This window comes from Melitaea cinxia, chromosome 14 (genome assembly GCF_905220565.1).
Source record: "Melitaea cinxia chromosome 14, ilMelCinx1.1, whole genome shotgun sequence".
In the NCBI taxonomy this organism is placed as follows: Eukaryota; Metazoa; Arthropoda; class Insecta; order Lepidoptera; family Nymphalidae; genus Melitaea; species Melitaea cinxia.
The window spans coordinates 15,818,133-15,890,221 of record NC_059407.1 but is presented as its reverse complement, the minus strand read 5'-3'; the positions used below and the strand labels follow the sequence as shown (position 1 = coordinate 15,890,221).

The 72,089-nt window shown below is 34.5% G+C and overlaps 2 protein-coding genes across 2 annotated transcripts; both read left to right on the top strand.

The window, feature by feature from the left end:
• Nucleotides 1-42,460: 42,460 nt before the first annotated feature.
• LOC123659450 (piggyBac transposable element-derived protein 4-like) lies at nucleotides 42,461-44,236 on the top strand. Its single transcript, XM_045594665.1, has one exon. The coding sequence runs from the start codon at nucleotides 42,461-42,463 to the stop codon at nucleotides 44,234-44,236; it is 1,776 nt and encodes a 591-aa protein (XP_045450621.1).
• Nucleotides 44,237-51,064: 6,828 nt separating this feature from the next.
• Nucleotides 51,065-52,108, top strand: LOC123659449 (netrin-B-like). Its single transcript, XM_045594664.1, has one exon. It carries the CDS (start codon nucleotides 51,065-51,067, stop codon nucleotides 52,106-52,108), a length of 1,044 nt encoding a protein of 347 aa, XP_045450620.1.
• The last annotated feature ends 19,981 nt before the right edge of the window (nucleotides 52,109-72,089 follow it).

Sequence of the window (72,089 nt, the reverse complement as noted above, 5' to 3'; positions counted from 1 at the left end):
TTAAGTAATTTTGGAAGCAAAGATGTAGCCGTAACATAACAATTTATTTAGTCATCTTTTTATTACAAAGAAATATTACTTCGATCAATTTAAAAAGTGGATCCGTTCTGCTCACGCCGATAAATCTTTATGGAAATAAAGTCCCATATCAAAACTCGATGCGTGCGGTGTAATAAAACAGTAATTCCCTTTTCCCTGTATCTCATTCACCGGTCTGTCGATTCGTTGTTACGTTACGCGCCCTTAGGACGGTCAGGGCTGCCTCATTTTTTATTAATATTTATTTATTTTATTTATTTATTTAACATTAACACCAACAAGACATACACTAACAAGAACAGAAAAAGAATAAATTTTTACAATATTAAGTATAAGTGTTGTCTTAATTATAGGTGTTACACACAATTCGCAAAAAGAAAACAGACGAACAATATACAAATAAAGTTATATATAAGAAATTCATATTAAATTAAATCACAGAAAAAAAAATCGACTATAAAAATCATAAAAAATATAACACAATTAAATTTAACATTAAAATTTATCACAAAATATTGAAAAATTTATAAGGAATTCCAAGGACGTTAATTAATAATCACAATATTACTTTACAAATCAACATTCATTCACACACATAATAGATAATAACAATAAAAATCATCATCATACTTAATCATATAGCATAAAGGAACCACAATACAAACATCATAATCAAGAATCATTAAAATTATAAAAATTTAACAAATTGTACTTAAATTTAAAAAGATTGTCTGAAAAAATATCGATATCCGCTTTTGTGTTTTTTTGTTGATCATTAGGAGTTGATGCACGAAAACCATTCCGCTGAATTGATTTATAAACGGAGTTGTAACTCAACATTAACCTATTAATCGGAGAATATCGGCCCTGACGTGAGCGTGTACGTTTTTCCACGAAAGATGTAAAAGCTGATGGTCTTATAGTTCTAGTTTGGGCACGAATATTTAATTGAGCCAGTAAGTTGCTACGTGTTAAAAAATTGTTCGTTGGGTTAGAGAGACACCCACAACTCCTAACACGAGACACAAGAGAGAGAGTAAAAAAAAATCCTACAGAATCTTAATCTTCTTTTTCAAAACACACAAAATCAACTTACACTAAAGCAAAGCTTATACCATAAGAAACTACAATGACTCACCCACAATAAATTGCACTCAGCTCTTAAGACGGCGAGAGAATCCAACCCAAAAAAAGAAAAGAGCAAAAAAGGCCCGCAACACACGTCCTGAGCCTTATATACAGCAAACCCAGTGTGTCGCGACACAACTACCCCCTAAGGTGCACCGCAACGTAATACGATACGAGGGTATTCCAAAAAATTAAATCAGTCGCCTAGAAAAAGTAAATAGCAACGCTAGTGCATAACTGTGCTATTATACATCAGCAGGAACGAAACTACGTGCTAATAAAAATATATGCTACAATACCCCACCCGACAGAGAAGAATTTTGCATCTCTGGCAAAATTCTAAAAAAAAACTAATGTAAGGAGAGAATCTGGTAAGCTCAGGAAGGGATTATAAAATTCAACTCCAAATTAAGAGAAAAAAAAAATTTTTTTTTGATAGATTAATCATAAGAGATAATCGAATTACAAAAACACCACATATAATTTTGAATTCACTGCAACACTGTCTTACGACCCAATCATACGTCACTAACATACAACATCCTGAAATTCAACTATCAATGTGCGTTAACCGACCTAGACAATTAACGCCCTGACACACAGAGTGACGGTCTATAAATGAGCACCACTCAGCAGCTACTTAAAATTTTTAATTTACCAATTTTTTTCTTTTTAATCCATATTTAATACCGTATTCCCGATGTAGGCTTTAGAATGTGCATAACACAATTAGAATCGAATATATATTCAATAGAATAAAATAATATGTGGAATCGCCACCCGTTCCAGAATTAAGTTGTAACACAACAACAACAACTTATGGCGTAGGCTTTAAACAAAATAATATGAGCGGGCAGATACGTTAGAGATGCACCCAACACACACAAATTAAGTTATTGCTCAGTGGAATAACTCAACAAAAATAAACACCAAAAGTACATTAGAGACGTACCCAACACACAACTATCATAAGTCATGTACTTGTATAAGCACAAAATAAAAAAAAATGAGATCATCACCCGTCTCAAAAATGGAATACGTAATATAGATTTAAAACAAAAAGAAAACACAATATCAATTACCCTTACTACCAGAACTTCCTGTTAACTTCAAATCTTTAATATGCCAAACCCCGAGATCTTCACCATTCATATCCTGTAATACGTATACAAGAGGAGACCTTTTACCAACAATTCGACATTTGATAAATTTAGGCGCTAAATTCTTAGAAAAGTATTTATCTTTATCACTCAAGAAGTAAGTTTTCTTATAAACAGCATCACCAACATTAAATTCCGCAGTCCTACGACGCAAATTATAACTTGAAGTATTTTTTAAACGAGCGGCATACAACCGAAATTGAACTTTATCGAAAATACTCGCCAACCGACCTAAGTTCTCCGCATAACAGTCACGAGGAGTAAAAATCATGTTTTCTATACTATCAGAGTCCAAATAATGCGAACCACACGACACTAACTCCCTACCGAAAACTAAAATTTATTATAACTAAAATATATTAATAATTGATTTCACTTTTATCAAAGTGTCACTAATACCTGCCAAATCGGTTATAATATCCAACGGACTGACCAAAATCTCCTCTGACGGTAACAATTCCGACAATTGTAATATTTGTTTACGTAAAGCTAAAACTGTGGCAGCTGGCTCCTCATTCCGAACAACCACCTCATATTCTAACTCAGCCTTAGGCAGGGATACGAATTTTATTAAATGAGTCATCGTAGCACAATAATAAAATTAAAACGAAACAAAAAGTACAAAAAAGTTCGATTTAAATTAATGTTAAAATGTAACAAAGAAGTACAAAGTAAGCAAAAATATTCGTTAATAGAGGGTAGTCAAAAAAATTTAGTTACGGCAAAAATTATTGAGCAAGAAATAATTAATACAAAAAGTAGGTAACTGAAAATTTTTAGCAAGGAACGATTAACAATGCGAGATCCGTGACTACGTTCGTACAAATCTTTTAAATTCAAATAAAAACTTTTAAATATTAACTTTAAATTTTAAACATACCAATATAAATACACAACCTAAACGAAACAGTAATCGAATTTAATTAATAAAAATGAAAAGTAATAATTTAACACAATTCACAAAACACAAAACACACAAAAGCCAAGGACAAGACCATTTACATACCCAGAGAAAACCACTTGCAATAAAAAAAAATGAGTGCCAATGCGATACCCTTCAAAATAAAATAACCAAAATAATTCACCGACAAACAAATAATTCCAAATATTAGAGAATTTACGTTGGGCGCCAGTGCTACGTGTTAAAAAATTGTTCGTTGGGTTAGAGAGACACCCACAACTCCTAACACGAGACACAAGAGAGAGAGTAAAAAAAAATCCTACAGAATCTTAATCTTCTTTTTCAAAACACACAAAATCAACTTACACTAAAGCAAAGCTTATACCATAAGAAACTACAATGACTCACCCACAATAAATTGCACTCAGCTCTTAAGACGGCGAGAGAATCCAACCCAAAAAAAGAAAAGAGCAAAAAAGGCCCGCAACACACGTCCTGAGCCTTATATACAGCAAACCCAGTGTGTCGCGACACAACTACCCCCTAAGGTGCACCGCAACGTAATACGATACGAGGGTATTCCAAAAAATTAAATCAGTCGCCTAGAAAAAGTAAATAGCAACGCTAGTGCATAACTGTGCTATTATACATCAGCAGGAACGAAACTACGTGCTAATAAAAATATATGCTACAAAGTTGGGACAGTCAATGGCGCCATTCATTAATTTGTGCAAGAATGTAAGTTCGAGAAGTCGTCTCCGACTTGAAAGTGACTGGAGTTGAAAGTAGTCAAGCTTATCCTCATAATGTCTAAGATCTTTTAGTACCCTATTTTCGTACGAGAGGTGCCAAATAAATCTTTTTTGGATTCTTTCTATTCTCTGCGAATAAACATTAAAGTGGGCATTCCAAACAACGCTGCAGTATTCCAAAATACTTCGTACCAAGGCCGAATAAATAATTATTTTAGTGTGAGAATCCCTGAATTGCTTACAATTACGCAAGAGGAAACCAAGTGCCTTAAAACTACTGCTGACAATGTTATCAACATGAATATTGAAACGGAGTTTACTATCAAGTGTAACTCCTAGATCACGTATGTAAGAGACTTCCGACAGTGCACTACTACCAATAAAATACGTTCTCGAGATTGATGTTTTTTTCCTAGAATATCTTATAACGCGACATTTATCGATGTTCAAAACCATCCCGTTATCACGACACCATAAAATCAAGCTATTCAAATCCGCTTGGAGTAATTCAGCATCAAAATCTGAGGTAGCTTGTCGAAATATTTTAAGGTCATCAGCAAACAGATAATATTTTGAATATTTAATGCAACTACTGACATCGTTGATGAATATGTTAAACAGCAAGGGCCCAAGATGTGAGCCCTGGGGTACTCCTGAAACAGCATAAAACGGGTCAGATGCATAACCATCAACGATGACCGTAGAAGATCGCATAGTAAGATATGACTTTAGCCAATCCAACAATGGACCCGCCACACCTATCACCTCAAGCTTTTTGATTAAGATACCGTGATTAAACCTGTCAAAGGCCTTACTGAAGTCTGTATAAATTGTGTCAACGGAATTACCACTATCAAGAATTTCAGTAATGTCTTCAACAAAGGAAACGAGATTAGTGACCGTCGATCGAGCTTTCACAAACCCATGCTGTTCTGGAGCCACGAATTGCTTAAAGTGCCATGAAACAACGGGATAAATAAGCAACTCAAATACTTTTGCAAAAACCGAAACAATGGAAATGGGTCGATAGTTTTTGGCTTCTTCTCTATCACCTGCTTTAAATAAGGGTAGCACAAGAGCCTCTTTCCACAATGTTAGATATGTACCAGTAGTAAGAGATATCACTAATATCACTAATTCATGGGCGTACCCACAGTGGGGCAAGGTTTACCAAACCCTAGCTCATAGTTAATAATCGAATATATAGGTTTATACAATAATACTAGATGTATATAAGAAACCAAAAAATAGATATAAAAATAAAAATAATAAAAATTTAGTACCTAATTATATAGTGCGAAAACGTCTGTGGCCGAGTTGGATATCTTTTGATCGAAGACAGAATTTATCCACCTACCCCTGAAGTTATTATTGAAATAGTGTATAAATATATATAGGTAGTAAAAGTTGAAAAAATGTTGCGGTAAATAAATTAATTTAATTTGCTTCTAACCCTTTACAGAATTCTGGTTACGACAATGCAGATTTTTTTTTAAATTAAATCGCTGTCTCGATAGGCGTTTGTTTTTTCCTTGCACTGTCAAACGCTTCATGCGTTATTCATGCAGATATACTAGTAACTTTTTTTCGAAATTTTCTCAAATAATATAACACATAAAAGACATTTCGTAATGTATTTTGATTTATATAAGTAGTAGCTGTGACCCGCGGTTTGTTTTGCAACGGTGACACTTGTTCGTTTAAAAAAAAGCCTACACCGTCCTTCAGTAAATGGCTATCCAACACAAATAAAAAATAATTCGAAGCAGTAGATCCCGAGATAAACGCGTTTAAACGAACAAACAAACTTTTCAGTTTTATAATCTAATTATAGATATATTATTATATGGCTTATTTTACACAATTAAAATATAAAATATACACACGAGAGGGTTAAATACAAATTTAGGGGTAATATGTAATGTCATTAATTGTTTTTTGATTATAACCTTTTTGAGACCTTTTTGAGCGCAATATAAAACTCTCCATAAGCCATTATAAAACTCTCTTAGTTAATAAATATAATTTTTATACAGTGCGTATTGAACTCGTAAAGCTATTAATTATTGAATTATTGTCCATGTCTCGCCATTAGGATGGTAAAACAAGGGTACGGTCCGCCTGATGGTAAGTGGATACCTTATGGATGTACGAATGATAGCAAAATAGCGTGAGAACTGATTTGACCAAATAAGCTGTTTTTTATTACGTCTGGCAACTATTAATTAAGAAGCCTATTGAATTTGAAAAGCTGAAAAGTTATACGATTTTTTACAATAAATATTTTTACGTTTCCATCTTACATAATACAGAATCAGAGCCATCTGTGATTATTTGTACGAACGAAATCAACTAATCGAATACATTATCGTTGTATTTTCGATCATTAGTTCCTAAACAAGCTACGAGACATCACTTCTAAGTATAAGCTGCAAACAATAGTTTTAAAAGAGTGCATTGAGGCGTGTAGTTTTGGATTTTCCAATTTTTTTTTGACATTAATTCATGTAGCAACCCTAGACACATCATGCAAAAGGGGATAATTCAAGGATTTCATAAATTTATGGAGGCCATATCGAGAGCGGACACGTTGGGCTTATTTTTTTCAATTCAAGTCTCTAAATATGTAGCCTATCTGAAATTATGTACCCGTTGAAAATAAAAGGAGGCAATAAAATTTTTACTATGAATAATATTACGAAATGGCATCTTTAGATAACTATAAGGTTTTACAAGCAAGATGAAAAATATAAAAATATTAATGACAAAATTAATGTTGATTGAAAATTCTGTACGGAGATGTCGCATAATACAATAACACTATTACTATTGGATTATTGATTGATTGATTCAGATTTATTCAGCCTGTAGCGTCCAAAAGCTTGGAAAAGGCTTTTTTCTCCATATGAGAGAAGGGAACTAACGGAAGCCGTTTCTAAAAATGATTCATTCATTAGAAAGAACACAATACCAGGACGGTTGTTATTAGGCAAAAACTTTGGTTTAAGGAATATATTCTCAAATTTCTGTTGAACATCAATTTCGAAATTTTACAATATCGCACAAATTTAAAATTCACAACTTAAAAACTAAATTACTAATTACTTAATTTACAGATAGTTACGGTACAAATCATGCCCACGTGGAATGGTGCCAAGAATGCTGGCAGCACTTCCCCATTGAATCGCTATGCCGATTCTCTGAGAAAAAAAATGTACCAGCTCTCTTGTCACCAGTATAGGAAGTAAGACGAAGAGCTATCCCTTTAAACATTACTCCAAGGTCCAAGTTCTTTGACGCCAAACGACACAAAGATGGAATTAGTGACGAATATTTGTGCCGTTTAGTCGTTTTAGTTATTACCACAGCGGCTACCGCTCTTACAGCTAATTATTATATTTTATACTCTCAAATATTTACAAATAGTCGCCACATAGGTAAGGCACTTCAATATTTCAAACGTTATAAAAAAGTTCTTTATTTTCATATCTTTTTGGTTTTCTTCAATATAAATTTTTAATTATAGTCGATTTTCGACCTCTGGGCGACCACTAGTATTAATAAATGAAATGAAATATGACGAATAAAATGAATGAATAAAATATGTTTAATAGTATATTTTTAAATTGTTATTATAAAACAAAAGGTAATGGCATCAAAAAGATAGTTAGTGCCTTTTGCATGGTAGGATAGGCATTACTTACAAGTCTAGACTTGTCGATGCTCACAAATGTGGTCTTGTATTTCAAACACGTTTCCAAAGTTGTCCCTGAGGATACGGAACACTTTGTTTACTTTTTACTGAAATATTGAGAACTTGTCTTGGGTAATGTATATTTGTATGTATCTACTTGTTTTAAATATCTAAGTAAAAAGTCACTTTTGAGTCGTCATTTTACCATTGTATTATTACTAATGTAATCTTAAATACATGATAGATTGTTACTCACACTAGGGAATATATCCACCAACCCGCAGTCTAGCAGCGTGGTGGGTTAAGTTTCAATCATTCTCCTACGTGGAGAAAGAGGCCTGTCCATCAGTGGGATGTTACAAACTGAGCGCGATTTGAATCTTATGTATGTAATTATATCTTTATCGACAAATAGCTACATTTCAAGGTTAAAATAAATAAATAAAGCTCCAACGATTTCGAATGTAAATTTTCCAGAAAATAATCGACCTGAAACACTACATCTACTACACATTTCACACTTCAGCCTATCACAGTCCACTGCTGTGCACAAGTTGCAAATATGGCGTGAACTCATGTGCTTTGCTCATAGTCACCAAGCTGAGCAGGCGGATTGGTAACCGCAGGGCTGGCTTTGTCGCACCGAAGACGCTGCTGCCCGTCTTCGGCCTGTGTATTTCAAAGCCAGCAGTTGGATGGTTATCCCGCCATCGGTTGGCTGTTTAAGTTCAAAGAGCAACTACATCTACTAGTTACTTTTAAAAAAAAATTATCATTGATACTCGAATAGAAAATTCGTTCTCATAATTATTTTTCATTGGTAACTCTAGTAAATATATAATTGTGTTTGCTCGCAAACGAAAAAAACCGACTTTAATTACATCGACCAAGTAATATAACATAAGTAGACGAAGAAATAGTCAAATAAATACGCTAAAGCGTAGTAAAAGATTATTCAAAAGGAAGTCATCAGATCCCGATCAAATTTAAATGGGACTAAAAGACAAGCAGCAGCTTCCGACTAAAATAGGAATCATCAAAATCGGTATAGTTAAAATTTATGCGGTATAATACAACGTAGGTCGACGAAAAAATAATCAAGTAAATAAACATTTTTACATGTAACTCGAAAAGTACTTGTTAGATTGCCATGACACTAAAACATATAAAACTATTTAAAAAAAATTGTGTGTATATCTGTCTGTCTTTTTGTTTGTCCGGGCTAATCTCTGGAACGGCTGAACAGATTGCAATTAATTTTAAAAGGGACCACATGACACGCACCATGATTCAAAAAGTACAATCGAATTGAGAACCTCCTCCTTTTTTGAAAGTCGTTTAAAAAGTTGTGCGTCTCATCAGACCGAATATACTTCCAAAGATTTAGCCAAAAACATTCGGCGGCTGGTGGATTAAAAGCATCATATTATCATCATAATATGACAACACTCTTAGAGATGAGAAACTTCGGAACAAAAGCCACATCGCAAAATAAGTACATATAATTATGGATAAGAAATAAGGTCGAATCGTTAGTGTTTTAACATATAGAACATACAAAACGTGAGCCATTTTAAAATATCAATGAATAATACATCGCACGATACCGCGGCTCTATCATAATCATTTCCGAGCTCCGACCATCGTGACTGCGTCGCTTTATACTGCTCCGAGATGTATATTTATTATTATTGCTTGTCGTTCGCTATTATTACATATTTGAATGGGAGAGGGTTTGAAACTTTTCAGAGGAAAAATGAGATAATTTATTCCTATTTTGGTAATAATAATGAATATTTAAACAAAAATAAAAGTCGTAACATCGAAAAAGAGCATAGCAAAGAATTATTAGGTATAAAGGATGGCCTTATCACTGAAAAGCAATCTCTATTAGGCAATTTTGCGGCAGAGGAAATGGTTTTGCGTTGTAAGTTATATACTTTTATATACTAGTAGTAAATATATATAAATAAGAAGATATAGTCATATATGTCACACAAAAACATCCATTGTTATCATATTAACACAGTCAAAAGTAAAGGTTTTATCGCAGTCATAAATGCCTTTCTCATTATTATCATTACATAGTATAAACAAAGTTGCTTCCCGCTGTCAGTGTGCTTAGATCTATAAAAACTACGCAACGGATGTTGATGCGGCCTTCTTTAGTAAATAGAATGATTTCAGAGAAAGGTTACATGTATAATATAGTAGAGGAACACTAATAGTTTTTGCAACCATGCGAAGCAAGGGCCAGTCGCTAGTAGTAAAATAAATACAACCAAAAATTATTATTTATAGATATGTTTTAATTTGACGTAGCAAATTAAAAAAATATCAAGGAAAATACTTGTTTTAAATTGTCAGAATTGCTGAACATATAGTCCATGATGAAACAGGAATGTAATAAAAGAGAAATTTGGACATGTCTCAACAAATAATTTTAAAATTAAGTATAAAATTTTATTTGTATATTTTGATATATGTCAGTATTGAGGCAGAGCGGCTGATTAACAGAATTAAGCTGTTTTTGGAAAAGTTGCTAGCAAGGGAGGTCAGCCTTAGCATGACATTCATTCATACAGGATCACCTGTAACCAGAAATATAGTTTGAAAATTGGTTATTAATTAAAATTACTATCTTTGCAGTAGAGTATAAAAAACACTGTATACAAAAATGAAAATATGAATACAAATTAATTCTCTAACTTTATAGATAAACCAATCTTTGAATGTTTCGCTGAACACAGGATCATAAGTCTTTGTTATTTAATTAATTTTTTTAATCTAGAATAGAGTACTCCATGCTGACTTGGAATTAAATTTATACATCGTGTGAGTACCGGTAGTGCACCCGTTCGCAATTTCCGGCTGTCGCTCACAGCGCCCTCTGCAACTATTAATATCAAGTTATTATCTGGCAAATTGTTCTGTACAAAGTTCTACGCTTCGCTCGCTTGTAATTAAATTAGAGTGTGGCGGTTTCGGGAGTTGAACCGGGCGAAAGACTTGCTGAGTCCGCGCTGGAACATTGGGTTAAACATAAGTTTACAAATATGTTGTAAATTTTGTGTTCTCAGCAGGACTTTCGATAATGAATATTCATATTAGCTTTGAGATTTAAAATGGTAACAGTAGTAGTAATCTATCTGTATATGTTTTTTTTAATTATTAAATAACATTGAAAGAAAACAGATTTAATATAATACTATATGGCCGCATAAGCATCGAAAAGTTTTACTCGTAAAATTATGGCCTTCTTCTCAACTTAAGAAAGGTTATAATCTATACTAATATTATATAACGGAAAAGTTTGTTTGTTTGTTTAAACACGCTAATCTCAGGAAGTACTGATTCAATTTGAAAAATTCTTTCCGTATTAGATAGCCAATTTGTCGAGTGTATACCTTCGTATAGGCTATATATCATATCGCTAAGACCAATAGGAGCGGAGTCCACGCGGACGAAGTCTCGTGCAGAAGCTAGTCATAGGATAAAATTGTAGAATATCCTCACAATAAATTTGATATTTTAGTTTTGACTACACACATAGTCGAATATCTATGTGCATTGATATGATAACACCAAAAAATTTATTGGACGCAAAAATTATAGGCGATCGGTTCAATATCATAAATTATAATCGGTATTCGATTACAGTAGCATATGAAAGCTTGAAACACCGGTAGTATCACAAGCGCGTTGCCTCCTGTCGACTGCAGTCAACAAGTGCCGTCGGGCTGCTCCAGATTTTAATCAAGATATTTCCTCTTGTGCCCTGCCCTACCTTATGTAACAACAGGTTATGTTATGTATTATGTGTTACAGTTTCTGCTCTTCTGCCTTGTATATTTTGTGTACGGTATTGAATCTGTGGTGGTGTTCATGTTCGGTGTCACCAGTTTGTGGTGGTGTGAGGAACAACGTGTTGGGTTCCTCGTCTGCCATCGAAAAGGGAGGATCCTCCGAGCAGACGGGTGTTGTGTCTGGTGGGCTACTACCCCAACGGTTGTTGTCGGTTTCTTGTATATAATTATACTAAATCACTCTGATAATTTTGATAGCGTGATGTAGAATACGTCAGTTTTCTCTAATTCTGCAGTTCGTATGCTGCTCGATAGATGTCGCTACAAATCACACACACACACACACACACACCAGGTGTCTGTCATGATAACCTGGGACAGACAGCCACGTACCACTACATCAGAGCGAATATATACGAGTATATAATATGATGTCGATAAATTGAAGTAAAGTTCAGCGCTGTATCCGAGGCGATAACTATACCACACTAGTATTACGTTATTATAATATCTACTGGCTCACCACACAGTTTCTTGTCCGTTTTCGATTCTTTGGGAATGTCATGTCAGTATAAAAAGTAACCTTTGCATTATTCTAAATTTCCAGCTATTTACATACCAAGTTTTAATAAAAACGCTCCTATAGTTTTTGCGTAGTAATATAATAATAATAGATTATTTATGGGATCAAATACTTTACAATTTTTTAACCCTGGCGGGTTGATTGTCTTGTGAACTGGGCGACGATTTGTCGACGGAACAAATGCTTGTAAACATATGTTATACTATAGTAGGTAATTTTTTTTTCAATGAAGAAGAAAAGAAAAGAAAAGCGTATAAGAGTAGCAAACAAACTATACACATCCTCAGAAACTTTCGTATTTAGAATATTAATGTTCTTTTATAATTTAATTTAGGATTTTCCACAATTACGAGCCATTGTGGAAACTAAACCGCACTAATTGTCGTTTTATACGAATGCTTGAATTTTGACACAAATATTTGGTAATGATCATTTCGGTCAATTCGAATAATTGAGTTACCCTCGATAAAATCTGCCCACAATCCTTTTTACTCATTAAGCGACTTTATTCAAGTAGTGATTTAAACATTTTTGTTAACCCTTTTTCGAGAATTTTTTGCTAGTGATTGACTTGTGGTCGAAATTCGACTATAATTAATTAATCTATAATCTAAAATCTATTCCCAATCAGACCACAGACTTTAAAAATAAACAAAAGAGTATCTATGCGTGAAAATATTAGCATTCTGCACTCCTTCTCTATATAAATCATAAGTGTGCGTAATTTCATACTCCTCCATCCGCGCAATTTCCGTTAAAAAGGGTACAAAGTTTTTGCTTCACGTGTTAATATTATAGATGATAAAAATAGTGTATTACTCCAGTTCAAATGTATGATTAATATGTTAATAATTTTAGTATTTAATCTAAAATATTGTATAAATGTAGTCGCTCAATTTTTTCTGCGCAGTCCCGCTTTCCTGTTAACTGGCGATAACCAATCAAAATCGGCTGCGGCGGAGAGTATTGTTTGTTATTTTACATTAAAAGATCCAGAGACGGTGGACGAGGGTTATCACACCGACTTCGTCCAAAGCTCAGGTGCGATCTCGCTAGAAGACACTCTTAGGACGAACGGACATTTCGAGCCCTCCTAAAGGGTTCCCCTTTTTTTCACGGCTGGGTCAGTACCCGGCCACTCCATCCTATGGTACGGATATTGCCTACAGCACTAGACACTTCGAAAAAAAAGGACGGGGGTCGTTCGATTATCAGAAAGATAGAAATCAAGAAGCCAACGCTAGTCTTTTCATTATTTTTTTTATTGTAATAAAGAAGATGGATGTCAGTCCAAATAAAGAAGTTTTATTTCGTCTAAATTGTTTTATCTATATTACAAGTATGTAGTTCCAAGAAGTATTTCTTTAGTCTTTGGATTAAAGTCTCATATTATAAAAAAAAAACATGATTTTAGGGATTTATTAAACTTTATTTTGAAGTAGTTTATACACGTTAAATTGTCCGCGTTACCCGGTTATAATATGGTTGTCTGTGCTAATCTGCAACACCAAAATCATCAGAAGCCTGTTTACGACTTTGTTCCCAATCCCTTTCCAGGAGTTCTTGTCACCTTAATCACCACAGGAACATAAAAGTGCTTGAAAGCAGAATTCTTTAGCTGTAATCTTCTGTAAGGTCAAGGTACTTCTCCAGTCGGACTGCTCCAGTTTTTGAGTGCCCTACCTCAGTTAAAAAAACTAAAAACTATATTTTAACAAAAATATCGTTCCTTTTTCATAGAGACCAAGTGTCTAAAAATACAACTTAGAAGATTGATAGGATTGAAATCTATCATATCATTTACATTATATATCTAGATGAGTCCCACGATTTCAAAAATGTACTAAAATTTTATATAGCCCATAGTCTTCCTCAGTATAAGAACTATCCAATAAAAAAAACATTTTTTTGAAATTCGAGCCAGTAGTTCCGGTGACTAGCATTAATAGAATATCAATTTGGTGTTTGATTTGACATTCTCTTTTACCGTGGGTAGTTTTATTTTTAACGATCGATTCGAAGGTGCCTTTGAAGAATACTTTAATAAACTTATTTCGATTTTTATTCTCTCAATTTTGGTCCCTTATTTTCAATATTGTGTTATGTATAACAGTTGTCTGCCATAGGAATTAAATATTATATAATTAATCTTCTTCTATTCCTGCTCTACTTTGCCCCACGATCTCCTTTACAGTGTATTATTTACTGCAATCCTTCCAACTGATATTATGATATTCGAACTTTGCGTGGTCGAATGTATGTATGTTTCTTACTCTAGCACGCAAAAATCTTGGGACTGATTTTGAATGAAACTGGAAATTCAGCTGCAGCCGAGCTAGGAGAAGCTGGATATTTAGAATAATACGTAGGCTAATTTTCGTCCCGACATTCCCACCGGATCAGAAATTACACGGGCGAAACCGCGTGGCGCATCTAGTATAAATATATATAAGCCCCGTCGTTTACCCTATCCCTGTATCAACAGCGAAAGAAATCACCCCCGTTAAAGAAACACGTATTCAAAATATTTAATTAACACCCAAGGGTTGAACCCTTTGTTATTTCACTCGTTCAAATTGGACATTCCGCGCCGTCTTCAGGAATTTGGCGACTAATTACTCCTCGCCTAGGTCTGGGTCGATTATATTTTAGGAACGAATTCAATTGCAAAGTTTTAATCGTTATTCGGACCGAATTGTATCTTATTACAGTTGTTTAATTTACTGTTTCTGATTAAAATTGTAACTTCGTTATTGTAGTCAATGTTGATGATTAAAAGGAGATTTGTAACTATTGTTTTGAGTATTGAATAAGTAGTTAAGGCTAAAGCAGGTTTAAAATGATTATAGTAATCAATGATAAAATTTATTATCGTTTTTTTTTTTTATCCAACTAGGTCGGCAAACAAGCGTACGACTCATCTAGTAGATAGTAAGCGGTTACCGTAGCCTATAGACGTCTGCAACACCAGAAGCATTGCAAGCGCGTTGCTAATCCTATCCCTGATTCCCCAGGAGCTCTGGTCACCTTACTCACCAGCAGGAACACAACACAGCCTGAAAGCAGTATTATTTAGCTGTGATCTTCTTGTACGATCGAGGTACTTCCCCTACTCCATATTTAAGCAGGAAATTTCCTGCTATGCCCTACCACAGTTAATAAAATAAAAAAAATGGTTAAAATGATGCTATAATTTGAAAACGCGTTAGTAATCATAGCTCTGACTGTTGTACAGGCGGTCTCGCATTCGTTTCTTGTTTATGACAAACATTTGTATGAATCGTATTCTAGGCATGTGTGCTTGTTTTTGTGTGTGTATGTGTATGCATCCAAACAACACAGAAATCCTATCCTATTGGTTACCGTTGAATGATAATATAAAGTTAATGACTCCGTTGTAAGTAAAGTTATGCATGTTTGTTCAGAAATTCTTCATGTAAATTCTGCTTTCCTTACAATGTATTCTTTACCATCGAGCTTGAGTGATCTTTAAGAATACATTTAACACACGAGCAGATTTCCTTTAAATGTTTTCATTACAAGTCGAGTATGAGATGAACAATTAAATACAAATGTATTTTTGAAATAAAATTTTGTAAGGACTTATTGAGAAAAATACGCTAATTTATTTGAATGCTCTAGATCTCCTATTTCTTTCAAGTATAATAAAAATTTTATAGTTTTAAAAACTTATTAATAATTATGTAAGTTCCAATTAAAATGTTTGTTACAGAATCACTTTTTTTTATGTTTAAATAAAGTGCCAAAGGGTCTTGACAGATAGGCGGACAACAAATTGATCCTATAATGGTTCCGTTTTTCCTTATGAGGTACGGAACCCTAAACTGGAAACACTAAACGTACAATTCAAATAAACCAATACTCAGATTAAAACTGTAACAAGATCAATTCTGTACATTGAAAATATTTTGAAAAAGTCATGAGCAATTCTATCGAGATTAAGCCAAAGCTGTAATATGTTTTATTTAATCTGTGTCTCTGTTTGTAAAGTATTGGCAGTCGCGAATGACATTTTGGGCAGAGCTAATTTTCTTAACATAATCGAACCAAAAAGGTTTTAATAGTAACGTTAATGTAAACAGACTTTTTTATCTGTGTTATCTCATAACTTTTTAATAGATGGACCGATTTCAATGTTTTTTTTTTTTTTTTTAATAAAAATGCTTGCCTTGTGGTCGGTCCCATTTACGATAATCGAGATCTGACAAGTACTTTTTGAATTATCTCTAATAATGCGTATTTACTTCACTATTTTTTCGTCTACTTACATTGTAGGTATTACTGGTCGATGTAACGGAAGTCGGTTTTTTTTCGATTGCAAACACAATTATGGAATTTCGAAAAGCGAATTGAAAAAGTTTTCGGTTTGGAAATGTTTCGTCCTGTAAACATAGATACGAGTGTCGCCGCGCGAATACTTTAACGAACTATTAAAAACCAAACAGCTACATATTCGAAGTGTACTCCAGCATGAAGACCGTGCGTCGCCATCCGAAGGAGGCTAATATAAATAGCCGGTATAAAATACGACGTGCGAACTGAATGACAAAACGACGGCGACGCGCGCGTGCCGAGCTTAATCCTCGCTTTCCTGTCCATTTAACGTATCACTGCACGAATTTTACTAACGTTTTGACTGTCTGCGAAAAAAAAAAGTCGACGCAGTACATTGAAGATTAAGTTGGTCTTATTTCGAATATTGTTCGATTTTTTTGGTCAATGTATTTTAATATTAGCTTTTGAGTTTTAAAATTAAAAATACCGAATTAATGATATTATATAACGACGGCGTTAATAATATGTTACAGTTTTTTTCGTGTTACTCATTTTTACTTATATCTCTTGAAACTATTTTTCCTTCTTTTAAAATAAATGTCGCGAGAGATGAACAGAAATTTGTGTTTGGCAAATTAGGTCTAATTTATGAATTGCTTATTTCAGTAAAATAGTCAGAGCTACGGTGGAAGAAGACACTGACAGACTATCATGGATTTTGATTCATATAATTATATACTTTTGGTGTGATTTAATTATTTGCAGAAAAATTGTAAAATAACTTACTATTACGACTTTAACTTTTATTATAATACAATTTACTTTTTGTGCATTATTTGTAAAAATATATATATTATATACATTATGTGTATTTTTGTACTTACAAAAACTAAAAATACGCGCACAGCAGTACTATGAAAACAGAGAACAAAAATTAAAAGAAACAAGAAACATTTCATTTGCACTAATGACATAAGAACTGAATATACTCGTAGCCTGTTGCAATGGGGTTCTTTACTCTTATGTAAAAAAAACACCTTTAAAATCATTATTAAAAAAAACTAAAGCAGGCAACCCTATGACGCACACACTCTCAAACAACTCGTGTATACAACAGTTCCTATACCATAGTGTGTGTCTGTTACAACGCTCAGACTTTATGTCTGACCCTTAAACTATAGAATACAGACATGTAGATACATATATATAAATTAAGTTACATATTCTCATACGTGGAGTAAACTTGTATCAAAATAAATCAACGCTAGGTCATCGAGATGCATTCAAGAAATCAAGCGCTCTTTGATTTGACAGCCCCTTGCTTTGTACCATAAACTTAAATACGTTTCATATAAATATACAAATAAAATCCAACCCTACTCCGTTCGAGATAAGATTAATTTTGAGTTGTATTTGTACGGGATAGGTTTGACGGTATGCCTATATTCTGATACAGTCGTTCTGCACTTAAGGTGCCTTTGACGAGTTAAGTTGTACCGTATCTTGTTACCTCTCGTATGACATGTATTAATTTAATCACTCTGATAAGTACTTTTAGCTCGGTATCTATAGCGTATTCGAGTTGAGAAAATAGTGACGTCATCGTTGTCATGAAGCTTAGACACGACCCTTGAATATTTATCGTGTAGTAAATTGTAACGCTATCTGAGAAAACTTTTAACATTTTAAGTGAAAATTCTTTAGTCGTAATTCGAGGTGAAACCAAAATGCGTTACGATAAAGAAAAAAAAAAGCACATCAATCTCACTCTCGTAGGAAACTTTTAAGAAGTTTCACTTCTGCCGTGTGTGAATTCCACGCTCACAGTTTTTTTTTTTTATTATCTTGGCAGACATCTTATATATAAAATTCTCGTGTCACAATGTTAGTTGAAATACTCCTTCGAAACGGGTGGATAGATTTTTATGAAAGTTTGTGTGCATATCGGGTAGGTCTAAGAATCGGCCAACATCTATTTTTCATGCCCCTATGTTTAAGGGGGGAGGAATTAAGGGGGTTAATAACATATATGGCAAAACAACGTTTGTGGGGTCAGCTAGTATTATTATATTAATAATATTAATTGAATTACTTTCATAACATATGGCTACTTCCTTGTTTTTTACGGTGTTGGTACAGTGTTTAAGCAATTATTTTTTTTTGTATGTGCCCTTACAGATCATACCAAATGTTTCCTGTGATCTGGGAGTTTATGTTTAAGTTACCGGCCACACAAAACATTATCGCCAGTCCTATTTTAAAAACTTATTTCAACTGGTTAATAAGAACAAGACTTTCTAATTTACTTTGATTTCATTAAATTATTTGATAAGCGGTTCTCATACAACGGCTTCAATAGAAGAAGAAAAATCTTTTGCCTGGGGTCGGGAAATAAAAAAAAAAGAAAACCAAGATACACATTTATACGCTATATTATGTAAACGGTACAGTATATGGATGTTAGGTACACATATTTATCCTGATCAAGGATTGAATCCGCAACAGCTAGGAGCTACAACTGTAACTTCTGCGTTTATCTGTACTATAAATGTTTATTCCACCAACAGATCTCCTGAAAATATCCTTCAACATCATTTTATATATATTTTAAAATAACTCAAAAACGGGTCAGTTTGAGCACGCTAGATTCGTTCAAATTCAACAGAACTTTGACACGAACTAAAGTCTCTCGTTACGAACTGAAATTAATGAGCCAGCAGGAATAGCGTACATACTTTCCAATGAATTTTAATTTAGTAACATTTTTAACGCTTAATCTAATCTGTGTATGTCTATGCTTCTATATTATGAATTACGTAAATGTAAGTATGCATAGCTTCTGAACAACTCGCAATCAGTCTGTAACATCCCACTGCTGGGCATAGGCCTCGTTATCCATGTAGGAGAAGGATCGAAACTTAATCCACCAAGCCGATCTACTGCGGGTTGGCGGATATGCTCCCTACTATAAGTAACGATAGATATTTATGATACCGGGACCAACGGCTTAACGTGTTCTCTCTGAGGCATGGTGGGTAGACCCACTAGGACAAACATCCGAACCGGAAAGAAATATTTGTACAAATACAAATATCCATCCCGGGAATCGAGGGGACCGCAAACCGTCGGTATTTTAGACGACTGAATAGTCAGTGCTGTGTGGCTACGGCACTAAAGAATTTAGCCACCCCCTCTCTTCCCGTGGGTGTCGTAAGAGGCGACTAAGGGATAACAAGGTTCCACAACCACCTTGGAACTTAAGAAGCCGACCGATGGCGGGATAACCATCCAACTGCTGGCTTTGAAATACACAGGCCGAAGACGGGCAGCAGCGTCTTCGGCCTTTTCGGCTTGCGACAAAGCCAGTACTGCGGTCACCAACCCGCCTGCCCAGCGTGGTGACTATGGGCAAAACACACGAGTTCACGTTATTTTTGGCGTAAACTTGTGGAGGCCTATGTCCAGCAGTGGACTGTATAGGCTGTAATGATAATGATGATGAATAGTCAGAGCACCACTACACCAGAGCGGTTGTTGAGCGATCTGAACAAAACAAATTTTTCTTATAATTAAATTATCAGATAGCCCTAAATTAAACGCCGAACAATCAATGAGTAAATCTTAATAGGGACTCCATTAGGATTTACTCTTGTCAGGCATCCGGAAACAGAACACACAAGCGCGAACTCCCAAACAAACATCTCCATGATCAAACAGATATTTGTCACGTGACTAGAACGAATCTGTGACTGCACCAACACATTGTAAATATTTAACTAACAAATTATACTATTTTAGTGATAAAGTGGTATTAACCTTAATACCCGGTTGAGATCAACGGCAGGAAATAGCGTTTTGAATGTAATTTAATCTTTTTATTTCACTTTGGTATGGCAGGGAGCCCATCTATGGGATATAAATCCAGGTCGCCCGGGTAAGCAGTCCTAGACCGTATGTCGGCTTCAGAACTTGGGGGTACAATACCGACCAAACTCCTGCGGGAGCCTACAGCCGCTTTAATTGGAGGGTCCCGCTTCTGCAGGCAATAGGATCCCCCCAGTGATGTAATTTAAAATATAACGTATGACTATAAATGCACATAATTTATTTTTAATCAATAATTAATGAATAAAATCATCATAGCTCATTACGGCCAAGGCCGCATTCCGACTTTGTCGTAGTATCATATTTAATTTGATATGATTTTAAGTGACGGTTAAAAGTGTGGGAAAAAACCTTGTTACAACAATTATAATTTACGATATAAATGCCAAAGTTTGGATGGATCTTTGTTACTCTATCACAAAAATCAATGAAGGGATCTGAAAGAAATTTGACACAAGAAAAATATAACATGATACACAACAAGACGAAATATTTTACAATGGACAGAAAATAAATTTAAAGCTGTTTTAAAAACAATTTAATGGTTAAAGCATATAATTCGGGTTATTTCGGTAAATTAATATAACTATATAATGACTGTACTATACAGACAAGAGACGGACTAAACGAGTCACTACATGGAAGGGACCCAGCGGAAAAAGGAACAGAGTAAGACCTAAAGATCGATGGGTCGATGAAATTAAAAACATAGCCGGTGAAGATTGGATGACGAAGGCGGCCAATTGAAAAATATGGAAACAGTTGGAGGAGGCCTATATCCAGAGAGGAGCCATGCCCTAAACACACCTTTTTGTCTTTTTTTTTATTTTTTACTTAAACCCAATGTAATGTGCATGGAAATAAAAAAGGCTTTATTATTATTATTATTATAATATAATGACTAGCTGTCACGATCACCAACCTGTTTGCCGAGCGTGGTGACTATGGCCAAGACACATGAGTTCACGCCATTTTTGGCGCGAACTTGTGGAGGCCTTTGTCCAGCAGTGGACTGCGATAGGCTAAAGTGTGCATGTGTGAGTAACTAGCTGTGCCCGCGACTTTGTCCTCGTAGAATTTAAAGAATATTATTGTTCAGTTCGCAGAAATAAAAGTAGCTTAAGTTACTCCTTATTGAATTAGCTATCTGAAAGTAAAAGTCCCGTCAAAATCAGTCCAGCTGTTTCAGAGATTAGCCGGAACAAACAGACAGATAGACAGACAGACAAAAATTGTAAAAAAAATATTTTGGTATATGTACCGTGTATACATCCATATGGATTTAGTAAAAAGCGGTTATTTTAATATTACAAACAGACACTCCAATTTTATTTATTTGTATAGATAAATATGACTGCGGGGAACCGTTAAGTATGGTGCGAACTTGGGGAGGCATATGTCCCGCAATGGACTGCGATAGGCTGAAGCGAGTTCAGCAATCTTACTTATAGGTAAATTACTAATGAAGTAATAAACTTGTTAAGTATTTTAATGGTATTTCTTATTAAAATAACTTTATACGTCATATATATTTTAATTACTGTTGCCGTAAATGGATTTCGTTGACGCTTTAAATAATTTAGAATATTTAAAAAAGATTGGATACTATTTGGCACGTGACTTTGTCTGCGTTTCTTTTATTAATAACCTATATTTGACGAAAAAATACCAAAGAAGATGGATAGAAAATGTACTTTGCTTACAAGATTAATTTGTAAACATACACCTCATCCTTACCAATTGTTAAGTAATTGTTAATAAATTGTTGCTTTTTAAAACTTTAATATGTATGTATAGTATTACTTCAAAAAGAGTGTTCTGATTCAATGTGCATGTATTATTAAATCATTTATATTACCTACTATTGCCTTAATATTTGTATCGAGAGTGTAAACACAAATTACAGCTTACAGATTTGTTAATTAGCTTAGTTTCAGTTAGATAATACAAATATACAGAAAGCGAGCTATAGGAATGTGTTTTACTATAGTGATTGGATAGGAAACTTTTATATGAAAAAAAAGGCTTAAAACTTGACGTAATTGTATTACAATTTTTTGTTATTCCATTTTAGAAATGTAATCTTTAATTACACCCGCCATAATACAAAAGAGGTCGTGAACCAAAAGTTTTTAATTTTATTTACCACGTTTAAGTATTGTTTCAACTGCCGTTTTATTTTATAAAAGGTTCTTTTAGTGTATATTTCGGTCTCACCTGATTCCGAATTGGCGCGCTGCCAGTGTCGACACGTAAAACACCCAGTGCTAATAAGCGATTATTAGTAAGATGCCAAATGTCACTGTTGATAATTCTCGTGGTTTGAGATGTGTTTTATTGTGTATGTTTATATATGAGTATGTCTTGCGCTGCTAGACTGTTTTTTTTAAATTTTTTATGACAGTTATGTTGACCGTGCCTATATAATTTAGCAGTTGTTTGTATTTATTTGTAAATATCGCATAAATTATTAATGATATTGTCTAAAATAATATTAAATTTAACCATTACAATATGTAGATTGCTTTTATTCTATGATTAACTTTATTGACGACCGCTCTGGTGTAATGGTGCGTGTGGCGCCTAAATACCGACGGTCACGGGTTCTATTCCCGCTCGGAATGAATATTTCAGTTTATAGAAATATTTGGGAATATATTGGGTCTCCCCACCGTGCCTCGAAGAGCACGTTAAAGTGTCGGTTCCAGTTATTATCATGTACACCTGATAGTGATCGTTACTCATACTAGGAAATATATCCACCAGCCCGCAGTGGAGCAGCGTGGTGCATTAAGCTCTGATCCTTCTCCTACATGGGTAAAGAGGCCTATGCCCAGCAGTGGGATATTACAGGCTGAACGTATATTTATTTAAAACTATGTCTTTTGTGAATCTGTATAAATATTTGTCATCTTTTAACGCACATTAGATGTCATTTACGGTTAATAAAATCGCTGCTATGAGTTCTAACGAGAAGTTTGATAGTCTGTTTGATGGTTTATACAACCGCCACACAAAAATAAACGCCCAAACCACGACATAATCTTTACGCCATACAAAACTTTAGTCATAAGTGAAATCTAAGATATAATTTCCTTTAGGTAGGGCACAGCAAGGTATTTCCTGCTCAAAATCTGGAGCAGCCTGTGCTTTAACCTTAGATTAAAAATTACAGCAAAATAGTACTCATCATCATCATTTCAGTCTATCACAGTCCACTGCTGGACATAGGCCTCCACAATTTCACGCCATTTTTGGCGTGAACTCATGTGTTTTGCCCATAGTCACCACGCTGGGCAGGCGGGTTGGTGACCGCAGGGCTGGCTTTGTCGCACCGAAGACGCTGCTGCCCGTCTTCGGCCCGTATATTTCAAAGCCGTAGTTGGATGGTTATCCCGCCATTGGTCGTCTTTTATATCCAAGGTGGTAGCGGAACTGTGTTATCCCTTAGTCGCCTCTTACGATACCCACGGGAGGAGAGGGGGTGGCTATATTCTTTACTGCCGTGGCCACACGGCTATAATTAATACTGCTTTCAAGTAATTTTGTATATCTGTGGTGAGTAAGGGGTCAGAGTCTGGTGTTGCAGGCGTCTGCAGGCTGCGGTAGTCGTTTACTATAAAAAGAGCCGTACGCTTGTTTTCCGACTTAGCTGTATAAATACAGGTCATCAAAACCAAAACACACTTATTCTGGCGATACTAATGTTCATCCATTCAACGATATTAGCATTTATCATTAGTAATTATCAGTAAGTTGTCAGTGTTGGTACAATGACAACGCTGTTCGCTATCCTAGTCGGACATTTCGCCCGGAGCTTCGTTACGTAAGGGTTTGCCTTTTGTAGTGTAGCCTGACTGACGGTAGAACGTAAACTGTACTGTAATATTGTATTAACGGCGCGTTTTAGTAACTTATCTTTGATTTTTATTTACTTATTTAAACTTTACGACTGCTCTGCTCTAGTGGTGCGTTGCGGAGAAAAATGTTAGAGTAGAGTGAGCTTTAAACATTAAATGAAATAGGTAAAAAATGTCGCACAGTCGACTCTCGTTAATTCAAACCTGCGATAATTCGAACCTCTCTATAATTCAAAGTCATCACGAGCTCCCTACAAAATCTCTTTATATTTCGAATTAAATCTATACATTTTTATACATTTGGTAATTCAAACGAAAATACCACTGCTACGTAACAAAACGATACGTTAATTTGAACTCATCGGCGTCAAACACTCGACAATTCAAGGTTGCAGAGAGAAAGAAACAGAAACCTTGTAAGTACATTTCGAAACAAGTTCAAACTTCTACATACATGTATCATCGTACACGAGTCTTTGTTTTTAATATGATTAGTTTGACACACACTTCCGCACGAATTGGTTTGTTATGTTTCAGTTACTGTTACTCTTTCGTTGTATAAAGATTATAAGTTTGTGTTAGTTATGAGTCCTAAGAAGTATAAATGTTTGACGATTGCTGAAAAGAAGAAGGTAATCGAAAAAGTAGAGGGAGGTGAGAAGAAAGGTGACTTTTGTCATTGTTAAAGAATAGCAGTTAATAAATTTGTATGTAATAACACGTAACAATTCGAAGTTTTATCTATTTTCTCTAAAAAATTTCGAATCATTTGATATTTCATACATTCGATAATTCGTAATATTTTTCGAGCCCCCGAGTTTCGAATTAACGAGAGTCGACTGTATATCTTTTTAAATAATATTTAATGTGGTGAACATTATACAACCTGAACAAAAATAAAAATAAAATTAACATTTAAATACGCTTCAAAAGCACCGCCGAAACGCCATTTTACAAAAATAATAAATTATTTATTATGGTTAAAAGTGAACTTACCACCGAAACTCCACAACTTTAAAAAAATATATGAATAATGTAAAAATAATATCAAATTAATACAATTACATCTACATTAACAGTTACATACTACGTCTTACAAATGGTATTTTCTCTCGTTAGAAGGCTTTGTTCACGAGGGCAACGTTATAATCACGGCCTGTACACGTGAGCCGGATTAGTCTACCATCACACGCATTAAACACCATAAACACCTACTATTTCGGAAATAGTACACCGATGACTACGGATTGGATTCAGACTTGGGATATTTGTGTTTGTATAAAAAATTGTTTTTGGTCCGGTAGCACGTTAAGCTGTCGCTCTCGGTTGTTACCATAAACACCCGATAGCTATTGTTACTCGCAGTAGGGAAAATATTCTTGAACCCGCAGTGAAGCAGTGTGTGGAGACAGAGGCTAATGCCTAGGCGTGAGATGTTACAGACTGAATCAATTTATCAATCATTTTTGAACTAAACTCAATCAGCTCGTAAAATTACCCACTGCTGGGAAGATACCATTTTATTTTTGAACTGTAATATGCTCTTAATCTTTATACATGTTTTACTACGTCATTAATTAGGGGGACCAAGAATGATACAAAATATTTTCTATATTGACAAAAATATGAAATACATATAGCTTATAAATAATAATAATTTATTAATTAACTATCAATTTTATAAACTAAAAAGTATTTAACTGTACATAGTCGCAGCCAACTGCTACTAACAAAATAAAAATAACGATTATTCTTTAAAGCGATAGGTAATAAATTCATGTTTATTGATTTATGAAATTAGAGATAACAGTTTCACCGTCCGTTATGAGTTCTACAGATAATACATAATTAATGATCGACGATTTGTTTTTAATCTGTTGAATGTTTTGTGATTACACGGAGAGATTATAAATTATTTATAGTTATTTGTATATTGTTTGTATTATTATATTATAACTAGCTGACACCGCAAACGTTGTTTTGTCATATATATTTTATTAACCCCCTTAATCTCTCCCTCGCCGTATAAGTTAGGGCTATGAAAAATAGATGTTGGCCAATTCTCAGACCCGCCCGATATGCACACAAAATTTCATAAAAATCGGTCCAGCCGTTTCGGAGGAGTATTTTAAGTAACATTGTACCACGAGAATTTTATATATAAGATTATCAATGTACCTAAATAAAAATAATGTATTTTAGTTTTTTCAAGAACTGTCAAATGCGTGAATTTGAAATTAATGTTACGTTTTCTGGAAAATTTTAAGTGAAACTTTTTTACAATTGCTTTGAAACTCCACTGAACGAAAATGTGTCACGATTAAAAAAAAAAAAAAAACAATACAAAATACATTTCTGCTCAAAACGCGTTAGCGACTCGTTTTGCCTGGCGCTTACGATCTTTTTTATTTTAATTACTTTCATAGGATAACGTCTTGTTTTGCTATGTGGCAATGCGACTGATATTAATGTCATTTTCATTCTGCAGTAAAGGATTATCCGCTTTATATAATATAATGGAATGTAAAAATCTCTGAGAGAAAAGTTTAAAGAGGTCAATATCCTGACCTTTGCATCAAATCAATCACTATCAATCAAAATAAATCAATCATTGTATAAATATCAATCACTTCTTCTACTAGAAATACCTTTGGTACGTCAAATCCTGACCATAACCGATTGACAGAAAAAATACAACAACAAACAGACAAATATATTAAATAAATTCCCTATAATTAATTACTATGCAAAACACATTTATATAAATTCACTGAAATTAATTACTATGCTAAACGCGTTTACAGGCGTTTTTGTGATCGAAGTTATTGCGCCAAATGTGGGTATGATCTGTGACGTCACAGCTGCATTCCATCCACCGTGGCCATGTGGGTATCTGGCCGCAAAAACTCGCGTATCTCCAAGACCAGATAGCAAAGACTAGGGTACGGTCTGATTGCGCGTCTCGAGATAATTGTACCTGTTGGTTTTATAATTTTAAATGTTTAATATATTTTTTAATGTTTTTCTTTTGGTGACTTTCAAGAAGTACATACTCTTGTCGAAGTTGGAACCAGAAAGGAGGTTTTTACGGAATGAGGTTATTACATCTTAATATATATAAATCACGTGTCACAATGTTTGTCCTCAATGGACTCCTAAACTACTTAAGCGATTTTAGTCAAATTTGCACACCGTGTGCAGTTTGATCCAACTTAAAAGATAGGCTATATTTTATTTTGATATATTATGTTATTATTATATTTCAGAAAAAAATAAGGTGATACGAAGTTCGCCAGGTCAGCTAGTAGATACATAAAAAAGATTGTCTTTTTAAGATTTTTTTCTTGTTATGGAGTAATAATGCCAATAGCTTAATGTGTGTTTCGATAGACATTGTAAATGTCTTCGAATTTTAAGTTTTTTTTACTAGTATTATTTTAAAAGTTCTTGAATTTTCATGATTGTTAAATTACGATTGTTTTTTAATAATCACTTTTCGAATTTTAATCAAATTACTAGGTAATATTCCACTTACTATTTAACATAATTTAATTTTTAAATTTAACGTTGTGAATTTGTATATTAAAATAAATAAGAATTACAACTTTCATAATCATAAAATCAGAATAAAACGATAAACATACACAATAAAAATGCACAAACCTTATAAAGTATAATTTGCAATTACAGAAAAACGTAATATGGTAAACCGAACCGAGCTCTCGAGAGACATTGACACATCACTATTTATGTATTTAAATTACGATTTATACACTCCCAGAGAAAATGTATAATGAGTTTAATTTATATATGTAACTGCTTTGCCCACGCGTATGTCAGTTTATTTAGAAAGAAAATATTAAATTAAAATGAAAGTTTTAATGATATTTCAAAAAAGTCAAAATTTATTTATTCAAGTTGACTTTGAAGATACGTTTAGATTGTTGTATTAGTTAGATTTTGAAAATAGATTCGGATGAGAAGAACAGACGAGAAACTCAATAGATATTTTAAAAGAAAAATGCCTACAAATACATATATGAGAATTATAAATTAAAAGTTATATGTAGGCGTTATAATAATAATATTAAGTTTATTTCAGACAAAGTCCATTAAAATCAAAAAACAGTATACAAAAGAAGTAGTTAAGACACACAGAAAAATAAAAATAAACACAGTAAAACAATAAAACGCAAGAAATGGAAATCAAACACATGTTATACAACTATAGTCAATAAAATAAAATAAATATAAATTTGTATAAAAGTTAAAAGTTATTAAACTCCTAATTTTTTTTATTTAAAAATAGTTTTTAGAAGCAAATTAAAATTACTTCTTTTTAAGATTTCATGATTAATTTTTTAATTTAATAATATTCTTTTAACCATATTCTGGTAATTTAAAGCTTAACCTTGATGTAGAAGGTTAGCGTATGTTTCAGTGGCGAGTTCTGTCAATATGTCATCATATTAACACAGATAGATACGATATATTACTATCTTGATGTATTAAATATTTCCGCCCGTGTAGCTTCTCCATTTTACCCGTAAATTAACGTACTACGGACATTGAGGGTCAAAGCTGTGGTATTTCGGGGTAAGAGTGAGGAAGTCGAGATAATTGCAAACATTAGATTTATATCCCCTGTCTGGTTTCAGGCAACGTACCCGTACGTTCAATTCAGGTACGCCAATTAGACGCTATAATTTAGATTGGTTTAGAATTCTAATTATTGTTATATGGTGATGTTTCTGCTTGTTTATCTGCGCTAATACCAGGTTTTTCTCGTCCGCTTTTTTTTCCATTTTGATTTTTGTGAGAGTTATTACACTGCAATGTATCTATCATTGTTCAGTTATATGTAAATAGCAGTCTTTCTATAAAAATGTAGTATGGAAATGTATGTACTATGTATAGGTACTATGGAAAAAATCTAACATGGATAAATGCAGACCAAATTCTTGTAGATTTTATACCCTTTTATAACTCGGTATGAGAATTTGGCCTAAATTTGTGTATATTTTTATGAGTTTTAAAAGATTTTTTTCATTGTGAAGATAGAAACGTATGATTGGTCTGTCTTGTAACACTTTTTTTAAACGTTTTCTTAGATTCAAGTCTACGTTGTTTTGATAAATAATTGTGTTCGCTAGCAAACGAAAAAAAAAAAGACTTCAATTACATCGACAAGTAATACACCGTACGGAGACGAATTTTTTTTGTCAACACTATGATTTTCGAAGGTTCTCCTCGATTTCTCTGGGATGCCATCACCAGATTCTGGTTTCCTTTTATGATGCCATCCTTGGGATTTCTTCTTTTCAATTAAAAAAAGAATCATCAAAATCGGTTCATAAACGACGAAGTTTTTCGCGAACACATAATATATATACGGTCGAATTGAGAATCCTCCTCTTTTTTTAAAGTCGGCTAAAAAATAAGTTTATGTATTTGAAAGATTATAATTTTACTGTATTTCTGTTGAAGATATTTTCTCATGTGTTATAATGAATGGACCTAACGTATCATGTGTAATGGGAAAGCATGGCGTCTATGATGGGACAAGAACAACATTGCTAGCGTATGTTTGGTATAAAACACGGACCCACTGGCTAGAGTAGCTGTGATTAGTAAAATCGTTTAACATGACTTCATTTATGTTAAATCACTACATAGTATAAAACAAAGTCGCTTCCCGTTGTCTGTATGCTTAGATCTTTAAAACTACGCAACGGATTTTGATGCGGTTTTCTCTAGTAAATAGAGTGATTCGAGAGGAAGGTAATTAAATAATACGTGCATAATATAGAAGAGGAAAACTGATAGTTTTTGCACATGTGTGAAGCCGGGGCGGGTCGCTAGTTAGCTATATAATGATTATTTACTTTTATTCTTACTAGCTGGCAATTTTTCTAACTTCATATTTTTTTCGTTGTTTGATGTTAATATTTTAAATTTTATTAAATTCTTCCTTGTTCTGACGGTAGAGAGCGCAAAATAAAAGTGCAGTCATTCGAACGTTAAACGCATACATATACTCTCGTATTTCACCGATTTATTCTTTTTAAAATATAAATCTCGACCAGGATGTTAGTTTCACGTGAACATAAAACCTACTCGAACATAGGAAATTTTAATTTAATTTTATTCAGTTCATACAGTTAACCTTATACTATAAAAATACGATTAAATACGCGTAGATGTCTAATTATTTGATTTCATACAGTTTATTTGTTATAAAAAGTAATTGAACTAGACGTAACCTAGTTTCTAGTATAGTGATACAGTGCTAAAAGATAAAGAGTCCGAGATTTCCCACATTCTCGTCTCGATTATACATTCCATCTTTTTACTAATAAAGTTTCGATTTAAAAATGACTTGTTCTTAAAGATCCTTAATGAAATATAAACTTTTTTTAATTTTATAATAATTGTACGAAATTTGTTTTATGTTAAAAGTTTTAAACAAGCGTGCGGCTCACCTGACCCACCCTGACCCTCCTCAGGAACTCTGGTCGCCTTACTCACCACAGGAATACAACACTAAACAAATGTTAGCAGTATCATTTAGCTGTGATCTTCTGTAGGTACTTCCCCAGTGAGGCTGCTCCGAATTTTGAGCAGGATATATCTTGTCGTGCATTATTATTACCCTACTAATATTATATAATATAAATGATACCATATAATTCGGCTGTCCAATTTCAAAATGCAAATGGAGTCGTGGTACAATAAAACAAATAATATACTAGCTGACACGGCAAACGTTGTCTTGTCGCTAAACGCTATTTAAAAATAGGGGTTGATGGTAGAAAGGTGAAAATTTAGGGTTGTATTTATTTTTCAACGCCAAATCATAATAAAATAAAGAATAAATAGTTTATCTAAAAATTAAAAAAAAAATTAACACTTAAGGGGATGAAAAATAGATGTTGTTCGATTCTCAGACCTACCCAATATGCACAGAAAATTTCATTAGAATCGGTCTAGCCGTTTCGGAGGAGTTTAACTACAAACACCGCGACACGAGAATTTTATATATTAGATATTTAAAAAAAATATTCCCTTACTGTGTAATTGTTACTTACCTTCTGAAAATGGGCAACCGAATTATTTGTTTAACGTACACACAAAGTCGTCTGTTCCTAAGGTAATTTAATGCCTTTGTTTTAGAAAGGAGCCAAATGGTATTATAATATGTTTTTTTTAATATAAATGTATATAATACGAGTATATATTACACCCAGATAGAGGTGGGAATCGCGCTCTCAAGCCTGACTTGAAAAGCAAGGTCTGCCCACTGTCAAAAATAGTTGGTTCATGTAGTGCCAATGTTAAAGCGAAGGTCCATTTAGTACCTATAATCCTTTCAAAGCCTTGTTAAATATTCAGGCTACATTATCTAGGCTTTTACAAGTACTAATGAATAGATTATTGTTTTAGTATCGGCTTATATTGAGTATAGCGAGCCCTCCATTAGGCTATATTAGTGAAATTAAGCTAACTGCTTCTGTTAAAATAGAATTAGATATGTCTAATTAGTGTTTAGTTTTGATAGAGTGCAATATTTTGTTATTCAGTCAAGATTTATTATCACTTGATTTTCGATATTTTATCTGTCAATTCATTTACAATGATTACATTGTAGTTTTGTGAGCCACTAGAACAGTAAATATTATTATTATTATAAATTACACCAGTCATTGCTGACGTTTCCATAATATTAAATATTAAAGTATTTTAAAAGATTAAATATATAATAGTAATCTTATGCAATTTCAGACTATGTCCAATTTTGTTCAGATTATTTTACAGTTTCTGGCGTGATTTAGTAACAAACAAACTTACATACAATTTATTATTAATAATAGTAGCTTACTATTTGTACGTAAGGAACCCTACATTAATAAAGAGCGTATCATTCAACTGGTTCCCAGTTCTCGCAGCTCGGCGCGGGTCTCGTAGATGGAGGAGGCGTCGCGTCGCTAAGTAATTGTCGAGTAAACGCAACTCGATTGCTAACTTTTTGTCGACTTATCGCCTTATAAGATTTTTGAGGCATAGAGTACTGAGTGCGAGGAAATGTGATAGGCAGATGTAGTGTTATGTAAATACCTTTAAGTAAAAAAATGAGAAAATATTATTCACCCGTCTCTCTATTTGTACCAAGTGTAAATACACTAAATAATGTAATTCATTATTTTGAAGTCGGGTTTCAAAACCTTCGCAGACTTCTTTCTCCGAGCTTGGGTTTTATATTTAATAACAGTCCCACCAACAAAAGTGCTATCTACCTTTGACCAGAACCATCTAATGTTCGGTTCCGTTCGGTTCCTACACCCTTAAATTTGAGTAAACTCTTAAAAATTTTCAAAAATGCCTAAAAAATCACAAAAAATGCATTTATGCAGATCAAAAAAAAAAAAAAAAAAAATATTACTATAAATATAATACTAATATTACTCGTTTCTTATGTATTTCAATACGCCCAAATCACTTTTTTGGGCCTGTGTGGTGTGTATACATGTATTATTTGTATAATATACAAAAAATGCAGTTTCGTTGTGTCATCGACTCTGTGCCGCGTGCCCGATGACCGTACAAAGGTAATGGCATCGATTAGCGGCCGGCGCAATTTTTTGTCTCCTACAATCTGTCATGCCGCCATTTTAAAGCAATTATCCTATTACAGCGACTCAATCGAACGATCGTTGTCGATATTTGCTTTTGGTATGAATATTGTTCTTATTATCTCTTATTTCTTATATCGTTCTTATTTCTTATTCTTATTTGGAATGTTAATTTTTCTTTATTTGATTGGCCGGTTAATTATTTACGTGTAACTGTTCTTTTATTAATTATAGTTACACGACCTCACGTATTCAGTTACGTGAAGCTTTGTTGTAATGTACATATATTATTTAAATTACATAATAAATATAGCGTTTTGATGTTTGTGCGGGCTTGTGCGGCGGGTAGGTTGTGTGTACACGTACAAAGATAAGATTTGGATTAATTTTACCAATATGTCCAATATTATATTCAGTTTGACGCTGCATGATATATTCAACTCAAAATTTAGAGTTTCCTGTCTGGGAAAGTACCCCAATCTTAAAGAAGATCACAGCTAAATAAGACTGCTCTCAATTAGAGATATATTCCAGTGGTGAGTAAGGTGGCCAGAGCTTCTGGGGCGGGTCGAGGGTAGGGTCGGCAACATCCAGGCCCTTGGGGCCCAGGCCGAGGAGTTGCTGGACTTTTACCTGGGCACGACCCCCGTTGCGTTCGCTCGCCCATCCTAAGGCGTGCGAAAGCGAGCACTCGCGCCGAGGCCGCGGTCAGCCCGTGTGTGGGGGGCTGTGGCCACCCTGGCCTTTGTCGAGCCCGGTTGGCACTGTCCGCCTCGGGCTAGGACTGTGCGCCCGGGCTAGGCCTGGGGCGCCGGGGCGGCGCGAGGTGATAGCGTCCTTGGGGCGCGGTGCCGTAGGGCACGGTTTTTACTCTCCGCCCTCGGGGGCCAGCGGGCGATGGGTCGGGAGATTCGTCGTCCGCATTGCACGGTCCCAAGTCGGGGAGAGTGCGCTTCGTGTTCGAGCGCGCCTTCCGAGGTGGTTTGCACCGGGGTGGTGGGTCTGCAAGGGCAAGCGTCGGTGGGGTTTGCGGAAGCATGCTACAGCGTCTCCGCGACCCTGCCACATAGGCGGACACACGTGGCAGTTTTTATTCAGTAGGAGTCTGAATCCCCTCCGGGGCCCCCGCGCCGGAGGGTGTAGCGTAGCAACACGTTTGCAATTCTTCTGGTGTTGCAGGTGTCTACAGGCATTATTATATTATCAGGCATATATTAGGCAGCACAAGTGAAGTCAATGTATCTGTATAAATAAATTGCTAAGCGTATAACTCGAGAATGGCTCGATCGATTCGGCTATTTTTTTAATGTTCCTTAAGGCCCACGAAAGGTTTTAATACTTGAAAAAAAATTAAAAAATTAAAGTAAAAATTTTATTTATTTTTTATTTTAGTTTTTTTAACCGACTTCAAAAAGGAGGAGGTTACTCAATTCGACAGTATCTATGTATCTATATATATATATATATATATATATATATATATATATATATATATATATATATATATATATATATATAATGTGTTCGGGGATAACTTCGTCGCTTATGAATCGATTTTGATAATTCTTTTTTGTTGGAAAGGAGATATCCCAGGTGTGGTACCATGATAAGAAAAGCAGGATCAGATGTTGGAATTCCAGAGAAATCGAAGGAAATCCTCTAAAATCGTAGTGGTGACTAGTGCGTTTGTTAATTTGTTTCGTCTACTTACATTGTATTATTTATTGATGTAATTGAAGTCAGTTTATTTTTTCGTTTGCAAGAAAACACAATTATATGTATCTCAAAATAGCAATTCACTCTTCAAGTAACATATTTAAACATTTATTTTGCAAGTCGCTACTACATCGGTAACTTTTGTTCGGAATTCTAATACTATTGTGTTCCCTTCTTCTTTCTTTGTTTTCTTCGTGATTGATGTGGAAGCTTGTTATCTCAAATTGCACGTCCTCGCTTTGAGACTTATGCCTCGAACAGGCAACAGGAAATAAAAATGTATGTACAGTAAGATCGGCTTGGAAAATGATTTCGTGGAAATATTTTTAAATTATCTGTATCTATATAAATAAAAATGAATATAAAGCGCATAACTCGAGAATGGCTCGACCAATTCGGCTTATTTATTTTTTGTATGTTCCTTAAGGCCCACGGAAGGTTTTAATACTAACAAATAATTGAAAAAAAAATTACTATGAAATTTTGACAGAACGAAATCCGTCCGGGTAGCTAGTAAATAAAAAATATAATTAAATATCTTTAATATACACACACGCTCGTTTGTTCCCAAAAGTAAGCAACTTAATGCTTACTTATAAAGGTAAGAACAGCTCACAGATATAAATAATTGTTATTTTCGAAGAATATATATAAAAACTAGCTGACCCGCAAACGTTGTTTTTCCACATATGTTATTTACCCCCTCCCCCCGTATAACTTAGGGGTATGAAAAAAAGTGTTGGCCGATTCTCAGACCTACCCGATATGCACACAAAATTTCATAAAAATGGTCCAGCCGTTTCGGAGGAGTATGGTAACTAACATTGTGACACGGGAATTTTATATATAAGATAATACATATGATAATACATATATACAAATTTTATATAAATACTACATCCAGACTATCACGGTAATCGAATCTTGTGAGAAGGATTCTGAGAAGGAGCTCCCCGGAGCAGAAATTAGGGATACTACAAACTGCGTTTACGGACTAGTCAATGCAAATAATTTTAAGTGTAGCAGTTCTTTGAACAAAACTATTTTCTGTTTGCGACCCCACATGAGTATAGTCCTATAGTCGTATATTACATGTTTATCCGCGAATACAGTTTTTTATGTGACACCTTAAAATAAAGTAATAGCTTATAACATCCCACAGCTGGGCATAGACCTCATTCCATGTAGGAAAAGGATGGGAGCTTAATCCACCTCACTGCGCTACTGCTGGTTGGTGGATAATTATACAAATTAAAAAACTAAAAATTTTTTTAAAAATGAAAATTAAATCGCTGAAACATTCCTTTCTACAATTTCCGAATGCAGGATTCGTTGGACAGGTACGAAAAGTTTGTATGCGTAAATAAAATAATTGCTTTCGCTACTTTCACATTCTGAGCTTTCCTTGGACAAATATTTCAAAGCCAAAATTAGCCAAATCGTTTGCACCGTCCTCGAGTTTTAGTACGACAAACAAACCTCATTTTTCATAAATATAGATTATTAAAACTCTTGCCGGTTAGTTTAAAGTAATAAGCAAAATTTTGTGGCTTATCTCCTTGTTTTATAAATAAATTTATAATCAAAAAGATAAAGCTCTGTAATACAATACCTACATAAGCAAACCGATTTAAGCCTCTATTACATTAGCAGTTAGTACAAATTGGGTTGCCTTTGTTTTAACGAAACTGTCGGGAACAAAACAAAATTAATACTTAAGATACATCTCCGTATTGTTGTACTTTCATTGTTAATGAAATCTTTACCTCTTTTGTCGATTCAGACGAGGCCGTAACTCGGTAACAGCGAACTTTACAATGGAAATGTCGATACGAGTGTACGTACGTATTAGCGCAGATTACAGACGCGACGCGTTTGTCTCGAGACTGTCTTAAAGAGTTTGCGTTTTACGAAAATTGTGATAGATAAGTTAAAGACATTAAAAATTGGTAAAAGATCGATTTAGATGAAGATCTTGAGTAAAATCGGATTTTGTTTTCATTTTTTTTTTCAATTCAACATAAGAACATCAATTTTCTTCAAGATTTTATCCATCTATTTCTGCATCTTCATACCCATGACCAAAAATTATTCTTTAGGATTTAAGCATTTTTCATTATTGTTACAATTAATAAAAGTGAAGCAGGAAACAAACATTTTATTTTTATTTTAAATATTACGTAATTGGGAACTAAACTGGCGAATGCGTGACAAGAGTATTACGAGAAGTATCGGGACGGACGGATCGGGCAAGGCGAACGTAGCAAGAGAGAGAGAGAGAGGTGCAAGCACATTTTCTTTTTCTCTTTCTCTCATAGCCAGTTGCGTTTCATATATCTAAGACACCGTGCAGGCCTATTGTGCAGGTCTGTTGCTAACGGAGTTTTACTTCTGTCGCGTGGTCTAAGCACACTCTTTTTTTTGCTTTTTTTCCTACAATAAAGAATATATGATAATGATAAACGTGAAATCTCGCGGTACATCTATAAATTTGAACATACATATGCATTTTGTTGATTCTGAACATAAATATTCTTCGCGGCGAACAATTATGGTAACGACGTTTCAACACATAAATAGTTACCTACTTTATATTATAATCTGTGTGAATTATCACGAACTGGTACTTCAAGAATGCAACGTATTTTAAATGCTAACTGCAGTTTGTCTGAACTATGTTATAATTACTAAGAATGGGTCAACAATTAGGATGTTTCTTGTGATAATAATGTATAGTGATTGTATGTATATTTTGTATTAAAAGCGGGATATGTGTATATTTAAAATGCATCTTAAAATGCTTAGTAGGTCCGACGCCATTACATATAAGTAATATATATATATATATATATATATATATATATATATATATATATATATATATATATATATATATATATATATTGTTTTGGATGGGTAAATTAAATTGTTTTAGGTGTAGAAGTCGCTTATGTTATGAATCGTTATTATTTGCGATTTCAGTCAAAAACTATAAATACGCGTTACTGGATTTTTTAATTTAAGACTTCAAGTTAAAATTAAAAATATTTTTTTTTGTAATTTATTTGACTTTAAATACACAAGTACACCAAATGTAAATAAAACTTCATCATACGAGCACGAAATCACCGCTAAATATTATACTTTATGTTATTAACTTATTTATATTTTTGAAGTTTTAATTTTTGTTTTACAGTTAGAAAAATGTAACCATTATACACTTATAGTAAACTTACGAAAAATCGAAAAATTCAAAATTATTATTAAATTGTACGACAGTTGGACTAACGAATTTTGCAATTTTGTCTTAATATTTATATTGCGACAGTCGCCCGTCTGATCCGATCAGCGTGTATTGTGTATGCGTCACAATGGGTGTAATGGTAGTCATTACGCAAATGTCACTAAAACAATGCGCGACCTACGACCATTGTGCTGGGTTTGACGTTCGTATCTCAATGCTAAGGGCTCGACAATGGTAGGAAAGGCTATGTTTCAAGCTGTAAACAAGTTTTATCAGTCACTAACTTCCACCTGCGGCCTCTTTCGCATTAAACTAGCAGAACTATTATTTGTATATCTGTAATGTAATTTAATTTTTAACCGATTTGAAAAAAAAAGATTTGTTTGACACGCTTGATTTGGTGAGTAAGGACTTGACTGGTGGATGCGTGACGAGAGCGTTAAGAAAAGTGTGTTCAGGCGAGGCGAACGGAAGTTGAGAGGGAGATATAAGTTAGTGAAGATGGAAAGAGAGAGAGTTACGTTCGCATATTACTGAAGGAGCTAAAGAAGTTTTACTTCAGTCGTGTGGTCTAAAGCACATTCTTTTTTTATTTCTGTGTGTTTGTGTTATTTCATAACTTTTGACTGGGTGTATCGATTTCGATGATTTTTTTTGATTGTCATTTAAGTTGGATCGAAATCTGACGATAACGTTTTGAAATATCTCTAATAACTCGTAATTTACTGACTTTTTTTCGTCTATGTACATTGTATTATGCGACCAAACACAATTATACATGACCCGTTTTAGGCTCCATAGAAATCAGCGCTGCAGCTTGCTGCTTAATGCAGGGTGGCAGACCTGTGTTTCGTTACATTATTGAAGTATTATTATGGCTTTTTTATAATATTATCTGGTTTAGTAATATAGTGCTATTTTAAATTATAATTGTTATAAGATGTGTTAAGAAAAATTCTTCCTAATGTTCCACGTCTCGTGTCTGCAATGTTTTCAAGCGCTGCTCAGCTCCTACTGGTCGTAGCAAGATGTGATTTCACTTATTATCTATCTCAATATGGCCTCCTCTTTTTTAACTTCAATTTAAAAGAATTTTATTTTCAAAATCTGATGCTTGTCGTTTGTTTTCATTTAAATATGAGCGAGATTTGACGAGTAGTGTATGACTTATCTTTAATGATATCTATTGTTCTAAACACATTGATGTAAACGCACACAGATAGACACAGTTTTTCGTCAGCAAAGGTATTTATTTGAATTCAGTTAAAAATAAGACGCTACACAAAGATTACATTGTTAATTACGCGTCAAGAATTATGGCATCGACTGAATTAACAAAGGGGGACCTCCCTCTTCAAAAGAGATTAATTAATTGCTTTAATAGGCTCTATGTTATTAAATTCATGTGAAAGATGTTTGAATGGCCTGATGGTGCAGTGAGCTGACTCTGGCTTCCGCTCCAGCGTTGTGTGGTCGTTTCTTGCTTCGAGTTTAGGTGTAATATACATTTAATTATTAGGTGTAATATACATTGACGCCGCGTTGGCGCAACGGTCACAGCCATGAATTGTATGTTGCGCTGGCGGTTGCGGGTTCGATCTCGCACATGACAAACACTTGTATTGGCCATACAGGTGTTTGCCGTGGTCTGGGTGTTTGTGCAGTCCGCGTGGGTCTCTCCACCGTGCCTCGGAGAGCACGTTAAGGTGTCGGTCCCGGTTGTTATCATGTACACCTGATAGCGATCGTTACTCAAAGTAGGGAATATATCCGCCAACCCGCATTGGAGCAGCGTGGTGGATTAAGCTCTGATCCTTCTCCTACACGGGGAAAGAGGCCTATGCCCAGTAGTGGGATATTGCAGGCTGAAGCGTATACATTAAATGTACATATGAAAATGTATATACATATAATAATTATATAATAAACGAGTATATATGTATTTTAAACGTACATTTTCTTTAAAAAATATGTACAGATCTAAAACGCAGACATTAAGCTGTTTATTATAGCAACAAAACGCGCTTGCGATGCTTCTAGTGTTGCAAGCGTCTATAGGCTACGGTAATCGCTTACCGTCAGGTGAGCCATACGCTTGTTTGCTGAACTAGAAGTATGAAAAAAAGGTCTATAAATCTGTATGTATAGATTAATTATTAATTATCTTTGTATATCTGTGTTGTTCGGATACAGCAGGTATCAAGGGACATAAATGTAGTGGCACAAAGATAAGGGTTGCTGCAACGTCATTTCCGGTTTACGTTATGCATTTAGTGCTCTATAATTCGGTTGGTTTTTGAGACTTTATGAAAAAAACCGATTGATTATTATCGGGTTATCTTATATAATTACAGATTAATTTAACAAGTTGTAAATTACGACATTTTAGAAAGTATTATATTGTAGTCTCTGTTCTCATCAAATAAAAGTCTATGTAATAGAATTCGTGGTGGTGGTTTTGTCGTTATTGAATTGTAAAAAAACCACTGTACAGCTAGTATGTATAACGAAATGCCATTGAAGTTACATACCACAAATCAAGCTTCCACTATATCTCTTGTCAGAACGTATAATATTTGTCATATCTACTCTACGACATGTCTGTCACTGTCAGATATATGACAAATAAGATGCGTTCAGAATTGAGATTTCATAATCGTATCAGCAGTCCCATTGCTGAGCTGAGTCTTTCTGCTATGAGGGAAAAAGTCTGAATTTTGTTTTACTGCAGGTTGACAGGAAATAATACCTATTATTATTTCGATTATGATAATTTATATGCAGCTATATTTACAAGAATACCAAGATTACAAGAAAAAGAAAGTGTCTGTCAGTCAGCTCAATCGCACGACTGGAGTGGAGGAGTACTCTTTCAGATCGACTGTCTAAATAGGCACAAAAATTCTTACTAGTCTAAGAAAAGATTAATAACATATCAAATGGTAAATAAACGAATCAAATAAGTTACAAGAAAAGTAACGAGGTCATGCAGTAGATTTTTTTCTCATTTTTTTACTCATACCGGGCGTTTTTTTATGAAAATCGATTCTCGAATCGATCGAAGGAGTAAATTCCAAAAAAAAATGTAAAGCGAATATCTTTTTTTTACGTGGGGAAAATCCATCATAGATTCAGACCCACCGGCGCAGGGGCGCCAGAGGTTTATGTCAGGCTCCTACTGACTAAAAGTCACCACGCGTGAGCAGTCGTCCGCCTTGGTGGGGCGAGATGGGGTCGCGCTAGCATTCGCCACCTCGCCACAACATTTAATACAAACATTCAATCATCAATCATCATTACAGCCTATACAGTCCACTGCTGGACATAGGCCTCCACAAGTTTACGCCAAAAATAACGTGAACTCATGTGTTTTGCCCATAGTCACCACGCTGGGCAGGCGGGTTGGTGACCGCAGTACTGGCTTTGTCGCACCGAAGACGCTGCTGCTCGTCTTCGGCCTGTGTATTTCAAAGCCAGCAGTTGGATGGTTATCCCGCCATCGGTCGGCTTCTTAAGTTCCAAGGTGGTTGTGGAACCTTGTTATCCCTTAGTCGCCTCTTACGACACCCACGGGAAGAGAGGGGGTGGCTAAATTCTTTAGTGCCGTAGCCACACATGTACAAACATTCACTTTACTTTAATAGAATGTTAATTAGTTTATCTTGATTCTATCGTTTTAATAATAATTAAAAATAGGAACATTAATTAACGTGATGAAGTTTATCGTAATAAATATACGGGTGTTTTGAATATTAACTCAGGGACTATTAATATTGTCGACGTAACAAATAAACGGCTAATAAAAGCTTTACAATAAACGGCCTTCAATAAGAAATTACATACTTTATTACGGGTCTGAAAATATATAAGTATGAATTTTTTAATTGGGGAAGTGAACCCTTGACTGTTAGGACAATATTCAGCTTTAAATACTAACGCGTTATCTCAAAAGGATACATATAAAGTAAAGTTTTTCTACTAAATAGTCTGAAATTAGGTTTTTTTTCTTTTTGAATATTTGATTCTTCTTAAATATTTAAATTATTAATATTGTTATTATATATATAATGGCCGTATGAAATATTGAACATTTTCAATGTTGCTTGCTAATAAATAGAAGTTATATTCTTATTTCTCACAATCGTAAAACTAAAAATAAAGTATGAAAACATTGAAATGAACGTTGTTTGTAATTTCCACCGAGATAAGTAGAAAGTGGAATGAAAAGAGAAAGGAAAAATTTAACTTTTCTTCTGAGGTTTATGTTTGAGTTTATTATTTTTAAAGTCGTATTAACTGTTTGTTTTTAAACAAACAGTGTAATACGACGCGACGCTGTTACGCCACCGGTCGCGAGTTCAAACCCCGCTCACGACAGACATTTATATTCGTCATATAGATGTTTGCTGTATATAAAAAAATATAATGTAATGATAACACGTAATCCATTTAACCCTTAGGGTGCCTGGTGGGTCTGACAGACCCGCCACTTAAAATAATTGACAACATTTCTTCGAATTCGTATCCTAGCCGGATGCGCTCCTGAGTAGCTTCGCGATATAGACTAGCGGCCATTTTGCCACCACTTCCGCAGTCCGCAACGCGCATCCGTAGCAGTAACACGCATGTTTTGTACGCACGGGTCCGTGAGACCCGACCAGGCACACGACGTAACTTTTAATTGGTAAGTAATTATTTTCATTTTTTATGTTGTAATGTGTTTTTATTGTAAATTATTCATGTAAATAATATTATTGCAGATAAAAATGGCCAGACAAATCACTGATACTGAAATAAGACAACTTTTAGAATTAGATTTGGATGAAAATGAAAATGAGGATGTAGTTTTTGATGAAAGTGGTGCCGAGTCGGACCACGTGAGTATCCAACATGATTCAGATGATACCGAGAAAGAAGAGGATGAACACCCTATTGAACCAAATAATAGTGACAGCGATAACAGTGATGTTGAGATGTCTCAGCCATTGAGTAATTTTGCTCGCAGATCAATTTACAAAGGTAAAGATAACACAGTATGGTACCGTAATCCTCCGAGTTCTCGCGTCCGCACAAGAGCAGAAAATATTATAACGGGAATACCTGGAGTAAAACCTCATGCAAAAAATGCCCAACAAGAACTCGATTGCTTCCATCTGTTTGTCACCGAAAGTATGCTAAGTGAAATTCTAGAACATACTAACAGTAAGATTCGCAATGTGAGGAAGGGTATTAACAACACTTCGAATGAATATGCCTATTCAGACACCACATTAAGTGAACTAAAAGCAGTTATTGGATTACTCTTCTTGGCTGGATTATTCAAATCTGGAAGACAAAACCTAAAAGATTTGTGGGCAAATGACGGAACAGGCATCGACATATTTCGAATAACGATGAGTTTGAGACGGTTTGTGTTCATTGTTAATTGTATGAGATTCGATAACTTGGACACGCGTGAAGAAAGATCAGCAATTGATAAGTTGGCACCTATCAGATATTTGTTTGAAGAGTTTGTGAGAATTTGCCAAGACGTCTATGTTCCATACGAAAATTTAACAATTGATGAAGAGCTGGTAGCTTTTCGTGGTAGATGTGGGTTTCGCCAGTACATACCCAGCAAGCCAGCCAAGTATGGAATCAAAATTATAGCCCTTGTTGATGCCCAAACGTACTATTCTCTGAAAATGGAGATATATGCAGGAGAACAGCCAGATGGTCCATATAAGGTAAGCAATAAGCCCCATGATATAGTTGATCGTATAGTACAGCCAATCTCTCAAACAGGAAGAAACGTAACGATGGACAACTGGTTTACGAGCCATCCCACGTTTGAATACCTACTGAAAAATCATAAATTGACGGCTGTGGGAACAATGAAGAGAAACAAAGCTTGTATTCCACCAAAGTTTCAAGAAAAACGTGACGTGAACACCACACTTTTTGGGTTTCAAAAGGATATGACAATTCTATCGTATATTCCAAAACGAAATAAGAATGTTTTCATGCTGTCGTCATACCACCACGATTGCGAGATAGATCTTGAAACAGGTGATCAACAAAAACCTGCAATTATAACCTTCTACAACCAAACAAAAAGTGGCGTAGATAACGTGGACAAACTGATACGTACATACGATGTATCTCGAAACTCGAAAAGATGGCCACTGACAATTTTTTTCTGGATTCTCAACACCGCTGGAATAAACGCGAAAATTGTTCACATGTTGAACAATCCTGGTGCAATTGCAAGTAGAAGACAATTTATAAAAAAATTAGGCATTGCATTGACGGCTCCACATCAGACTGAACGACTTAATAATATGCGTCTGTCAACTACCCTACGTAAGAGAATTGGCTCTCATATAGGTGAACCCTCCGAGCCAACACCCAAAAGACCTGATTCATACATAAAAAAGCGTTGCTATTTATGTCCGAGCAAAAAAGATCGCAAGTCTAAGTACACTTGTGCCTCTTGCACAAGTCACATTTGCCTGGAACACGCGAATTTTATATGCGAAAATTGTCGCACAAATACTGAGTAGTTAGGAGCAATATTCTTTTTTGTATCCAAAGATAAATAGTCTGTAAGTTGATTAATCTGTGTTAAACTATTTTAATATATTAACCTTTTCAATATTGACCAAAAAAATTTGATATTGTTGATTTAAACTTAAAGAGTTGATTTTTGTTACATAAAATTAGAGGTTTATTCTTTTAGTTAATAAAATTTTGTAAAACAAATTCTGTTTTATTTTTTTTATTTGATCATATAAAGCAATATTCAGAATTAACAAATACTGGTTATTTCACTTTTTCAAATTTTGAATAACATAAAAAACAAAGATATTGTTTACGGGTATGATAGACCCACCAGGCACGCCATGTGATTTTTGCCCACCAGGCACCCCAAGGGTTAAGTTTCCAATAGTAACTAACCCATAAATTTTTTTTGTACATTATACTAATGTATAATGACACAGTACAGATTTAATAATCTGTGAGTTATAAGTTGTAAAGCTGAAAAGTGTTTTTGTTGGTTTGGTTGTTTAACAGACAGTATCTATGAACAGAGTCTTATTTTTTATTTTTTTATTTTTATTTATATACAAGGGATGGTACACAGCACAGAAAAAAATATAAAACAAACAAGGATTAAATATAATTAAAAAGGCCAATTACGACCATCCATCGGTTTAAAATTTAAATTAACAAACGTGATATGATATATATATATGATAACAATTTTTTCTAATATATCTTATATGTTTGAAATATAGATAGAAAACATAACATACGGATGGGGAGACAAGGATAGACACTGACAAGAAACAAAACAAATAGATTCACAGAAATATTCCTTTTAAACATTAATCGAATCAATGATCGCTGTCCGAACATTCAACATACAAATTAAAAATATCATAATCGGTAAGCTTAAGATGCATAGTACGCTTCAGCCTGTAATATCCCACTACTGGGGATAGGCCTCTTTCCCCACGTAGGAGAAGGATCAGAACTTAATCCACCACGCTGCTCCAATGCGGGTTGGCGGATATATTCCCTACTATGAGTAACGATCGCTATCAGGTGTACATGATAACAACCGGGAACGACGGCTTAACGTGCTCGCCGAGTCCCGGTGGGGAGACCTACAAGGACTGCACAAACACCCAGACCACGGCAAACACCTGTATGGCCAATACAAATGTCATGTGCGGGGATCGAACCCGCAACCGCCAAGAGAACGCTAAGATGCATAATGTTTCTACTGGAAACTATATATAAATCACATTTGATATCAAACGAATTAGTTATTTTGATGTATTGTAAGTATTTTATAATGTATTGTTCAATGTTTATTGTTGAATGAGAACTGAGAATGGTCTCAATGCGATTGTAATCAAGCGTTGCTTTCGAGTTAACTCGGAAGGGGAAGGCCGTCAGACGCTTTCGGAAATAAATCAAGATAATACTGCTTCCAATGAACTCTGGAATTTTAATTCGAATTTATTAAAACATATTTATCACTTTCTAGATATTATCCGTCAAAATTAAAACGTAAACATAATTGTTTTGAGCTGGAGTGGTCTTTTAACATCCCAGCCTTAGTCTCATCTCATTTAAAGTTAGTATAGAAAATTATTTTCTATAGGTAGACGAGAATTATTGGAGAATGTAGAATAGAGCTCCTTGTTAACGACTATTATCAGATATTTACGATATCAACGTGTACTGATTACATTTATTGTTCGAGATATAGTATGGCACAAAACACAAACACGGAATACTAATTTGTCAATCGAGCGGACGACTTAAGTGTTAATTACAAATGACAGGTTTACGTGCTTTTCAGAACGGGGAGGAGAAAAACAAGCTCTTGTTGTTGCTAGTGCCTATAGAGTAAGACCGCTTACCATCGTGTAGACGGTGTGGCCGTTTGTCGCACTAGTACTATAAAAGGAAAAACAATTTTATTTAACATTTTAGAGTTTTTGTTCTTAAATCTAGCTCCTGGGGTATTGGAGGTAGGGTCGGCACCATGCTTGCGATACTTCTGGTGTTGCAGGCTATATACAACTATAAGCTACGGTAATCGCTTACCATCAGGTGACCTATACTCTTGTTTGCCGACTTAGTTGTACAAAAAAAAAGCATAAGTAGAAATTTAAAGCTGTCAGAGAATATGCAATAATATATATAATAATATAATAGCCACTAGAACTAGAAACAATAAAAGTAACAAACTTGAAATTAGAGTTTCTCATACAAGAAACGTGATATTTTTAAATATATTAAGCACGATCTCAAAAATTATATGTTGTTAAACATAACAGGGGCACGACCGAATATGTCTCACGCTTGACCGGTTTTTATGAGTCTGAGTATAAGTATACGTCCACAATAACAAGAAATACCTACTTATATATTTATATACAAATACAAATGGGGTGGGTTTCTAGCCTATTGTAAGCGACTCAAAAAAGGAGGAGGTTACTCAATTCGAGCGTATATAATTTTTTTTTTAATATATGTTCGGGCATAACTTCGTCGCTTATGAAGTGATTTTGATAATTCTTTTTTCGTTGGAAAGAAGATATCCCAAGAGTGGTACCATGATAAGGAAAGCAGGATGATGGGATTCCAGAGAAATGGAGGTAAACCCTCGAAAATCGTAGTGACGAATAGTGCGTATGTTATTTTTTTCGTCAACTTAATATATATTGTCGATGCAATTGAAGTTGGTTTTTTTCGTTTGCGAGCAAACACAATTATTATCCTAAAGTTACGGGAGAAACCACGTGGTGCGTCTAGTCTATACATATAAAAACGGATCGCTGAAATGTAATGTACGCTTAACATCCAAATGAACCTACCAAATTGAATAATTATTTATTTTGGAATTTACTCCTTAATATAGGCCTAAGGCCTATATTAAGTAATTGAGTAAATTCCTAAGGCCCTTAATCTAGTATAAAAAAAGGAAGGAGAAATCGTATGAGATAACTGACGCTGACGCTTAGTGACGCTGATGCTAATCGCCGTTGAGAGCGACATTTTATAGCGCTTTCAGATATTTATATCTTAATATGGATTTTTTTTTATATCACTATGTACAAGCGTACGGCTCACCTGATGGTAAGCGATTATCGTAGCTTATAGACGCCTGCAAACACTAGAAGCATCGCAAACGCGTTGCCGACCCAATCCCCAATCCCCCCAGGAGCTCTGATCACCTTACTCACCAACAGGAGCACAATATTGCTTGAAAACAGTGCTGTGACCTACCTCAGTTAAAATTGATTATTCTTTTTGTATTTGAACGCTAGTGCTTGTCTTCTTATGTGGTGGTTGTTTTAATTTGAGTAATATCTGAAGTTATGGATTTACCCGTAATAATGCGTATTTGAGTTCTCATTTTATTACTCATCGATGTAACTTGAAGACTTTTTTTTCGTTTGCGTGCAAACACAATTACATAATTATTGTCCCTACTAATATTATAAATGGGGATGTAAGTTTGTTTGTTACGCTTTCACGCGAAAACTACTTAACCGATCATCATGAAACTTTGTACACATATTCTTGGAAGTATTAAAGTTAACATAGGATGCTTTTTATTAAAAAAAAATCGATGTGTGCGAAGTCGCGGGTAAAAGCTAGTTGTAGATAAAATATACGACGCGTTAGCGCGACAGTCGCAGCAGTGGCTTCTGGCTACTGCACTAGCGGTCGAGGGTTCGATCTCAGCACGTGGCATTTCGTCGCCATCATTCTAATAAGACTTAAGTCAAATTTGACAACTTCTCATGAGAAGGAAAAAACATTTTTTCTCATTGTTCTTCTTACTTATACTTAACTTAAGAACTAAATATTTACAGATTAGTTTTTGGTATAAATCATGTCCGCGTGGAATTGTGCCAAGGATGCTGGCAGCGTTTCCCCGTTGGATCGCTATGGCGATTCTCGGGGGCAAAAAATGCACTAGCCCTTTTGGGGACGGGCGCTTTTGTGGGATACAACCTGCGTTGACACACTTGCTCCGTCTCATGTCAAGGAAATAGCCTTAAAAGTGGGAGTCGCTGCGGAAAAAGCTGAAACGACTAAACGGCACAAATATTCGTCACTAATTGCAAATTATATCTTTGTGCCGTTTGCAGTCGAAACAATTGGACCTTGAAGTAGCAGTGCTAAAAAAAAATTTAATTGACATAACTCCTCGCCTTATTGCCTCCACTGGTGACAAAATGAAAAACTAATTTTGATTTGAATTATTTATAAACTAAACTAAGTCACAAAATTCTAGGCACTAATCATTGCATAAACTATAAAATGATATAATCAGCCTCTGAGCTTATTTCCGGACACAGGAAAAAAACCAAGTGGGGGCCGTTGTGTGTGAAGCTTTAATTTGATATTTTTAATTTAGTCTAACCTCTTAAATTCAATATCTGTGACCACTTCACCACTCCGCCGTAAGTTTTAATACTTTTATCAACCCGTCGACATTCACGGGAAGACAATAGAGTTATTAAAATTCTTTCAATATAATGTATGGAATTTTATTTTGATTATATTTCTCGTAACTGCGATCGGATGTCGATCGTATAAAATTGTTTTATTAGTATATCCTTTTGGATTTACTTAAAAACAATATGAGTCGATATAGATTAGATTGAGGCGTGTCATTTTTGATTTTTTGTTTACTCGTTATTTGTTGTTTGTGGTTTTTTGTAAGTGTTGGTGTTGTTGTGTGATCGTGGTGTGTGTGCGTGCGCGTGTGTGCATAGTAGGGTGTTGTAATTTTTTATAAATTAAATATGAAGAAATCCATCAGCTCTATTTAGCCCATATCTTACATAACCTTGTCAAAACTATTTAAAAACGTGTTTTTGATAGATGGTCTTTATTAGGGAAGGATGTAGGCTGTATGACAACAGACTTTTATTATTACTATTATTATATTATAGTTTATAACGTACAATTAACAATATATAGGCTTTAATTTTAATTATAATATTTATTTATGTACACAAATAGTATTCCAATTATTATATATTTTTAAGTGCAAAAAAAATCTTAAAACTAATCTTATTTTGATTTTAACAGTATAATACGTAATATTACTACTATTTATAACTAAAAATTCAAAACAATTTCTATTTAATTTATTGCAATAAATTGCCATTAATTAAGTACAGACGAACAATAAAAACACAATCACACAAAAGCATTGTTACTGGAATAAGAATGGAACCCTCATGGTCACAATGTGGTTTAAGGTCTGACCGACCGATCTCAACCCCCTGTGAACTAAAATAAAGTTAAATGATTTATAAGTACGTCTAATTTTATTAGACTGGTTTCTGATTGTTTGGACTTCCTTTTCTACGTCTTGGTAATAGAGCACTTTTAATTTCGTTTCTTGTAATTTCGTTTCTAAAAGTGTTATATGAATGTCATCATGAATTTTTATATTTTGTTATTTACGTAAATGTAGAAATTACAAACCATAAAGGTAACGATTGATGTTTTTTTATCAATCACGCGTACGGTGTTGGTGGTTATGCCTATGCACGTCTGTAACACTAAGGGCCAGTTTCTCCAGTTGTGGATAACGCTATTTGACGAATGACGGTATCCGATAGTTAAAGTTTTTGAAGTTATACTTCTTTTGGTACGTTAGGAAAAAATGATTGGAGTAAATTTTTAGGACGCGCGCGCCCACCGTCACAAAAAAACCGACACCCTGAAGTTAGCTAGTCAACAAATAAGTTAGCAACGTAAAGATTGCTAATCAATGAAGTTAAATTTCTTAGGTATGTACATAACACACACACACACACACACGCACTTTTTTTATTTAGTTTTTTTACCATCGAATTCTACTATATTTATGAATGTATTCGCATATATTAATCATAAAGTTGTAGTTTATTAATTGAGGAGAGACAGGTCCTAATGACCTATTTTAGGTCCAGCTGTCAAAGTCTATTTGTATCGTCATGGTGGAACAGGCCCTAAGAGCGTCACAAGTGCAATAATGACTTCATCCCGCTACCAAAACAACCGGGTACCTTACCTATATATTGGAATATACTCGTACTATTACTTGTTAGTGCTATTTAGAGTAAGTTTGAACTTGTTACAGATTTTAGCAAGATGAAGGTATGAGAGTGATATTTCCTCCCGTAACTCACGTTATATGATAACACCAATTTGTATAATTTATTAATTTATCAATATGTAACATTAATGTGTTTATGTCACGCAATGGTACAAAAAAATTGTATTTATTTTGACAAAAACACCTGTACAACACAGAGACAATTTCAACTCGATACAAATGGCATTCTGTTTTATATTTAAGATTATTATTTTTTTACGTCGTTTTTCTTTTGTATTTTCTTTGTCTTTTACTAGATTTGTATCTTGTTTTTTTGCAGATAAAGAACGAGAAAACAAACACATCGATTAATTTTTATAATAGTTTTTAAAAAGACGGTAAAATTAAAGATAAAATTATTATCTCAAATGCTTTTCTGTGCTTTAGTTTTATGAATGTATTTGCGTATAGTATACAAAAGAGTGGAAACGTTAAATGTTCCATTTAATGTACAAAAGCTTTACTATTTTATTTATTGCTATTTCATTAAAAGTCGATTAGTAAAAACCGGAGTGTTTAAATAATGAAATTTCATTAAATAGAGATAAAATCCAGGTGCCGCGAAAGAAAAAACTTTCACTAACAAAGTCGCCTAGCGCGTACCGAAGCTCGTAAGCTCCCGCCCCGCGAGTTAGTCTGCCGGCGGCATCCGACCGGCGCGCACGTGTTAGAGCCGAGTACGCGAGTGAGTGACGAGTGAGTGAGCATGCCCGCCCGCGCCGTGGCCTTCCTCGCCACCGCGGCCCTTGCCCTGGCGGTTTCTCCGCCCGACCCCTGCTATGAGGACGGCCGTCCGAGGCGCTGCATCCCGGATTTTGTCAATGCTGCCTTCGGGAACCCCGTCGTGGCCTCCTCCATCTGCGGCAGACGGGGCCCGGAACGACTTTGCGATCCACCCGGTGATCTGAACCCTGAGAACTCGTGCCGAGTATGTGACGCGACGCGCAGTGATCGGCGTCACCCACCTGCTCATTTAACCGACCTGAACAACCCTCATGACGTGACCTGCTGGAGATCAGCGGCCCTCCCACCGGCCTCCTACGATTCCCCTCCAGATAACGTCTCCCTCACTCTCTCCCTGGGCAAGAAGTACGAGCTCACGTACGTGAGCTTACAATTCTGTCCGAAGGCAGCGCGTCCCGACTCCGTAGCTATATACAAGAGCGCGGATTACGGGGTCACTTGGCAACCTTTCCAATTCTATTCGAGCCAGTGTAGGCGAGTGTACGGGCGGCCGAATAAAGCGACGGTGACCGCAGCGAATGAGCAGGAGGCGAGGTGTTCTGACTCCCACAGGCTGGCCGGGGAGAGTTCTGGGGGTGCTAGACTCGCGTTTAGCACCCTTGAGGGACGTCCAAGCGCTGCCAACTTCGACATATCACCTGTTCTTCAAGACTGGGTCACGGCAACTGACGTGCGAGTCGTGTTCAACCGTCTCCACATGGTGAACGAAGGTGATGAGATTGACAATAAGTTGCAAGCGGCGCCTGGTTCGCAGCACTACGCCGTTTCGGATTTCGCGGTCGGCGGTCGATGCAAGTGCAACGGGCACGCGTCCAGGTGCATTCCCGCGAAGGGCGAGGAGAGCCAGGGGGTCCAGCTAGCGTGCGACTGCAAGCACAACACCGCGGGAAGGGATTGCGAGAGATGCAAGCCGTTCCACTTCGACAGGCCCTGGGGACGAGCGACGGCGCGCGACGCGAACGAATGCAAAGGTAGGAAACTTAAAATAAAACTTAGGATATTTTAATATGAGTAATAAAGTTAAGATTAGATACGTTTTAGGGGACAATAATTTCAACGTTTATCGTTCTAATGTTGAACTTATTATAAATCTGTCACGTTATCTCGTCCCGTTCTCCGTATTTATCCACATTCGAAAAGATAAATACGTGTGTACATTACGTTATCTGTTATTAAAACAAAAGTTTTTGTCAAAAGGTAAACTGAGTTAGGATTGAAATAAAACAAATTGTTTGATTTCGAACTTAAATAAAAATATTGTTACTACATTTTACGGTAAAAATGAAAAATCTTCACAATTATAAAGTTTGTTCAAAACTTTCTATACTGTATTGAATATCAAAAAGATTAACTAAAATAATAATGTAAAACGAATCTACGTAATTATAAACTAAATCCTGTTTGGCTATCAAAAGTTTTATTTTCCGAATATCAATTGTAAAAAACTTTAGACAAAGTATATACCACATTTTTACAACACAATAAAATATACAGGAAGACATATAAATTTATTTTAGCAGCCCGGACAGACTTCGTTCTGTCAAAAGTTAATAGTAAAAAAATTTTTTTTTAAAATTTCTGTATAGAAACCTTCCGTGGGACTTAAGGAACATTTAAAAAAAATTCGTCGAATTGGTCGAGCCATTCTCGAGTTAAGCTAGCAACATTCATTTTTATTTATATAGATTATAATGTTATTTCATTGTAAAAGTTCAAAATTTGTTGTAAAATATGTATAAATTTAATATATGTACCTACTTACACATACATATAAAAACTTAAATGCCTTATAAAGAGAATAAGTTAAAGTTTAAGTTACCTTAAAACAATTTATCATAATAAAGTATCACTACATTATAAACTCAGATTAAGAAACAACACAAAAAAAGGATAAAACTATAAACGGCTTTATCGCTCAAAATCATAAATAACTTTCTTCAAATAGGCTTCAAAAGCACCTTCGAATCGTCATCATACAAATTCAAACTTTAAAGTGATTATTATTTTGAAAAGTTAAGCAACCAATCTAGAATATAGATTATGCAGAGAAGAATCGGAAAGAAACTCCACAGTTACTATTTTGACTAATATCTTGTATGAAATACAGCCTATTTTTTATATATAACTCGTTCGGCAAACAGGCGTACCGCTCACCTGATGGTAAGCGATTACCGTAGCTTATAGACGCCTGCAATACCAGAAACATCGCAAGCGCGTTGTCGACCCTATCCCCAATCCCCCCAGGAGTTCTGGTCACCTTACTCACCAACAGGAACACAATACTGCTTGAAAACAGTATTATTTAGCTGTGGTCTTCTGTAAGGTCGAGGTACTACGCCAGTCGGGCTACTCCATATTTTGAGCAGGAAATGTCCTGCTGTTATTGTGTGTACCTCAGTTAAAGCGTCACTAAAGACTAACCTCATCCAATCCAAATAGAATTCTAAGCTTCATTAATACAGAAAACCAAGTAAAGTCATACGTTAATACTAAACTGTTACAAATACATAACGGTTAATCCCAGTTATCTACGGTTAATTAAAATTTATTTGCGCTTCACAATCAATAAAATTTAATAGTATCAATTAGCGGTGTGAATTAATATATCGATGTTAAAACAAACAAATATAAATTATTTTTATATTTATAGCGCTGTATACAAAATGAATAATTACGGTAAGATAGAGAATTTGAAAGGTGTAAAATATGAATAGACATTTTATAATTTCGAACTAATGATTCTATGCTTTTTATATGCGTAAATTAATTTTCTATTATTAATTTTGATGCATTAAGTTTGAAAAATAATTCATTGAATATTAACAATCTTAAGAAAATCTGTGGTTTCCGCTATGTAACTGAAGTTAAAAAGAACAGGAAATATCCTGCTTAATATCTGGAGTTGGGACGTATATCTAAATAATACTGCTTTCAAGCAGTGTGGTGTTCCTGTGGTTAATAAGGTGTCCAGAACTCCTAGTGGGATTGGAGATAGGGTCGGCAACGCACTTGCAATGTTTCTCAGGTTGCAGACGTCTATAAGCTACGGCAATCGCTCGGGTGAGCCGTAAGCTTGTTTGCTCTATTTGTATCAAAAAAAAAAAAATGAACTGAAAATTGTGAATTATGTGAGTTTCTTTCCTATCTGTATGTGTATCATTTGAATTGATATCTATCTGTTTAAATAAAACATTAAAAATCACCGAAGTGTATGTACGCGCATAACTTCTAACATCAAATTCAATTTTATTTGTCTTCATAGATGTTAGAAAAAGGTGTGTATAAAAAGAAAAATATTTAATTATGAAAAAAATATGCAGTACGACGTTCCCGGTTGTTACGCAAGTTAGGTAGTTCGGAATATGTTCGGAATAAATATGTCTATACCGGCTCTAAATTTTATCCTGGACTTAGTTACTTATATAAACCACAATCATTCACAGACAACCCCATCTAATTCATCCTGTCCGCCTTGAATATAAATGGCAAGTTTGATTTGCACAAAGTAAAAAAAAATATATTATAATACACACAAACACACACACACACACACACACACACACATACACGGTCGTCTGTTCATATGGTAAGCAACTTAATGTTTGTGTTATAGATAACAGCCGACTGTTACAGCTAAATATTACCTTTTTAATATATATGGAAACAACACATATTTAAATATACTAATACAAATATTCACCCAGACTCAGGCGGATCGAACCCACGACCCGCGGTGCAGAACGTAGGGCCACTAAAAACTGCGCCATCGGGCTAGTTAAAACAATCTGAAACCTGTAGAAACAACCTGCCCCTTTCTGTGTGTATTAAATATGTTAGCTAATTATACGCTATTAATAACATTTTAATTGAAACAGTATAAATTTTATATGGGATCATAAAATTATTCCTAAGAAATGCGTGTGCCTATTTTAGCCTTCCGCATTTGCTTCCTTTGAAAAACCCTTAGCTTTTCATTAGTTATTCCTAATCTCCACATCTGGCTCCTTTGGTGATGTAAATATCTATGGGCAGCTGCATGTAGTACCTTATTCTTGATAAGCCTTTTAAAATATACGGTTGGTCAAATACTTTTTCTCAGGTTATTGAAAGGACCTTAGATAATTATTATGTTTGCTCGCTAACAAAAAAAAAACCGACTTCAATTACATCGACAAGCAATACAACGTAAGTAGACAAAAAAAAAAAAAAATAACAAGCGCTCTAGTCATCACTACGATTTTCAAGGATTTTTCTCGATTTCTCTGGGATTCCATCATCAGATCTTGGTTTCTTTATAATGGTACCACACTGGGGACATCTCCTTTCCAACAAAAAAGATAGATAGGGAACAGAGCTTAGTTTAATAAGCAAATGGAGATGTACTTCTATACACATAATAAAATGCAGTGATGGTAGCGCTCATGTGCCTCTGATAATAAATGGAATGAGTAGTAAGTCTATCGTCCCAGCTTTTCTACCCATACTTTCCGAAGCACAGTGAGAAGACCCGAATACCTAAACTGGAAACAAATTACCAAGTCAAAAAATTTAAGAAATCAAAGTTAAATCTTGTTTCCAGATATCCCGCCTGTTCTTTTTACCTGATTCCGAATTCCTAATAAAGTCGTACATAATACACTATGACTATGAAGTAGGGCACAGCAGGAAATGTCCTGCTCAAACCTTACACAAGATCACAGCTACATAATACTGGTTGAAAGCAGTGTTGTGTTCCTGTGGTGAGTAAGGAGACCAGAGCTCCTGGGAGGGGATTGGGGTTTTAGGATCGCCAACGCGCTTGTGATGCTTCTGGTTTTACAGGTGTATATACGCTACAGTAATCGCTTACCATCAGGTGAGGCGTACGCTTTTTGCCAACCTAGTTGTATATCTACTGAAATAAAGTTTTAATTTTATTTCAGGCTGTGATTTAACTTATAATAATCATATAGATAACAAAGGCTTGCAAGGGCGTTATTATGGAACAATTCTGAATACCGAATGTTAGGCGGATGTCATAATGACTGTAATAGCGGTTGCAGACACAAAACTATCTATTAATTTAATGAGACCAAACCCGCTGTTAGAACTGTTTTCACATTAACTTTTTGTATACACTGCGCTTGTCGGTACGTAATGATACTCCTTGGCTTATTTGAATAAAGAATTGTTTTATATTTTTGTTAGACTAGCTACAGCCCATAGTTATAATTGTAGTTTTCTAGCTTATAACCGCAACTTTGTCCGCAAAGTAATACATTGGGAGGTAATTTGCAATTAAAACATTTCCAAGATCTCTATCTCTGTTAATTTCATCAAAATCCGTTCAGTGGTTTAGGCTTAGTAGGCTTAGGAAGTGTAAGAAAGACAGAGTTGCTTATAATTTATTATATTAGTATGGATTTGTGTAAAGAAAATATTAACTCGTCGTTGTCAATCAGCTTAGACACGCCTCTTGACCAATTAATTACTGAAATTAGAAGCCTGTCTAAAATGAATTATTCAATTGGTCAATACGAACACGGTATTATAATTTACTTTGATCTACGAGTAATTGGTCACGATATGTGACTAAATGACAGCGACGAATCAACATTTTCTTGACGCGAATAGATTCTAACAACTTAAAAATATAGAAGCAGTCAGTCAGTTCAGCCTATTGCAGTCCACTGTTGAATATAGGAATCCCCAAGTTTGTGCCAGACATCTCGGTTTTTTACAATCCTCATCCCGCCTACACAAACCGAGGACGGGCAGCAGCGTCTTCGGTGCGAGAAAGCTAGCTCTGCGGTCACCAACCCGCTTGCCCAGCGTGATGACTATGGGCAAAAACCCCTAATGAGTACAAGCTGTACCAGGAGGGAATTGGGGATCAGGTTGGCAAGGTGCTTGCGAGACTTCAAACATCAGTTGCGGATGTCTATAAGCTACGGTAATTGCTTACCATCACGTGAGCCGTACACTTGTTTGCGAACCTAGTTATCTAATATATAAAATTCTCGTGTCGCGGTGTTTGTAGTTAAACTCCTCTGAAACGGCTTGACCGATTCTCATGAAATTTTGTGTGCATATCTGGTAGGTCTGAGAATCGAACAACATCTATTTTTTATACCCCTAAGTTATAGGGGGGAGTTAAGAATGTTAATAAAATTTTAACTGAGGTAGGGCACAGCAGGAATTTCCTGCTCAAAATATGGAGCAGCCCGACTGGGGTAGTACCTCGACCTTACAGAAGATCACAGCAAAATAATACTGTTTTCAAGCAGTATTGTGTTCCTGTTGGTGAGTAAGGTGACCAGAGCTCCTGGGGGGATTGGGGATAGGGTCGGCAACGCGCTTGCGATGCTTCTGGTGTTGCAGCCGTCTATAAGCTACGGTCTTACCATCAGGTGAGCCGTACGCTTGTTTGCCGACCTAGTGATATAAAAAAAAAATGAAATTTTGTGTGCATAGCGGGTAGGTCTGAGAATCGGCCAACATCTATTTTTAATCCCGCTTATAAGGGGGGGGGGGGGTGAGAAGGTTAATAAAATATATGGCAAAACAACTTTTGCGGGGTCAGTTAGTATATATATATATATATGTATATATAAATCGGTATATTCAGGAAATAATAACGTGGCGGTACAAACTTTACCAGATCTACTATAGTATCAAATACATCTTCAAATTTATAAAAGTAAACCTATTCCGTATCATAAGAAGTACTTAAATAAGATTCAAAAAATATATTTATAACGTAATTTACTATAACGAAAACGCTTGCATTTGACCGTTTATAAAAGATAACGCCCACAGACAACCGGACCGACCCGTGGCCCACGCCGCACAGAAGCCATCTTCATCTGATCCGAATCTGTTCGCTCCTTATAAAGATGTTGGATTCTAATTGTATTTGAATATTTTCACTTTTATACCACTTGAAAACTTATAAATAAAACGATAGTCTGTCGTTGTGAGTGCATCACGGAAAACTACTGGATATATTTATTTGAAAAGTATTTTTAGGAATTTGAAGATTTTTTCATTATTATTTTTTTCAATTATAAGTTTATAGTTAAATGATTTTATATAAAAAAAAACGAGTAAACAGTTACATAACGCTTAAATAAAAAAAAAATATATATATATATAAGAAACATTACTTTGACAAGGAATATGTATACCTACTTTTTTATATAAAAAAAAAATAGCAAAGAATAGAACCTCTATGCCAACCCATCTTCAAAAACTTACTTAACTGAACATAGAACATCATCTCATCATTTCAGCCTATCGCAGTCCACTGCTGGACAGAGGCGCGCCATAAGTTCGCGCCAAAAATGGCGTGAACTCATGTGTTTTGCCCATAGTCACCACGCTGGGCAGGTGGGTTGGTGACCGGAACATACATAAATGGAGTGAATTTATAGTTCGCAAATTATCTTCAAAAGATATTCTACATCATAATATTTTACAAAAATGGACACAACTTTGAAAATATATGACTGTGGTGTGGTAGTCAGAGATCCAGTGACTGGGTAGGTTCGGCTATGCATTTGTGATGCTCAGAGGAATAAAAAAGTAATCAATGTTATTGTTTACGTTACGCCTGTCTGTAATATCCCACTGCTGGGCATAGGTCTCTTTCCCCATGTAGGTGAAGGATCAGAGCTTAACCTTCCACGGTGCTCCAATGCGGGTTGAGGGATATATTCAATACTACGAGTAACGATCGCTATCAGGTGTACAAGATAGCAACCGAGATCCATAAGGACGGCACATATATGTTATTTTATTTAAGTTTCATGATATTAGCTGATTCTTGTTTTAATTTAATTTAGTTTTTTACGAATTTATTTATATTTCTTTATGGAACATATTATGTTAATAATTTTACGGGTGAACCACTACAAAGTACTTTGAACCCGGAAAGTATTTGCAGGTTTTGATGACCTATCGTGTCGCGAGACGCTTAAAATTGAATGTTAACTATGTAATGTTAATTTAGTTGTTAGTGATCGTTCCTAAGTAACTGATATATAAATACATGTTTGTGTGTATGTGTGCGTATAAGTATATGCGTGTCTATTTGTTTGATCAGTCAGTGCCAAGGAACTGGGTTTAAATTTAAATTACAGTACTAAAACCACAAAATTTTGTTTTCGTTTCATTAACAACAATTTTTTATATGTAATTAGATTTACAGGTACACCGGGGTCTTAGCGAGTCTATAACTAAATTGTAAAGTGCGAAGATATATATTTAACAAACATCAAGAAAAAGGAATATAGAAAAAATACTCAAATACAAAAAAAAATTGTTACGTAAAATATTAAAGAATGAGCCAATTAAGAACCTTTCTCTTTCGCGTAAGGCGATTAAAAATTACAAATCTAACTCAAATTTAACAAATTCCACAGGTTAATGTTTTACTTGAAAAAGTTAATTGAAATTTCGTCTTACTTCCCGTGTTCGAGAAAGATCAGTCGGTTCGAATAAAAAAATGTTTCACGGGAGATTACTTCCTCCCATAAATGAGGGTTTTGTCATTTTATAATGGTTTGAAATGATTTTTTTTATTTGCTGGTAAAACGGTTTACAAATCACGTCCTACTGTCGTTAGAAATTAATTTAGAGTGTAAAGTATAGATTCGTTGGTTTAGTGGTCACGACAACTGTCTGGTTGCGTGTTCAATCTAGACACATGATAAAAAATTAGATAACTTCTATAGATATTTATCATAGTTTGGAAGTTTTTGTGTGTATTGTGTATTAATTCCCAAAAGGATTCACCTTCTACTAAGGGATTCATTGAGTGTCAGGAGAAACCTTAAACAATGCACGTAAAAATAATTTAATAATCAAAGGTTTATTTGCAAGTGTCCTAGGCGTCTAAATCTAAATATGAAAGCTTAGGACTAACTTGTGTTTACTAATATATCAGTGTAAGCAGAAGAAAGATAAAAACCGACCAAAGCTCCTGAGTTTTAACTTGCGTTTACTACTAACTTGCGTTTACTAATTTGTCAGTGAAAATAAAAGAAAGATAAAACTGACCTAGCCTTATAAATAATAAGAAAATAATACCGAAACTCAAGTATAATATCTAAGTAACAAAACAAAGATAATTAATGATGCATCCAAACCCTATTGTTCGTAAACTGATAGCCAAAGAGCGCACATTAATTGAATCTTTGATTAATTCAATTTTTATCGTTGTTTCACAATAAAACGCATTATCTCCGACCAATCCATAACAATATGGAGGTAACAAATGCGCATATGTGTACCTACGCACGCCATTCGCGGTCACGTAATAATACTATTTTTAAATATTTAAAGATACAGGTTAAACATTTGGTTGTTTATATCTTAGAGTATTTGTTGTTTCGAGTGTTGCTTTGATTGGAAAATATATTTTATAGTATGTTTATTTATTGAGATGAGATTTAGGCTTTAATTGGTTAGGATATGACTCGGATAGGTGCAAAAGTAACCATATAAGCTGTAAGTATAACTTTCTACAACTCTGCGTTTTCCTGAAGAGTGTCCTAGGCGACACAGTGTCTGTCTAACACTGTTTAAATAGTCTGCAATAGATGAAATAAGGCAAATAGATAACTTTCATAGTTTCTAACACTATGACTATATGTAAAATGGGATATATATAATACTTTGTTTGCTGCTGGTTGCAGTAACAAAAAAAATAACGACTAAAATTTGTGAATGGCGTAAATTGCAATTTGTATATATAATTTATGTATAATTTATGTATATAATATATTTATATAAAAAATAGTATATTTATAATTATATGATGATGACAAATAATGAACTAAAATTTCAACAAACTGTAAGCGTCGACAAAACGAGTCTTTCTTTACGGTCTATGGGATAAGAACAAGTCCATCTCCGTTATGTGGTCTATGATTGTAATATTGTTTTCTGCTTCATTGAATACATATGCATACATGTGTAATCAGTACAAATTTCGTGTGTCGCATTTGGTCGTGTTTTGGTATTGTTCTATTTTGAAGAGCAAACATAGTTATTTCTCTTCATAGCATCTGTAATAACAATTGAATTGTAGCAACTAATGGTTATGAATCAAATGTTAGTCTTAGTTGTACAATATTAGTTCATAATTGTATTTACATTGATGTTATGTAATCTAAGTGTATCGCGTGCGACAGCTGGTTGCAACTGATGTAACATTTATTGTCTTTAAATCGCATTTATGTTGCTATTTTTTAATGTATTCATTAAATAATGATTTAGTATCAAAGTTATTTAGTTTTGTTAAAACTGTTTAAGTTAACAGCATTTTACATAATGTCAATTTTTAGTTTGACGTCACGTTAGCGCCGCAGCCACAGCCCTGCCTGTTGCACTGGCGGTCGCGGGTTCGATCCCCGCTCACGACAGACATTTGTATCGGACATATAGATGTTTGTCGTGGTCTGGGCGTTTGTGCTTGTGTTTTGTGTGTTTCCGGACCCTCGACACAGGAGAAAATCCTACTGGGGGCCGTTGAGTGTGCAGTGTTTGTTTATTTTATTTAATGTAAATAGCATATTAGCAAAACCTTCTTCAAGACTGTTAACCAAAATTCCTGCTAAAGGTCTGTGCTTTTATCAGATTGAAGATGTCTTATATAACAGTAAAACGATTTAAGTCACAAAATATGTGAAGAATTTAACCTTTTGAAAACGTATGAACTCAGAGAAAAAATACATTAGGTAAATTTTTGTTCAAATTTTTTGCAGTTATTATTTACATATTTGTGTCAGAATAATATTAGTAACTTTTTGTTATATTATAGTTATTATCACTTAATGATATTACGAATTGTAAAAAACAAGTTCTAAGTTTTTGTTAAAAGGATTTATTCGAAATTGATTAACCATTTATAAAAAGAGTCGTTAGAGTCGTGTTCATAAAAATACCGTTTGTTGAAATACTAATTTTATTTCATTACTAGCTGACACGGTGAACTTCGTATCGCCTAACACAAACTTTATCGTATGGTATTAAAGTTCAAATTGACTTTTAAGTATTATCACAAATCTTTTGTATGGGAGTATAGAAAAGTGTTGTTTTTAGACTTTTTCAGGAAAATTAAATTTTTTTTTAGAATTTTTCTCTCCGTAAGAACCATCCTCGTACTTCAAGGAATATTTTAAAAAAAGAATTAGCGAAATCGGTCCAACCGTTCTCGAGTTTTTTTCGCTTAGCAACACATTCAGCGACTCATTTTTATATTATAGATAGAAAACTCGTTTTATAAATTATTTTTATTAACATATGTTGTTAGGTGATTTATTTAGTCATTTTTAATTTTCTTTTATCATCATAGAATTTTGGCTTCGAGATTTACCGCTTTGTGAATTTATTATTTATTTCTTAATTTCCTCCTAAAGGGGTGGACTGATTCGGTTAAAATTTTGTACCTATGTATTTTTTTTTCTAAGGGTTCATGGATGGTTTGAAAACACAATTGAATCCGGTAGGTGGCGCTGCGAATATAGTATGTCAGCAAATGTGGTAGCTGTATTTCGGGTAGGTCAACGGCTGCCGGGTAGTACATAATAATAATATAAAAATAAGTCAATACTTTTTTCTCGTATTATGTATTTTTAATAATTATTAATAAAATGAGTTCTTATCTTTACATACATTTTTAAAACGTAGTTTTTGTAGGTAATTAATATGTAATGTGTGGTAATAACATTTTCGCTAGAACTATCAAATATAAAAATAAAAATTTGAGTTTATTGTTTACAAAAATGCAAAAATACAAATCTTTTATACCATTTTGTAATATCTAAAATTATATATACCTCAGGAAAAAGTGGTAATAAAAATAAAAAGAAATTCTTGAGATACTTCAAATCGTAGTTACTTGTTATATATGCATATATTATGTATGTATATGTATCTGTTTGTTTTGGAGAACAATAGTGGGATGTGAGTGGGTACGGTAAGGGTGATAGCGATGCGCAGTTCGTAATCAGCGCCTCATACCAGACAAGCCCTTTGTCGTAATTGGGATTGAGACATCTTTTAGTTTTAGAATTATAAACTATAGGCTTATTTTCCGATGCACAAAAAGCTACATACATCCTGTCATCATTTTATTCTTTTTAGTATTTGTTAAAATAAAAAAAAAAAAAAAAAAAAAAAAACTCGTGAAGTAAAACACAATTAAAACTTATATATGTATATTAGTTATTTATAGTAGAATTGTTCCAATTTGGGGGATGGGGTAGTTTTTGTCTCAATCGGACCCGGTAGGAGGCGCTGCTATCGGTATGTAAGCCATCAAATTTGGTAGCTGTTGTCCGGGCAGGATAACGTCTGCCGGGTCGGCAAGTTTATGTATTTTTTTTTTTTTTTTTATACATAGATAGGCTGGCGTTTGACCACTATTTCACCTGATGATAAGTGAAAATGCGGTCTAAGATGGAGCACGCTTGCCTAGAAGTAGCCTATTCACTCGCGACTTAAAGATCCCCAGGTTATAGCTTTCAGGAAACACACACGTATATTAGTAAAATCTAGAAAGCTAAACATTATGAGCAATAAATAACTTATAATTTATGTTAAACTACGTATAATTTTTCCTTTTGTTTAAACACTATAATCTGCTTGTAATGGGGAGCGTTTTTGAAAACGGTTTTGTTATATATTTAGATAGTTTGTTTTATAAGGTTTTATATATAGGCAACATCATATCGTGGCACAGGTGTAATCATCACAATCACTTATATCGCAGTCCACTGCTGAACATAGGCCTCCCCAAGTTCATGCAAACACCCCGGTTTTCTGCAAGCCTCATCCAGCCACCACAGGCAATCTTACGTAGATCGTCGGTCTAAAAGTAGCCCGGTAACGGTGTAATAAGCCTAAATGAAAACACAAAAAAAAGCTTATACTCGAATATAAAATAACTAGCTTTTACCCGCGGCTTCGCTCGCATCGAATTTTTTTTTTATAAAAAGTGTCTTTTGTTACTACTGATACCTCCAAAAACATGTGTACAAAGTTTCATGATGATCGGTTAAGTAGTTTTCGCGTGAATGCGTAACAAACAAACTTACATTCACATTTATAATTTTAGTAGGGATAACATCAAGACTAAGGTTCAATATTAACGCTAGAATTGTATAGAAAAACTAGCTGACCCCGCAAACGTTGCTTTGCCATATATCTTATTAACCCGATTAATTCCCCCCCTTATAACTTAGGGGTATGAAAAATAGATGTTGGCCGATTCTCAGACCTACCCGATATGCCCACAAAATTTTATTAAAATCGGTCGAGCCGTTTCGGAGGAGTTCAATGTTTAACACCATGACACGAGAATTTTATATATTAGATTTGTACATAATTGCATTATTGTGATTAAATATTGAATACTACCTTATTCAATTTATACCTCTTTATTTTATATTGTAAGTTAGATAAGACTTAGAAATTTTTACTTTTCTTTTGATTTGTCGATAAAATACAACACTAGAGGATAGTGTCAATTTAAAATAAACTTTATTGCACTTAATTAAATTTGTAAATTCATTGCACGTGTGTACTTTGTATGGCATTTACAGAAGATTGATGGCGATATTTTATTTGTTATTTATTCGAGTGTGTTCATAATAAATAGGATTTATCTAATCTAGCAACTTGTTCGTATGTCGTAAAGTTTAAGAATTACTGCAAGTTGGGGAAACGACTTGCTTGTATAGGAGTTTTATTGTTTCGTGTTTCACACACGAAAGATGTTTGGTACTTTGACACATTATCGAATGGGTACAATGCAGCATGAATCTTTAACGTTCGAAGAACATATCCATATAGTTTCTAAAATATTTCGTAATAATTGCAGCATGGAAGTTCTGTACTTATATATATTAAATGACTAGCGAAATAGCAGGTCCTACTAGTCCTGTTTGTTCCCGTACTTGCCTAATAGTGATCGTAGTATCGTTACTGTTAGTTGGGATTTATCCGAAGACCCACACCAGAATAGCGTGCTATATTCAGCTACAATCCTTCTTTGTAAAGGTCTTTAGGTATCTGTGTACCTGCGTATGGTGTAGAGGATATTTCCAACAGTGGGACGTTCACAGGCTGATTCCTTCAAAATTGTTCTTTTTGAAAAAAAATCTTTCGAAGTTTTATTAATAAAATTTCAAATCCTTAGACTTTTTTACATGCAGCTATACTAGAAGAGTGAGTATTCTCTAACCCTTGTAAAAGTCTATGGAGTAAAATTTTTGTTATATCACTAGGCGACACAGCGCATCCCCAGGTGTTCTGGGTAACGTATTTAAAACAGGAATGCAAAACTATTTGAGATCAATATTAATTTTTATTTAAATGTACTTTTTTGTAAAGTTGACGTACTTTCATAAGCTAACTGACATATCTAACAAACAAATATTGTTTGGTATTATAGTGAACAAAATTAGTTTTTCCGCAAATTTTTCAAAATGACCTTTAACAGGACCATGGAGGATGTGTCACGTGTCGGCCGAGTAGAATAGCATCACCCCCTTTCTTTTCGTGGGGATCGTAAAAGGCGACCGAGGGATAAACTTGGCCTAATATCATCAGAGTCCTGGAGAAGGAAAACTTCATTTGAAACCCGGAGTTGTGTCTTCGTCAATCATTCGTGGCATAGCTCTAACATGCGAGACTCCTGCAGCCGAACTGGCTTCACACGTATCGACTCGTCGTTCCTGTGGGCCTAGCCAGTGAGGTCGAGAGGGTGGCGCAGAGCTTAGGCAACTCTGCGTTTTCCTGAAGAGTGTCCTAGGCGACACTGTGTCCGTCTGAAACTATCTAAATCGTCTACAATAGACGGATTAAGGCCAATGATGATGAATGGTCCCGATCCTTCCGAGTAATGCTAGAGTCGTTTAAAAAAGGCTACATATAAAATTCAATTAGTAAAATGATATCTGTCAAAAAATGATTATTCTATATTCTGAATTAAAATTAATGTTTTTTCTGATAGATTTAAGATTGATAGGTTGTCGGTGTAACGTCAAGATCTACCTTGAAGTTTTAATTCGTTTAATATACTGAAACTATATTTTCATTCTCATAATGATGTACCTATAATATGTAGATATATATTTATACAAACGGTCGTCTATACCTAAGATAGGCAACTTAATGCCAACAACCTTAGAACAGATAGCAGAAGCACTACCAACTACATGACAGATCTGCAAATCACCCTATTTTTTCAAACATGAACAAGTTAAAATTAAATGTTACTTAATTTTAAATTTTATAAAAAGTCAAATTATGAATTAAACCTGAAATGCATTTGTGGCTCCTCTATTGTAGATGATCATACAACATCAAGTTTTATTTTTTTTACCATTTTTACCGGATTTTTCCATAACAATATCTACTTTATAAACAGCTAAAGTTAAACCTAACACTACTGAGAGAGAATAACTTCTTCACATTTATTTAGATACATTGCTTACAGCAACATTTGTATATGTTTTTGTATAAGAAAAAAACATAAATAGACTGTATTACTATTTAATTCCTAATCGTAAGTATAACGATATATGACTGCACGGAACTGGACTGAATCAACCAGCGAATGTCTCACACCTAGACAAAGCTTTTTCATGAGTAGCGATCAGATTCTTAGAATTCTTAGACACTTACAGCAGGAATTTCCAGCTCAAAATATGGAGCAACCTGACTGGGGTAGTACCTCGACCTTACAGAAGATCACAGCTAAATAATACTGTTTTCAAGCAGTATTGTGTTCCTATTGGTGAGTAAGCTGACCAGAGCTCCTGGGGGGGGGGATTGGTGATTGAGTTGGCAACGCGCTTGCGATGGTTCTGGTGTTGCAAGGTACACAAATAAATATTTGTACAGTTATCTGTCTCAAAATATCGTATCAAAACAGTTGTCATAGCAAAACGAGCAAGTTCAAAATAGCCATTGAAATTCTTTCACAAAACAAACAAGTAAGCAGCAGTATCAGAGACTATAAATCTCTTCAAAATCACTCGTCTAAAAGCATAGACAACGAGCGAACAATGCACGCACAAAAACACGGGGCCTTTTTTGTCGTCTGGCAAAAATGCGTACGTCACAGCCAAAGTGGTATGAGGTTAGTCATTCATATGAAGCTCTGATTATTCGGAGCGCATGACTGTTAAGCTTTGTATTTTGAATACTACCAGCTGACCTGGCTTCCTACCGCTATATTTTTTACCCTTTGCAATAAAATAACGCGGACATTAATCAAAATAAAATATAGCCTATATATTAAGTTAGACAAAGTTACACACCTGTGCAAAATTTCATTAAAATCAGTTGTGTTTTCGGAGCTACCCATTACTTCATATGGAACTAGTGATAAAAATCAAAAGTTGAAAATATAAATGTTAAATACTGTATTTCGATCGTTTTAAACTAGAAATCACAAGGCTTCGTACATATTTTCTCACCATACTTCATCATTTTGAGGTTTTTTCTCACAAATCTCTGTTCTTATATGATATTTAGGTACAGCATAAGTTCAATATTCTTTAAAAACTACAAATTGTTAACATCTAATTGAATTGAAAATTTCCTCATTGAAGTAGGCTTCTAACTCTTCGTAATTATTACTTTAGGCTGTTTAGTTTTCAGGATATTGGCTTTTTATTAGTACGTTTTAAATAAAAGGTTATTCTTCAAACGTCCTGTTTGGATTTTTCTTTATACATGTTAACTATAAAAAATAATTATAAATATATAATGCATTTAAAATGTACCTTAAATAAATTTAATTTCCATTAGAATATCTAATCTTTGAAGAAATAAGTGATTAGATGCGTGGGCTTCATACAAATTATTGGTCAACAAATTTTAAGAGTGATGTCATTATGAAACAGGATCAGCATCTTAGTCGATAGTAGCTTATTATTGTTTATAAATTATTTAAAAATGATGGATTTTATTATAGGCAATTAAAGTACTTAAAAAGTTAATGTGATATTGCGTGAGTGAGGATATGAGAAAGGAAGCCTAAGCGCTGAAGAGATGAATAATAGAGAGGAATGGAAGAGGAAAACATGTTGTTCCGATCCTACATAAGTGGGATAAGGGCAAGAAGATGATGATGATGATGATGAAAAAGTTAATGTGATAACTAAGTTCTTATTTAAATAATATTGGACGACTTTTGCGTGTTTTACTAATGTTTCAAATATGAACCAAGGGAGGTACCTACTACCAAAAAGTTTTTTAACCTATTCTTATCGAAACTGTACAAGTTCGTACTCGTATGAGTCAGATTTTAGTTCAAAATGCAATACGCGATAGTTAAGGAATGCAATAATGAGGAGATAATAAAGCAAAGCCCAAACATCTTCGTATGTTAGAAGCATAGTGGTCACAATTACTGAAAATTGTACTAGCCGTCTCATCTTCGATACTTATACATAAAAAATGACTGTATATATACGGGCATACAGATAGTCTTGCCGGTTGGATATTAAACTTTGTAATTTTGAATTTCCAGACCCCGACGCAGAATTCTAATCCTGCTAATAGTTATTTATGGCATTTATAGAAAAAAGGAAATATCAAATATGTTTTTTTTATCTCTTGTTTTTTTTTACATACTTACCTACTTGTCAAATTTTTTTGTTACCTTACTTTAAATAAAAAATAAAATAAATGAATACATTTAAATAAACATATTTTTAATCTATTATATTTTATTAAGTCTGTTTCAAAATTTGTTATGAGTTTTTGTTTTTATACGAAATGCAATATTTTAGTGTCAATGTATTTGATCATCTTAGATTTCAGAAATATCCCGTTAGATCTAAATTTATTTGGATATTCGCTAACTGGAGTGTGACGAATGTATCTTGCATTACTAATGACTGTTTTGGATTATTTGCAAATTAGACAAATTTTTAGAATTCTTAACTCAAAAGTAGTATTAACATTATTTTCATTACATTTCGATTTTTTTTCTGTATAAAAGGCGAATTTATATAAATGGTGAAAAGGAGAAGCTTGCTTTTTTCTGTTTAAAGCCGCTAATATTAAAGTCAAGCGTTCCAAATTTGAAAACATGTTTAATCCCTAAATAATAGGCTATATTGCTATTGCAAGTCCATTTGCATGGAAATCTTTTCTAAGACGTACCTTTTATATTCCAGGATACACTGCAACTTGACGCTATTCCCAAACTATCTCTATGCCAATTGCTTCCAGCCGGCCTAGCATGCATACAACGAGATATCTCTTGACGAGAGAGAGAGATAATGTCTACATCGAGTATTTTCTCGATTACCCTAACATGCGCACTACGAGAGACAAAATTCTCTTCCGAAGACTTCGCCTTGTCGAGTAGAGAAACATTATCAACCATAATCACAACTGAATATCATTCTTATTTCTTATGTCGTAAAGTTGAATTTACAAGGTTATTGACCAATCGTGCCAAACCGGGATGAGCCAACGTTTGTATAATTTCAAACGAGTGACACATGTTTTATTTAACAATGTTCTCGGCCTTTTGGCTAAGATAAAAAGTGTATATCTAATTTAAAAAATCTAATATGGAAAATAAAACGGCGTAAGTAAATGAATTTAATTATATATGTAAAACAATATGCTCGTGTTGTGCTTTATATCTTGTCGCACATTAGATAATTGTAATTCTATCACGCACTGTTTTTTTTTTTTTTAATTTTTAAAATTTTTTGCATTTTTGAATTTTTTTTTTGATTATTGATTTTACTTTTATTCTATTTAATTTTATTTTTACTTATTGATTTTTTTAATATAATTTTGTTTTGTTTTTTATTCTGAATGTTGTCTTGTCTTGTTGTACTAACCCAATATGGACTTATACTTTGGTCTGAAATAAAGTATTATTATTATTATTATTTAGAATAAGAAGAAATTACCGAAATTATATAATTATAATAGGGAAACGCCATGGTATACAAAAAATAGGCACCCGGTTTTATTTATTTTCTATTTATCGTCTTTCTCGTCGATAATATTGAAGACGAGAAGTTTCTCTTCCTAAAACGGCAAAATTCGACAAAATTACGATGTCATGTTAGCTTCCGTAGAGATAAATATCACAGATCACTAAAATTTAATGATTATCTCTTCTATTGACGTAACGAGAAGAGTATCACATGCACGCATGTTAGCTACTGTAGACATAGAGAGATAATACGAGAAAAGGGGTAGACAAAATTTTGTCGTGGCGTGCATGCTAGGCCTGCTGGTTTGTTGCAATCGTTCTGACGAGATTGAGTGACCTACATCCATCCAAATTGAAGTTTATAATTATATATTGAGATTTTTATTCATCTTATATTACCATGCATTTAAATGTCCATTTAAATTTGGAGCTAATTTTATAAATTATAGTCTGTGGTTTGAGGTTACAGAGTTTACTGCAAATACCTTTAACATAGATTTTTTTTTTCAAAACACTAACTACTAAAAAAAAAGGGGTGAGTAACAACAGGAACGAAAAGGTGTATTCGCAACGAAGTATTCAAATGATGTTGATACAGCGCTGTCTGAGATCATTAGTGTTGTGTAAACACGTCAAAGTGTGAGGCACGTTAAACGAGACGGGCTGTTCTGATACAGGGAGGGAGTGGGATGCGTGTCCAGCGGATGTATGGCGAGTAGGTGCGATTATAGCTTTAGTTTACTTACTGTCAATTTTTCAGGATCTGCGTAGGCGATTAAATATTTCTCGGAGTCGAATATGTAAATACTGGCAGTCGCATTTTTGACTTCCACTCGGGGCGATTTGTACAAATTTTAGTCGAATTTTGAGTCCCGGTTTCTATTATAAACACTTTTAGCGATTGTTAATCCGCAGTAAAGCAACTTCGCGTGTGCAGCTCTAATCCACCTTCTATAGAGAGAAAATTGACATTACAGACTGTGTTAATCAATCATTATGTTAGCTTCAGCCTGTAATATCCCATTGTTAGGCAAAGGCTTCCTTCAACATGTAGGAGAAGGATCAAAGCTTAATCCACCACGATGCTCCAATGCGGGTTGGCGGATATATACATGGTAACAACCGGGACCGATGGCTTAACGTGCTCTCCGAGGCACGGTGGGAGACCCACAAGGGCTGCACAAACACATAGACAACGGCAAACATCTGTATGACCAATACAAAAGTTTCTCATGTGCGGGGATCGAATTTGCAACCGCCATCGCAACAGACACCAACTTTTTATCTCAACATTCTCAAGGGATAGGAAATCACGCAGGTGAAACCGCATGGTGCAGGTAGTAACATTATAATTTAATTTTATATAGCAAACTGCATGCAGTGGTTAAACAGGTTTAAAGATAAGAACTAAGACAGAGATAGAACTCTGTACTACTAATTGAGCCTTAATGACTTTGTAAGGGATAGAATCATGATTCAATGTGCCAGCTCGAGTGTTGCCCAACTAGAATATGTATTGCATTGTTTTTTAAATGAAAAAAAATAGGCGTATGTTTTAAAATAAGTATTTACATTTATATATAATAATTGTGAAATGTAAATGTAAATGTTCTATTGAAAAATTGTATTTAAACATAAAACGAAATTAATAAAAATACATAATTAAAAAAAAAAGTCCGTGCGTACAAAGTACACATGTCAGAAGTGAAACTTCTTTAGCAAACAAATTTTTAAGTCTGATAAAAATGTTGCCGTTTCATCCGCAAAAAAATTACCCTCAGACGCGCCTTAATAAGTTTTACTTCAAAAGTGTGTACAATTTAAAACTACAGTTTGTCAAACTTTTTTCTTTACTGTACACTAATGTGTGAACTCGTCTAAAGCCGTTCTTCAATACGTCTTAACAGTAGACGAATATTAGTAACCGTTCTGGTATAGTGGTGCGAGTGCGAGTATTTCATAAACATTTGAGAATTTGAACATAAATATATGCAGACTAGCTTTGTTACGTGGTTTCACGTGC

What these genes read in the sequence shown, in the direction of transcription:
- LOC123659450 (XM_045594665.1), top strand. Translation starts at nt 42,461, where the DNA reads ATGGCCAGACAAATCACTGATACTGAAATAAGACAACTTTTAGAATTA.
- LOC123659449 (XM_045594664.1), top strand. Translation starts at nt 51,065, where the DNA reads ATGCCCGCCCGCGCCGTGGCCTTCCTCGCCACCGCGGCCCTTGCCCTG.